Here is a 72,089-nt window from a genome sequence, read left to right on the forward strand (position 1 = left end):
CCTGCATCACCTAACATCTTGCATACTTCCTGTGCCAGCTGACATCCTGCTTTGAGGACACGTGATGACACAATTTCACATCATCCTTTACCAACAAACATGATTATTTACAACGACAGCTCCCCTGATCTCTGAAAATAAATCAATAACATCATGTTTATCTTCTCCTAACTGACTCCAGACCAGGCAGACTGATAACAGCAGCTTTAGTTACTGTCAAACTGATTTTCTCAGCAACACAAAAGATGACAACCAAGTGACAGGGCCTCGCCCAATAAACACGAAACAAGCAATTAACCCAACTATCACCCTATAATCACGAATCAACTGTGGAGCTAGCTGGTTCCCGCTTTGCTCGCAATCGTCCCCAGTTTGGCAGAAAAGCCTTTTGGAGGGAAAACATGGAACATCTGGTGGAAGCAGACAGGGGCTGGCGCTACACGATGGGAGAACAAGTGCCTGAAAGCTTCATTATGTCCCAGCTGTTGGGCTTGCTGTTGCCCTCAGCAAAAACAACCTCGGCAGGATGATGTTCCTGGCAAATACGCTGCAGATTATTTCAAGCAAGGCCTTTTTTTGTGTTGCTCTGCAGGGAAGCGTGAGCAGGTGCTGCTGGTGACTGTGTTATTTCAGTGCGAGTTGACCAGTGTGACAGGGCTGAGCTTTCAGCGAAGCAGTTCAAAGCTAAAGATAGACATTTAGATGAGGAGAATGTCTCTTCTTTCTTTCTCTCTGGAGTTTTCCTTGTTTTTCTTGGAGTCTGAGCTGTCGGGAGCAAATGTCGAGGCCCTGTAAGGTCAAATGAAACCCTGTACCATCTCTAAAAAGAAAAAAATTTGCTTGATTTCTTCCAAAAACATCATAAGAAGGCAATGAGCAATGAAAGGGGAAATGACGAAGAAATTAGTGAAAAGTAGGAGAAAATCACCTGAAAATTAGTAAAACAAACAACAAAAACATCTTTGAGCTCATAGAGCTCGGGATTTTTCAGCCGAACAGCTAACTTACGGTGTAGGACTCAGTAAAGTTTGGAGATAAAATGGTTTAATCGTGTCGCTCTTGTTATTGTTATTGGACCATCATGGATCCAGTCCTGGTAGTGAAACAAGTCATTGTGTATGCTCAAAAAAGAAAAAAAAATCCTACTCTAACAATGCATGTCTTTGGTAAAGAGTCTTTTTGGGCCTCATGACACCATAGAAATTGTAATTCCATGGTTTGGCCACTATGTCAAATTGAATTCAATGCCCAGCGCTGTTTGTTAGGGTTGGTAGAGCCTCACAGAGCCAGTAACATGAATATACACTCTATAAACACAAAAACAAATACCTGACAATGTCAGGTTCAGATATCAAGGATGCTGAGTAAACTTAAATTGCAGAATAGTCTCGTTGACATCTGAGAATACAGAATCAGAATCAGCCATAAATAAAATCTCCAGTTTTTGCTTAAACTCTCTCCAGGGCCAAAGCCATAATTTCAGAAATACTGAGTCCAAATTCTGCAGCAAACTGTAAACTCAACCTGAGGCTGTTAAAAATCCAAATTGCAAACATTACTGAGGACATTTCCACCTTTAAAGGAAATAGCAGTTACAGTTATGTGACACCAAACCTGATGATGAGACAAGATGTTTCATTCGTGAAATTTACTGCTCACTAAATAAACTATTGCATGTGTATCATGTATAAAATAATCAGTGAGTGAACAAAGTGATTTCGAACACAGCGTGGAGTCAGCGCAGGTGTTCAGAGTTCAGAGGTTTACATGTGAACCTTCTCTCTTTGTTTCTTATTTCTAACTTTTCTTATTCCCTCTTTCCGGCCCGGTGCTGCAGCGGCAGCAGCGGCAGCAGAGCTCGCTCTCTCAGGTTGGACAGCTTGTTCAAGTCGAATGCTATTAGTTCTAGGTCAGCGCCTGGGCTTTCTCTACACCCCAACAACACCTTTTCACCAGGCAGGGATTCCAACCACCATTAATCAGAGTGGTGACAGCCCATGGATGTCAGTAAATATGTTTCCCTCACTGCCTCTTTTTCCCACCACTTTCCGTCCCCGCTCTCTCTATCGCTCCTATGATTGTTCTTTTCTCCCTGTTCTTTGGGATTTAATGTTGGCCTGTTCTTGATTATTAATATCAGAATTCGACAATGAAAAAGTATAACTACACATCCAACACTTTAAAACCTGGAGTGACATCACTTTTCTTGTGCTGCTTTCAGACACCTTTTAAACCTATGAGCAAATCGGTACGATTTCTTCCAAAATCAGGGGGGAAAAAAACAAAGAGCAATTTAGTAAGAAGTATGTCACAAGTAATTACAGAGTAATTTTAAAAAGCTAAGGGAAAATGTCTGGGGAAAAAAGAATAAAAGCCAAGGAAAAACTACATTTATAGCTAATTATCATAATTGCTTATATGAAATTATGTTTCAGAATTATTATAATTTAAGCATGTTTTTCTAGGTCATTTTTATTTTTAAATCTATTATTATTACTATTATCAATTATTTATTTATTTATTTATTTATTTATCTAAGGTTCAGGTAATTTTCTTGTACTTTTAACTTTTTTTTTTTTTTTTTGCTAATTTGGGGGTCTTTTTTTTTTTTTGCTCATTGCCCTCTTCTCTGTTTTTAAAAGAAATCAGCCAATTTAGTTTCAAAGAGTTAAGCTGGATAGTTTTAGGATTTTTTTGGCATTGAGAGAAACTGCACCAAGGAGCAGAAAATTGCTTCAAGGTGCAAAATTAAAGTCTTTTGCTTGTTCCCTGCTACACCAAACATTCTCTTACAGCCAGCTTGCATATGAACATCTTATCTGCATGTTTTTTTGCACTGAACATAAGTGTTGGCCAGGTGCTTATGAATGTTGTTGGAACAAAACGTCTGCTCACTTGAGACAGTGTGACAGTTTTGTGGTGTGCACGGGTGGTACAGCTGACAAGGAGGGGATGAATGTTGGCTAGCATGCTGGCTTTTGTGTGCGTGTGTGTGTGTGTGTTGGTGACATGCAGGCAGAGGGCCAACGGCAGCCAGTTGGAGAAGTGGGTGCCCATCTCGGTTGGCATGCAGGGCCGAGTACCTGCTGCTGTCCAGAGACAGCTGTAACGTAGCCACCCGTAGCCGTGCAATCAGGTTGGTGGCTACTGAATGCTGATAATGCTGCAGTCTGCGCTTTTCTCCGCCTGGCAGACGGAGCTGCGACCGACCAGTGACAGGCATTCCTCAAGAAAATAACTCAGGGCCGCAGCCAGAGAAGTAAACAGAGAGCAGAGAAGAGCAGGAAGACAGAGAGAGACGAAGAGATAAAGAGAGGATAAAGACAGACGAAGGGAGGATGACACGAAGCAGATAGTGACCTTTGCAAAGATGGATTTGTTTACCAAACAAATGTTCTCGCTGTCAACACCTGCTCCAGAGTGACCTTCACACAGAGACAGAGCTGACGGCACTCATCAGTTCATCTTTGTGCAACTCGTCAACGCTCGATCGCATCAGTTCAACACACAACATGAGCCATGTTTCCTGTCCGTCGATTCTTCTGCATACAGTCATGTTCATTTAATCACTATTAGCTGTAATCATGTTGGCTCAAACACTAACAGGCTCATGATTCATCATTGGCTCAAATTCTTCACTTATAATAAGGGATAATTCACAATTTTCAACCAGCTTTGTATCAAAACAGTGTGGGTATTATGTGTAGATGAACTGCAGGAGACTTCCCTCCAGTTCTCAGGCTGTTGCTCAAAACACAGGATGTACTTCTGCATTTTCATATCGCCCACCACCACAGACACAAGGAGTACAGAGCTGGATTATCGCTCTCAAAATCAGGCCAAAAAACAAAAAAAACAGTAAAACTCAGCAGCGTTGATAGAATGTTAATCAAAATATATCTCTCATAATGTTTTCAGAAACATATTTTAACGCTGTTTAGCTGTAAAGTTTGTGAACAGGAAATGGGCTGCACACTGCTTCCTGCACAGTGAAAACAGAGGCCTAAAACAGGGATCAAACGCTAAAACTAAGCAGCACTGATCAAATATAAACCAAGATTCTGTTGCTGAGTTGCGTATTATCGCCTCAAATGTTGTCAGAAACATTTTTTAGCTTACTGTTTAACTGTAACAACTTGCCACCATTATTTCACTGGGACCAGTCCACATTACATTTATTGGTCTGATCAGGTGATATGTTTTCTGGTAGTTGTAGGTTTTCTACCTCTTGAGCAAAAGCACCCTTTTTCTCTGCTTTTATTTGCATCTTTTTACTGCAAACAGCCTAACTTTATGTAGGGGCCTTCTTTATATCTGTAAAATATGTCTTAAAGAGTTCACCCAAAAATAAAAAAATGGATTTTTCCTCTTACCTGTCATGTTGTTTCTCAATCTGGATTGTTTGGTGTGAGTTGCTGAGTGTTGGAGATATCTGCTTTAAACACGTCGGCCTTCTCTCCAATATAATAGAAGTAGATGGCACTTGATCCGTGGTGCTCAAAATGCAAAAAAACCCAAAACAAAACAAACTAAAAACACCTGAAAAACTCATCAGAAATGTGTCTTTCCAGGTACCATGAGCCAGTTACTCAAGATAATCCACAGACCTTCAGGTGCTGGTAGGTGTGGTCAGGTCATTAGTTATTGGGATCACCTGAGGCCCAGCGTTCCCAGTACTTCAAATGCACACCAGTGGTGTTGTTAGGCCTTGGCCTCCAAGGCTTCAGCCCTGAATGTTTAATAAATAGCCCCATTTTTAAATATGTGGGCTACGTATATGTTTCAATAAATAAGAATAAGCTCAATAGTGATAATAAGCCCCAGATCTCATCTCTCTAATTTCCTCTCATACTTGTACTTGAACGGACTTAAAAATTAAATTCCACCACTGTGAACATAAATACATACTTTTTATTTAATCAGTCAGTATTTTTTAGATAATAGCAGTTGTTAAGTATTCTGTTTTTACTCAATACAATTTCACTAATACTACTAATTACTAATATTACTTAATAAGAGTTTTAATATCAAAATCCATAATTATTCTGGAAAGAAAAAAATGATTTTTTTAAGGGTAAATAAAGTGCCAGAGTGCATAAAAAGCAACAAAATAGAGTTTGTTCATCAATAAACCTCCAAGGATGATTGTTCTGGACCCTCTTACAGAGATCCAGGCCAAGATCCTAAAAGATGTGTGAGTTTGCTGTACAGACTGTATGTCTTCATTGAGCTGTCCAATACTACTGAACCTCTGCTCTGTTAAAGGTTATCGCTGTCACATTAAAGGGATCCAAGTAATAGTCCAACAATAAGACTAGAAAGAGTGCAGAGTTTATGACACTGACTGTGTGTTCAAACTCCAGTCGAGGACCTTCGTCACATGTCACCTCTCCTTTCTCTGCCCCCCTCACTTTCTGTCACACCTCTAAGTTAAGTTATTAAATAAAGGCAAAATGCACAATAAACGATTAAAATAAATAAATAAATAAACATTTGAAATGATCACTACATTTAACCTCTTTTGTGTTGGGCCCGTCTGTAATCCCTGTAGCCAGCAGATGGCAGTGTTGAGCTAAAGCTGTTTTTCATCAACAGTTCATTCACAAGCTGCTGCTGCTGTTCACCATCACTGTCAACACAGTGACAGTGATGCACACAGCTCTTCATACATCTACAATGGAGATAATATCTTAAAACTAAATGGCTTCAATTTGACAGAAAATCAGTTGCATGAATTACAGTGTTAGCAGTATTGGAGCTTTTATGTTTTATGTTACAGACACCTGATACATTTTTGGGTGAACATCCACTGTGACATGAGCTGTTTAAGATACCACAACACACAATTCAACTAAATAATGATAAAAATATAGTTTGGTTCTCTTCACAGGGTAGTGCAAGACATTAGGTGGGTTTTAACTGATGAAATTATGAGTGAAAATATTTAAGGTTTCAATGACTTTCAGTGACAAACTTTGTTTTTCACTTGATTTAAGCTACACAAGTTTAATTTTTACATTTCCTATCCCATGCCTATATTTTGTACTTTTCAAACAGGACTTACCTGTGCTTTATTGTTATTATCCAGTAAAGCACAATAAAGGTAGCTGTTATGTGCTATACAGATAAAATGGCCTTGCCTTTGCCTAATGCACTTCACCTGAACACGTAGCCCACGCTCCTTCTCTCCACTCTTTCTAAAAAGGGTTGTCTGCATTTTGTCTGGGAGGAATAAATCATCTGAGGCCATAATTTATAAATGATTTTCACTCAGACAGGAACCACTCTGCAGTCTCTCGAAAAACAACAAAAAAACAACACTGTCTGCTATCTGATCTTATCTGCTGTATGATTTATTGCCCAAACCGTTGGGACAGGATCCATCCAGCTCTTTTCGTTTAGTACATCAACCTGAAATTATTTCATATTTATTTTTATTTCTTAATGTTGGTTCCTTAGCAGACTTTTGGCATGAGATGAGGTGGCTATATTCTCCAGCTGCCAAAGAAAGCACCTTTTAAGCTCCTGTATTGTTCTTTTGAAGTTCTTTTCTTTTTCTTCAGCTTAGTTTAGTTTACTTAAATGGGCAAAAAAGTAAAAACACTTCATCAAAAATAGCCTATGAAGAGTATATTTCCAGCAGACAACAAAGAGTGGCTCACAACCAAATATTCCAGCGCCTCTCACAGAGGAGATACATGATAACCTGTCCAACAATTTGTAAAAACCGATTGATAATCAATCATATTTAAAGCAAAAGTGTAATTTAGCTGCAAATTGACTTGTCCATGGTATTATCTGGCATCAGTAAAGGGCCCCAACACTAAAAAATAAATAAATAAATTATATAATGCTATTTGACAAAGGTGTTGTATAACACCTTTTAAAAGTGGGTGCCACGTAGCACCATAATAGGTTCCCCTTTGATAAAGACAAAAACACTTTTGGGTTCAGTTTAGCACCATTTTTGTTCAGAGTGATCCTGAGGTATGCTTCAGAAGAACACAGCTTTTTAAAAAAGAAAGTCCATTTAACTGTATAAGCTGCATAAGTTGTAGTATGGGTTTACAAAAATTAAAGTTGTTGTGTATACCTGTATATATGTTTCCTTACCCTAAAGACTCCTAAATATAGCAAATTGCACCTGTAAAGTTTGACCAGTGAGTAAAAACAACTTGAATATTGTGTTCATAATCAGAATTAGTTTGGTTGTGTTTTGCTGATTGTATGCCATATACCGGAAGATAATAACTTTAGTGCGAATCTTTTGAGAAACAAATCAGCCTCTGATCCAGTTTTCTTAGAGCAGTTCCAAATTTGAAGTAGGCTCACGTACACAAATACAGTCTCAATCCCTGTGTGATTGTTTAATTATTAAGGTTGTTTGTGTGGAAGGAAGCTCAAGCAGAACTCGGCTCTAACAACAGGAGACTGTGGAGGAGATGCAATGTAGAGCTGACGGTGCAGAAGTTTCTGCTTTTGATGGCAGCACACAGTTTTATATATGGTGCAAAAATGTTTAAAAAAAATCATCATGAAGTCTCTTTCTACTGCACTGACTATCTTAAAATAAATCCAGATATCACAAAGAGTGAACAAACAGAATTAAAACACCGTTTGGTTCGCCGCCCTCCCCCTTCAACAATTGATTTCTCTCATGCACCCAAACTATTTGTCACCATAGTGAAGTGTTTCCCTACGAGCCTCGCAGGTTGTTCAGCCCTCTTTACCTCGAGGGCATCAGAACAATGACTGCATTCACATTCAAAGCCACGTCGTGCCTCTGTGACAGCAGAAACAGTTATGGTTTGCATTAGCTTGTAACATAGCATTAAGTGAAGAGCCAACAGAGTGTCTGCTTTGGGCCTGTAATTACAGTTTCTGTCTGCCTCTGAGGACAGCGCCAAATTATCCACCACAGACTCGGAAATCCCCAAACTACAGAAGAACACAGGCTGACTAAAAAACTGAAATGTCTCCAGAGGTCGGAAATTTCGGCTTTTAAAAGTACTTTTCATGCAGGCCAAAGTCGTTGAGTTATAATACCAAGTTAGTGCAGAAATTCTTATTTCTAATCTTGAATTATTTGATATTTGATTCATTCTGCTCAACAAAGTGAATCTGAATACAAGAATAATCCTGCCTGTTTGATGTGGTTTGAGATCAAAGGGAAACTTGAACCTGCTCTCTATTTTCCCATGTCTCTGTGTCTAAGTGACTAATGGAGACAACAAACTTTGTTTGGTCTAGTGCAGAGAGCGCTGCAGCAGCGACACATGCTGCAACGTAATCTTGACAGGCAATCGTGCACCGTCAATTTACATCCACTGAAAGTGCTTGTTTTTGCCACTGACAGGCTCAGATGTCAGTTTGTTGAGTGTCTGGTGACATTATGGAAAAGACCTTTTGCTGGTTGCTTTTAACTACCTGTTCAAAGGTGGGAAAATTCCACTGGTAAACCGTCTCACTGTTCTGAATAAAAGATACGATCGCAGAATAGGGGAACATATTGCCTTGAAGCCAGCGAGGGAGGTGGTTACACCGTAGGCAGAACGGGTGTGACGTTTTGACGACATGTTACTTGTGCAACCCATCACTGGAGATTTAAAGGCAGCAAGCAGAAAACCCAAAGAACTGCAGCTGAAAAAGTCCACAGATTTGGAAAACAATGACGTTCAGGACCTCCATATCCTCAAAGCAGAGGACAGGATCAGGTGATATATAACAGGGACGGTAAATTATTGTTGGTGAAATATTATTGCTTAGAAAGCGCTGCTGATGCATGTGTCATATGTCACATAAGAGGATGATGCTGTTGTGTTGAATGTCCCTTCGGTTTTTCTTCCATGATGCCGGCATGCTGTCTAAAAATCATACACTGGAACTGTATGATGCTGTCGTTGTTTGGTTCTGTGTAAAAAATGAAAAGGCAGCGTAAAGAAGGAACTTCATTGTGGCCCCACAGCATGTAAAAACGGCTTTAGACACAAAAACATGGGAAAATAGGGTGCAGGCTGAAAAATACATAGATTTCCCTTTAAAAGTTTGTAACACCCATCTTAGTTTTCCCTCTGAGATATATATTTTATTCATAGACCAACAACAATAAACAAAAATATAAAGCATCACATCAACTTTTTATAGGCAGAGAAAAAGGGTATAATTTTATACAAGACATCTAAAATGACCAATTCAGAGCAGAAACACATAAATCACAACTAATAATAACGATTAAAGCGAACAATTTAAACAAGGTGAAAATAGCACAAGCACTATAACATGAAGAGTGTATAAAAAAGACAAATTTGCTTATTTGCAAAATATTCCCTACTGGGTAATTACATTAACCATGGGGTTAAAGAGCCCATTTGGGTTGGGACCGCTGCGTTCAAGGACACTAGAAGCTCTACAAAGAGCTGCGTTGTCTCAGATTGGTAGATGCTACTGTCTCTGAAACAGTCCCACATTACAGTTCGAAAAAGACATTTAATAGAGATCAAAAATCTACAAGCTTTAAAATCTTATGGCTTTTCTTTTTTCTCTTGAGTCCCTAAAATGTTAAAGATTAGCACCACTGGGCTGGCATTAACTTCAAAAGCTGGGTTAATGTAAATAAGTACTTTAAAAGGATTCAGTATGTTGTACACCCACTGTGTCTTTGTCTAGTGTTATAGAACCAGAAGGAAATCGATCCGCTTCCACCACAGCGGGTGGCCAACAGGAAACAGGACTGAAACTAAGACTATGCTTTTCTATTCCAGTAAAAGCTTATCTCAACATTTACTCAGCATGTTCCTTTTTTTCATTTTTGAGCATCTTTTGTTCTCCTGTTTCAAAAACCATCAACATTATAAAGGTTAACGGTCATATTATAACACATGTATTTATGTACTACATGTACATAGACCTAAAAAAAAAAAAAGGGACTTCAGATTTCAGAAGCAACAGTTATTTACACGTCTTTTTCTGCCTAAACATTTCCCTTTGTAAAAAAAGCTGTGCTTTGTAATCAAACTGCTTCATCTTCACAGGTAGAAAAATACAAGTTTCATATCCCGGCACCTGCTAGAAGTATTTCTGTCATGTCATGCAAAAAAAAACACTTATCACCTTAAATGTCCTACAAAAATAATTGGTAACAAAATAAAGTCTTGAGAGTCATGCATCTGTCCTTTCACTGGTTTCTGTACATAATTCAGCTGTGTTTTTGTTGTTTTCTTTTTTACAGTCCTGAGTGTGCAAAAAGTCGATATCACTGATGGCTAAAAATAAGACCAATGTTATGGACTGCTGAGAAAGAAAATTAAAAAAGCAAAGGCATCTTCCCGCTCACTTTACACAGCCGTCTGCAGAGCACACACAAATATTCCAACTACATTTTGTGTGTCTGAATTATAACTTAACTACGGGTTTGCAGAATAGCACATTATGTGAGATGTTTTCAAGTTCTGTGTAAATGCTTATCATTCTACCTACGACACAATGCAACGCTGCAAAAGTATTTTGCAAATTGGCAAAGCTTCCTGAAATTAATGCAGGATATATTTCCTATTCTGACAAGAACTATTGCAGCTGTGGACTACAGCTGACTGTACTCTACCAGCACTGCTTTACTAGAATATTAACATTTTACAAAAGTGCATCATCCTCCTGATGACATCTGATGAATGCCGCTGTCTTTAAGTACTCATATTTAGAGGGCTGTAACTCCTGTCTTCTTAAGTTTGACTGATTCTTGTTTTAATTTGTTCCTGTCTTTTTTAGTCAGGGTAACATAGACTGCATGAAATGAAAGTATGTAAACCTAAACAAATACTTGTTCTAGGCTTTGAGCATATTCCTTCACACAGTGTTTACAAATTGTGGTTGAATTTTTCCATTATATTATTCATTTTTCAATTCATCTCGCTTGTAAATGTCTTCATTACCTATCAAATGCCCAAACACAGAAACAAAGTCAAGTGAAATGCATTTAACATGATCTTACACGTTTTACAAAATTGTCATTAATGCTTAAAAAAAGTTCATTTTTATATCCACTGTTCGGTTTAATATCTGTACAAAAAAATGTGTAAAAATCACGAAAAATGAAATTTAAACAGAAGAGGAAGGAAATAAGAATCTCAAATGAAAATGAAAAAAAACCTCCTCCCATTGCTACAGCCTTGCTGGCTCTTAAAAAATGTCAGCATTATAATTCTGGACAAAATGTGGAGATCATCCTAACTGCTTTAATGCACTTGTCCCCTTTTGCCACAAACAACATGAATATAAAAAGTGCTTCTGACAGCTGGTGGGGAGGAAGTTAGAGACTGAGGATTGGCTGAATAAAGGGGCTCGTCATGTTTCCGTACTTGTGTAGCTGTTCTTGCCTGCGTGCAGTCTGTGTGTTTTTAGTCACTGACAGGAAGTGGGTGGATGAAGGGCTTCCCTAAGAGACGCTGGAGCAGCGGATGCTGGGGGAGCCCATTTGTGTGAGCACCTTGTCGAGCCACTGCAGGGGGCCGTTCAGGTGCAGCTCGATCCAGCAGGGGGTGCTGGTCACCGTCTGTCGCCTGGGAGGGACACGAGGACAGCAGAGACAGATGTTGAGTTCACGGAGAAAGATGTTAAGCAGAAGTTGTGTGAGTAAACTTACAAAGTCAAATTTCAGCCAAGTCAAACTACTTTCATTTTAGCCCGCACGAAAAACAAAACGACCTCAGAAAACAAAACACATTTTTAATGTTAAGACAGAAATCTAAGACTCATGATGTTAATTTTTTAGGTTTATAGTTGTATTTTGGACTCCCTTGGGATTGTGAGGCGTTCCCTGGCCAGATGAGATATATAATCCCTCCAGCATGTTCTGGGTCTACCTCAGTGCCTCTCCACAGCTGGAATCAAACTGATTTACAGTTGTGTGTCAGTCAGTCATTTTCTGTAACCGCCTGTCCTCGTAAGGGTCGCGGGGTGGTGGAGCCAATCCCAGCTGTCATTGGGCGGAAGGCGGGGTACACCCTGGACAGTTCACCAGACCATCGCAGGGCCGACACATATAGACAAACAACCATACACACTCACATTCACAGTCAGAACCCCGGAGAGAACCCACGCAGACACGGGGAGAACATGCAAACTCCCAGACCGAACCCCGTTCCAACTGGGATTCGAACCAGGGACCCTCTCGCTGCGAGGCAACAGTGTTAACCACCGTGCAGTTGTGTGTTTCAGTCTTTTTTTCAGTTTGTTTGTTTCAGTTTTAAGTCCTTTTGACCACATGTCATCATGTGAGGGACCGAGAAGTTATACTTCCACATTTTTGCCACTGTTTAGAATCGGCTTGGGGCTTGGTATGTACCCTCTGTCTAAAATGTGCAATTTTAAGCCCAGTCTGCTTTGACTGGTCAGCATTTCTGGGTCCTCTCTAACTAAAGTCCCCCCTTTACACCGCCCCTGCACTTTTACAGAGAACCTAACGATGGCAGCATTATTCTGCTGCTGTGTGTGATTACACACTGTATCCCGCGATTAAAGGACGCATGGCAGGCGTGACGTTTAACACACAAGCATCTACCTCTAGTGGGACATATAATATACGCATCTGCAGCACTTTAACAAGTAACAATGGCATAACATGTCAATCACAATCATTTACTGTCTCTGTTATATGACCGCTGATCTCGTCCTGCTCAGTTTGCGGACATTTACGGCCGCTGTTCTTCTTTGAATTAACCGCTAAGATAACAGTTGCTATTTAAATCTCCCGCAGTGGGTTGCACGCATAAACACCTCATCATAACGTCATACTCGTGCCGCTAATGGTCACGTCTTTCCAGCTTTACGTTTTACACAGATCACGTTTTAGGGCTGTCACTACCTCTGTTCCCCGCTCAGAGGCGAGACCACTCTGTTCCACCTTTCCACGATCAGAAGTTTTGTACAGAACGACGAGGCAGCATTACGGGGTAATATTTCCACCTTTAACAGGCAGAGCAAATGCGACTTAAATGTCTTTGCAAAGTCATCAGAGACAGGAAATGACCATAACGGGGAACAGCAGACTTCTTTCCTGTGAAAAATCACCAATGAAAGCTTCTAAGCACAACTTCACATGTTCCAGCAGGAATACAATCAAAAATCAGGTTTAGAATTTATAATTTAGCAGCGTAGGCTATATAATGTAAACAGTAGTGTAACTGGAGCAGATGACCATATAAAAAAAATTCAGCACACTATGATGTCATACTACAGCCAGAGTATTAAAAAACTGCTGGAAACAAAGTATTCAGAAAAGTAAGAAACATGAGGTTTTTGCTCACAAAAATTACTTTTATATACATTTCCCTCCTTTATTATGAACATCATTCATTGTAATATCATATAATACACAAAATGTGGAGAAGCATCGTAGTTCCCCTTTAAGGTCAGTTTAAAGTGTGAAATGAAATGAAGAATCAACCTTCTCTTTTCTATTTGTCATCTTATCTGTAGTTTCTGTCCACAACAATTGTGTTTTAAATGGGTCTATTTATCAATGACTACATAGTGATGACTTTAGCTGACTGAGAATAAATATGATGACATGAGCCAAAACTTGCAGGCCTTTATATCCTTTTAGAGTTCAAAAAATGCTTACTAAAAAAATGTCATTTTAAGGGTGTCATACCGAAACAGAAAAAAGGATGTTCTATTTCATAAACAACATAGTGATGACTCAGTCTCTCCACTTACAGGTTTTTAAGATGATTTATATTTCTATTGCTCTCAATTCTTGAAAAAGAAAAACTTTAGAAGAGACAATACAGATAAAGTTGCCCAGATAGTCGGCCTCTTGATCTTTATATCCTTTGGCACTTCCCTGATTCTCTGCAGCCTTCATACAAAAACCCTTACTGCTTTTCTCATAGAGGACTGGTGAGGCAATCGTGCTCAATTATAATATGCAAGTATAAGTGGAGTTAAGTGACAGCTCTTGTGCCTACAGTGTCTGCTGAAAGACCAACACCAGCTGCATTGCAGACACTGAATTAAAAAATGCCAAAAAGTTTTTGAGTGCTTTAAAAAAGGATTTTGGTTTCAGTGTGCCTTACCCAGTGATAATAACAGTCATTTTTGCCTCTGTGCTTTGACACTGACTCCTGTGTTGTGCTTTTTTTTTTTAAATCAATTCATGCAAAACTGATTTAATTTGGTAAAAACAGAAAGAACCAAACCCTGTGTTTTAAGGCAGCTTAATTGGGTAAAGCAAATAAAACACTATAATCTCTCAGTCAATGCCAACAACAACAGCAGGCAAAATGTATCCTTTACGTTGTTATACATCTAATGTATGCATTGCCAAGCCAAATGAACAGAGACACTTGCCAGCTGCATGATTTCCCTCTGGTTTATATGGTTTATTTCATGAGTGCAGGCAATAAAGACTGTCTGAATAAATTAGGAGCAACAAAGAAGAAAAAAGCAAGATATTTCATCCATTTATACAATTTTTGGTTCACAGCCTGTTGACAGCTTTTACTGAATTAAACACAGAAAAAAGTAAAAGGGATAAAAGAGTTAAAAAAACAACCAAGAGTCAGCATGGGAAAAGACAGGGAGAGCGAGGTGTGGGTGGAGGCCTGGCTGGTCCAGTAACCTGAATCCTGTTCTTAACTGTCTCCACATGTCAGCGTTTGCACTGGACAGGACTGGCGAGCAGTCGCTCGCAGCACAAAGGTTTCCCCCCTGAGGAAACCTCCTGAGCAGAGCCAACTTTCAGCCAATCACCGGCTCTCTTTTTATTCCATCTCGTCCTCCTTCACTATCAGTGAGTCAGACGGTGTGGAAAACAGGGAGGGGATGAAGAGGGAAAGTCTGACATCTCTTTTTGACACAGCACATGTGTGTTTGTTTAAAAATAATCTGGCGTGCCAACTGGGGCCTGTTTCTATTGATGAGGGCTCGGCGACGTCACACACCGGATTCACCAGAGTGTGAGCAGATGCCTGAGAGCGGGGGCGGCTGGACTGTGGGATGTGATTCACAGTCTGTTTGTTTCTATTGTCTGTGTTTACATGAGGGCTCACTAAGGACTTGATCTTTGCACAACAGCATTTATAGTGTTGCTGACAAGTTGGTTGTGGGTTTTATCATCTGTTAAGCAGTTCAGCTCTGTAGCGGTCGAGGTTTACCGTTTAGGAAATGAGCGAGTGGTTGTCATTAGCCCAAAGCTGATCAGTGAGAGTGGCTTACCTGTACTCGGCTCCCCAGCCCTTCACGAAGCTCATGCGGATAGTGCACATCCTTGTGAGCTGGTACACCGCCTCAAAGCCCTGGTTGACTGACTGGGCCAGCAGGGCAGCAAACTCCTGGTTGTTGAAGATCTTCAGGTTACAGCCTGGAGGGAACGACCAGCACGAAAAACAAATGTCAGGCCACAACCACAGGTCACGAACACTTTGATTTAACTGTTAGTTAGTTTTTATGTTTTTATTTTAGTTAGATCTTCATTCCGAATATGGCAAATAAAATTAGACAACAAAAATAAAATATAAGCAAGAAAAAAAGAACATCAGAATCCCCATCGGACATATTCAGCAAACAAACAAAAGTATTTAATGTCTGAAAAAGGAGGAGGTGAATACTTATTAAATCTGATCAACTTTTTTCAAAACAAAACAAATCAAGTATATATACACATACATACATACATATACAGACAAATACACCTACATACACACAAACATATTCACCATACAACTTGATTAAATCACATGAATTAAGACAAAAACAAGAACAGATCACTCTAGCTCTATACATGATTTGAACCGTTTTGAGATCTTTGAATTTGAGTGCTTTTAATTAGATAAAGAGTGGGTTTGATGGTTTTCTGTGAGTGGTTTTGTTTACAGTTCTTATAGCTTTTGTCTTGTTCATAAGACTGGAGGAAGCTTTTGTGGGCGTTTGGCCTAAAGGGGAGCTCGTACAAAGTGTTTTGTGGCTGTGGAGGGAGCTGAAAGCTGACAAACTGCCTCAGATGATGTCACGCTGCATCCTGGGTAATGGAGGCACCAGGTTTTGACAAGAATTTGTGGAATATAAAAGATGATATCTCTGCTTCTGCTAAATCGATTTTGAGACAGTTTTTTTTTTTTTAACTTTTCATCGTATGTTGAGCGATGTTACAGGAACTCAATGCTAATTCAGAGGAGCATTCTTTTAAACACGGGTGGGAACTATGATTGAAAGTTGAAAATATAAGGAGGGAGACAGCTGGTCTCAATGTTACGGTGCTTCTATAAAGGTTTTTTAAAACATTTTTAAACATCATTTATTTAATGTGATTTGACAGGACTTGAATCTCCCTGGAATTGTAAAATCAGCTGATTCACACAGTTTCATACTTTCAGTCCCAGTGAAACGGAGGTTAGAGTGTCTGTGGCCTCTGTAATGTGAAGAATTTCCCAGTGAAACTGAATATTTGATCGCTGTATTATTACGAGAGGGATTTAAATCAAATCCTTTGCATTAGTTTGGAGCACAAAAAAGTGGACGGGCTTAGATTCTGGCGCAATGCAGAGCTACAGCGGACTGTTGGCTCCACACACACCTCCCTCACCATTAGATAAGAAGGGAGTCAAAGGAGAGATGAATGCATTAGACCTCCACCACATTGTTTTGGAAATGAAAACACGAAAACGTTTTGATATCCAAACCACACATCTTTTCCCATCTCTCTCCACATTGCTCTGCTAAGTACTACACACCGCAAATGGTGAAGTTGGTTTTGTATGACTGGTGTGGCCAGCTAGTCGCCCCAAGTCTCCTTTGATTGGATGAACTGGTGTAAATGCCCCTGAGTGCAGGATGAGTCATCAAACATTTGAAACTGTTTTACATTAGAGATTTTAACGTAAAAATACTATTGTGCTAATTTTTGACATTTATTTTGCACATAACAAGAGATAAATTACCAATTAACCCATGAACACAGGATTAAAACAGGGAACATGTATTTTTCATTTCATGGGGGCTTAAATTAAATAATCTTAGTTATAGATGATACTTACATGAGAAATTTATTACAGTAATCTTAAACAGGCAAACATGATATGCATTTGATTTCTGTGCGTACATAAACTAGTGCCACCTTTGGGTTAATCTGATAGCCATCAATTCTGACAAGTGCAGTGTACAATGTGTTACAAAGTTTGCCCTCATGAGATTGTAGTCATGACCTTTGAGTTAAAGTGACTCAGACGCTTATTCAGACATGAAACAAACATGTAAAACTGCTGATACACTTAAGTAAAGAGGTGCATGTCTGACAGCGGCACGGGCGACTCAGACAACAAAGAGCAGCTGTGCTTTGTGTAAACATCTTGCTTCTGACAACAAATCTCTTTTAAGACTTATTGATGCGTTTTGTTCAGGGACACCCTTTTACAAATCATGTGGTAAAAGTGCACACACCACTTTGGAGAGAAAAAATTAAGCCAAAGAGGACGTCCCTGGACTGGTAGTGAGGAAAAGTGATGGGATTGATGTGTCCTCTGCTGTTTTAAGTCATGATGATACAGCCAGAGTAAATCTGTTCTGAATCATCCATTTTAAAGAATTAACTAAACTTAGATTAATCACAGCTTGGCTAGCTATAATCCTCAGTGTCGTCAGTTTTGCCACAGACATTGAAAAGTGCTCAAACTGGAGGATTTTGGACAGCGGAAAAGTTGTCCAACACTGCAATTTCAAATTACTGTCTCCAGAAGGATCTTCCTGCCCTAAGGACTAAACTCAGTGGTGACAGTTACGGACAACACATCTCCATAATGGATTTTTTTTAAATGAACGCATTGGAAAATATGACTCTAGACCCTTTCACACTTGCACTGCAAACCTGGAAGTATCTAGATATTACCTTGACGAGCTTTATGTGAGAACACAAAAGCTCAAATCAGTTAGATCAGAAATTAATCAGGCTTTATCCTGCCAGCTTCTGAAAACTTAGTTTGTGTAATGTCCCATTGAGCCCATTTGTGAAAAGAGTAGCTAATTGCCTGGAGAATTCACAGCAAGCGTGTGGGCGGGCGTATTGATGATGTTTCTACCATTCGAACAAAGCCAGAAAAAAAACAACATCTGAGGGTGAAGAACCAGGGTCATTCACATGAAGACGAGAGCAAAATGTCAAGGACAGAGTGCCGAAATCCTTCGACAAATTCAAGGAGCAGCAAGAGACTATGTTGCTTATGACCATAATAAATAAATAAATAAATAACTAGGAAAAATGTATATATATATATATATATATATATATATATATATATATATATATATATATATATATACATTTGTAAAAAGGAAAGTACGAGAAAATGTATTCTGTCAGTGCAGCACATACCTGGAGGGATCTTGCAGACTGTGGCGGGGTGCCAGCCGTAGCGCTGGTTACAGTTGGGGCTCTGGACAAAGATGGCGCTGTCGCTGAGACACTCAGCAAACACTTCTCCTCCGATGTAATACAGCCGCACACCACGGCCTTTAAGAAAGCAGAGAAAGAACAAACTCCTCAGATAAAATGCCAAAATGAAGAAATGTAAACATAAATGAAGAGCAATGTCTTTCCTGGAATCGGTATAAAAAAGGAGCATTGTGTGATTTTTAATAAAATTATCATATTTGCACTGAGTGATGTCTTACCAATATGTCTGCGCGTTAATTCCACAGCTGCGTTGCGGTTGACGTTGGACAGCAGGCCCAGGCAGAAACGCTCAGAGTTGGAGGGGTCCGTGAAGCCATCCACTGTCAGCGAGGGCTGTGAGGCGTGGAAGGTCTCACCTACTCGCTGGTTCAACTCGTAGTATGAAATAGAGCACCAGAAGGCCGGCTCGCAGTATGTCACTGGTTGAAGGTCTGACAGAGAAAGACGGAGAAAGATACAGTCAAACAAAAATGGAAAGTAGACTCGGAGTGCATTTCCTTCAACTTCTTTTAAAGGGATAGTTCGGGATTTTTTAAGTAGGGCTGCATGAGATATTTATGTATAGTCAGTGTATTACATACATTAGCTGACAGTTGGCATGCTCCCCGTTTACAGAAACAGACAGGATGTGCTACATTTTGCTACATTTAACTACATTTAGATGGAAACTCAACGACAGAGACTAGATAGGGGGGTGGCTGTGAAAAGGCTGAAATGTGCATTTCAATGAGAAATTGAACACTGAAATAATACGGGACACAAACAAAAATAACCCAAACAAACTGGTAACAGCAGACAGGAGTGAAGGCTGGTTGAATTCAGAGGAATAATGGCCAAAAAACAGAGCAGATGGGAGAGAGACTGGAGAGCCACTGGAGTAAGGACGATGCAAAATATGGGGAGAAAAGGGGCTGAGGTGGATGTTGAGGGGGAAGAAAAACTCCAACCAAAGAAAACATTCGGCTGAGCTTGCGTCACAGAATGTCAAACCCATACACTGTTTCCCAGAAGCTTCTACCAGACGAAATGTGGAAACTCAACCCTCACTGGTGGGACGCTGGAGCCAAAATGGTCAAATTACAGGCTTATCCATGATCATTTTCAGTAACTTCAGCTGGTTCCGTTAATTTGCTCTTTTTCCCCTCAACATGGCCACTGTCTAACAACCTCGACATTTTGTCCTCGGCTTTGAAGTCCAGAACAGAGCTGGACGGCACTGCCAAATGAAACTGGTGTGATTTTGTTATTTCACCAGACGCTTTCCAGCCGAGCCCCCCTGGCGTTTTTCCATCCTGATAGAATAAACATAGGATATTGTCATTGAAGTGAGTGTGTGCTGAAGGGTGTCTTGGCCCTGTTCGACGGGGAAGACAAAGGCTTCTTTCATCACCTGGTTTCCTCTTACAAAACTGGAGTTAAATCAAACAGAGAATTCCCAGTGGGGAGATAGTCTATTGAAACATTTGTCTGTAAGTGAGGCAGACAGACAGAAAGTACACAAACACACTCTTACGCATACACACAGACATGCAGTCTTTACCTAAGTTGCTGTGTGTGGGTGAAACAGGGTTAGGTGACAGGTTTGGGGAGCTTGTGTCCATGCTGTGGGTCATCTGGTGATCCGTCTCTCCATCCTCACTGAGGTAGCCCGGTGGTGGCGTTTCTGAGAAACACAAAAATACACAAAGACTCATCACATTAAAGTGTTTTAAAATAGATCTGTTGGAGGTCTCTTAGTTGGCTGATTGAAACACAACACAGGCAGACAAGAAGGAAAATAAGCACTAACAATCTCCAAATATTTACAACACATAAAGTCAATATCAAACACTGCAGAATATCAGTTCCCATCTAGGTTTAAAACTGGTTGGGAAGAGTATTTTGATTTTTTTTGTCAGGTTTCAACTGCCCATACTTTCAGATGGACTGCAAATATGTATCATAACGCCTGCACAGATCTGATTTTCATGACCCGCTCCAAAACCTGAACCACGACATGCTATACTGCACCTGATGCACTGCCTGACCAATGCCTGTGGATAATGTTAACAGCTTGACACTGGGACACTAATTGGATTCTCATACAAGACTATGTATAAAACAGGTATCGGAGTGTGAACCTGTTTGGAAGCATGCTGTTACCTGGTATGTAGTTGCTCTGGGGCTCAATACCAGCAGGGAAGTTGGTGTTTTCTGGGATTGAATGGCTGTAGTCATCCAGAGGCGGGAACTCACTGGGGATTTCTGTGTGTCTGGGCACCAGCACAGGTGGGAGTACTGTATAATCAACATGAAGTCAGACAGACAGACAGACAGACACACACACACACACACACACACACACACACACACACGCGCACACACACACACACACACACACAAGTAGTTCCTTAGAACATGGCTGTACTGATTGGTTTCAAGTTTGGGTATTATATATTCATAAAACAAATAAATTATGCAATAAAACAATAAAAATAGTCCAAAGTTAATGTGCAATAAATCACAAGAAAAATATTAGATAAGCGCTCTTAATAAAAACAAGTCTATAAAAGTGTGTCTTGGAAAATGTGATGAAATCTTAAGAGATAAACACACTCAAAGCTCTCGTACCTGGTGTCTCTACTCTTTGATAGTGGTACGGGTTGACACACACTTCATCCTTCTTTGTGTGGAAGGCGTACTCGCACAGCTCCACTGCCCGCAGCTCATGGTGGGACTGCAGGTCGGGCCAGCGCCACAGACGGCAGTAGATGACATGGGGCAAACCTTTTCTGTGGGAGACCTGCAGACGGCCATCCAGGGACCTGCAGACAGGAGGAGAGGGCGAAGCAGAGAGGTATGTCAGTCACCTGCAACCTTTTGTTTGAAATGCTGATTTGCGCGTTTTCAAGCATTTTCAGTCTGGAACAAAAACATGTTTTCTTGTTTTATTTTGATAATTTCTTGGCCCCGCAATTTGTAATATTTTGTGTAACATTTGACCATTTACTTAATTTGTAACGTAAAATACTTACTTGATATTATTTGGAATATTAGACTATTTACTTCATATTTCTACATTAGTATTTAATTATACTGCCCTTGTCCTTATTTATAGATGTATGATTTTCTGATGAATTTACAAGTTCAGATATGAAACCTGAAAGAGTTACTGTGTGATCTGTTTTCACTAAACCATTTTAAAAATAAAAATAACTTATTTTGCTTCCCCCTTCCCCAAAAAGGTATTTTTCTCTTAATGTCTTAATATTTTTCTTATCTTGATTTGTATTCTTAGGACTTTGACATATATTGTTTGCACCATTTGGAGGATGTTTTGAACCAGTCCATTGTCATTCCCTGGTTGTCAAATACCGATGCTTTGTCACACCCACTGGTGTGCGATATCAATGTCAAAGACAGCCTTTTGGGTCTTTATGAGACATACTGAGCTTTCAGCTAACTCCAGTATAGCAATACTTGATGCTAAGAGCAAGTGATGTAGTATAAAGAGTGAGAAAGTCCACGGAGGGCAGGAGGGAGTTGAGGTGGATGAGTCAAACAAAGCCAAACTTTCACAAAGGACACTGCAGTTTATTGCTTGTGTGAAACAAAAAGTCAAGGTTTTTTGAACATAAGGTTAAGCAATTTAAGCACATTTGTCATGCACTGACTTCACTCATGCAACAAATGTACTTAAATTGACATGAAATGCAATGTTTTTTAAACTTAACCAAGTAGTTCTGTTGCCTAAACCTAACACAGTTTCACACCGTTAACCCCGTAATACACGATAAAGGGTACCCTGTGTGTCACTATGAAATGCTGGGGGGCATCACAAAGCGTTGGTATTTGATGACCTGGGAATAAAAACTGGTTGTTTAAACAGCTGTTGATAACCATCTTAGGTGTTTGAGACTGACACCCATTTTTGATTGGTTATTACAGCCTATTGCTTTAGAATAAACATGCAGTGTTTCAGCTGGACACCGGTACTTGACACCGGTGTATGACTAAAATGTAATAACAATAATCGAAAGAAGAAGAAAAAGAAATTCACTTGTATTCTTGCACATTATAAAACCATGTTTTTCAGTCTAGAAAAATTACGTTTCAATAAAGATCTTAGTACTGATTTTCATATTAGAATTCACCATAAACAAGTCTGTCTTCCACATCATATCAGACATAAGGTGTGATGTTAACTATTATTGTTGTCTGGGCTTTGAGACTACCTCCTCCTACTGATGAGGGTCCCAGCTGTATGCGAGGTGGATATGAGGTGATGTCTAATAATAAACAACCGGCAATGAGATTTCAGTAAGTATAACAGGAATTTCATTGTGTTGTATAACATCTGCACTCATCTGGTATAGCATACAGCTGGCAGAATGGTGATTTCAGCAGCCATACAGTAATGCAGACTGTCATAATGGGGATGTAGCCTATAATCTCAGAGCACAATGACCCAAAAACACACTCATCATCTTATGTAAGAGGCAATGACCACATATGCCCCTTCTATCTCTCTGTCTCACCCACTCACTCTCACACACAAACACAGAGAAAGGGTCAAAGGCGTAAGCTAAAGCCCTTTAGAAGGACAAATGTCAGCTGCAAAATAAAAACAAGCCTGTGTACTGTTCAACTACTGGAAATTCAGTAGCCCAATCTGGGTCAGCTATTGTACATCCAGAAAGCAGATAATGGTGTTTTAATTTTTCATGGCAAAGGCTTTCATTCACTGCCTCTGTACTTTAAAAGGGACTGAAGAATGTGTGTGTGTGTATGTTTGCATGTGTGTGCACGTGTGTAAGTGTGTGTTGGGGGGGAGGGTGTCTCGAAATTGTTAATGGTATCTGAGAACTTAATGTGCACACAAGCATACAAGGAGCATTCACTTAAAAAGGCAGACTGCCAGGAGAAGAAAGCTGAAAACACATTAACGCCTGAAAGTGAGAGCTGGTATGTTTGTATACGGCCGATTGACATCACAAATCTGCATCCAGAAGCCTAAAAAGAGACCAAATCTTGGAAGAATTTAAGTCAACGGAAGTCAGAAGAACTGTGCTGGGCCATACAAACCTTATGTGATAAGCTTCCCTCTATGATGAATGTAATGTAAGCATAGAAATAAAAAAGAGAGTAGGATTTTATGTGTACCACTGCCACTGCCCTTGTTGCGAGCTTACATCCAAATAAACTTCTATATAAACAAGCAAACAAACAAACACCTCACTAAGGTGAAGTTTTCAAGGAATGAACAAACAAGCAGTGGAGCCATAGGCTATATTTTAAAATAGGCAACAAGTAACTTTAAGTATTACTGTAACTGATATTTCCCTATTATTTTGTTGCCATTAATTGTATGTTTATAACCTGATGTGACGGTATTGTAGCTGCCTCTGAAAATTGTTAGAGCCGCTGCTGAACGAACAGCTGAGAGGTGGAGATAACAGGGATAACCAGTGTACAGATCTGCATATTTTCACTAAGTGAATTCATGGTTTATTTTGACCAAACCAGAGTTGGTGATACTTGGAACAATAGACCAACTAACTAGATGACTAACAACACCAACTAACACAGTTCTGATGAGTGTGACTTTGTTTATGTTGAGTGTGAATAAAGTTTGTTTTATGATGAGTTAATGAGGCAATTAACCTTGTTCATAGTTCAGTGAGAGAGAAACTGGGATAGGTGTACGGTTTAATTTTTCTGTTTAATAAGGCAAATAGGTGTAAGAATAAGTCAAAACAGAGCTCTCAAACCAGTAAATCAGACACGTCACAGCCCCACTGACCTGTGTTGTGACCGTAAAAGCTATCACCAATTGCCATTGTTTTTGTATTATTGTATTATTGAGAAGCTTATATCAAGGTACAAAGGTTTTTCATGGTTTGTCAAAAAACAGCCTGTTCTTTGGGTTTTACACCACAGCAGCCCAGTAGCCACCATTAGAGAAGTGAGAGCTGTACGCAACTATCAAATGTTATTATGGCCAATAAATAACACATAAGACTGCAGGTTTTCCCTTCATAAATTTCATGATTTAAACAGAAATGGTTTCCTGCTCATAGTACAATCTGTTTTGTTAAGGCTGTGTGTTGTACTTTCTCTATTAAATCTTGTCCCTTGAAAGAAGTAATCTGAGCCACAGCAACATCATGCGGGCTATCACTGCTGACACATCAAAAAGGGAAGTGAGTAACATAACAATATTAATAATAATAAATCTATTATACCATGGCTAAGAGCACAACCATGCAATATGGTAAGGGATGTCTCATAATAACACTGTTTCTGATCAAAGACCTCCCAGACTTCAGGCTCTTAAATCGAAGACAAACAACAGTTCTCTGCTTTTGATCTCAGTGTTGAGAGAAAACATTTAACAAGACCAAGGGATTTGACTGCTCCCACACGTATAATCTGTATACTTATACACAGAGAAGACAAACAAACAGGAACACCTTGGGATCAAGTACCCCACCAGCAAATACTATCTCTCTAAAGCTAATAGTATTACTTTCTTAAGTTGCTTGAAACATTTTCTAACATGTGTTTCAGATGTTTGTGAGGGTCTACTTGTGATCACTGTTCCTCTTTTCTATTGCAGTTTTCCTGTGTTTGGCCTCTATAGTCATGATCTATTGGTGCTGTTTCCCTTTATCACACTACATTTTTTTTTCCCTTTGTGACTGATGCAACAGCAATTCAGGCCTTGTCGTACCTGTGTAAGTCGCCTCAAAAGACACTTAAAGATGTTGTCATGCCAGTTATACGTTGATTTGAACCTTATTTAGAAAGGGTTGGACAAAATGAAAGAAACAAAGACAATTAGTAGCTCCTAGGCAACTAAATCGCAGTTACATAAACAAATGGGCTATTTACGTGAATCATGGGAAATTGTCCAAAAGTCACGATGACACGAGGAAAACATGTGTAAAACACATTTGTGAAGAGGAACAGTGGTCACATGCAGACTCTCACAACACTGACTGAGGGAAACAAGGTATTTACTAAATAACAGCACAAACCAAACTATCAAAAATGACCATAAACCTCGCCAACAGAATCCATGATCCTCACAAAGAGGTAATATTTAATATAGAAACACTGTAGTTGCACTCAGAAAAAGTAAAAACGGAAAAAGAAAAAACAAACCTCCCTTTTCTCTGTAAATGTGTTAAATGGTCAGACGGGGCTGATCTGATGTCAGTGGTATGTGTGTTTGGTCCCTGCTGCTGAGTGGGCGTTTGGTGGGGCTAGACTCTGCGTGGGCTGAGACAGACGTGCACAAACTGCAGTGGCATTACTGGCTACTGGGTGTCCTACAGTACTGTGTGTCCTTCTCTTCGCAAAACCCCTTCCAGTCAGTGGTTTTTTGTTAAAGTAAAGGGTTACAGTAAATGTATGATATGAGTCACACTAATAAGTTCAATAGCTGAACTGCACATGTGGAATACAGCATAACAGAGGATTTACACTCAGCCAGAAAGAATGAATATAACTTCATACAGAGGTAAACAATGACCAAAAGCATAAATACTCAAGCACACTGTAATGCTGAGAACATCTATTTGGCCATTAATCAAGTTAATGGAAAGTCAAATCAAGTCAAGTTAATTTATATTTATGTAAGATAAAGATATCAGTTGACAAACTAGGGAAAATCATCCAAAAAGAGATGGAAAAAGTACCCCAAAACTTTGGACAAATGGAAAAAATTAAAGGAACATAGGGAGACACTGATTTCATTTGAAACAAACACAACAGCACATCACATATTATCTGTGGTTTATGATTGACATCTTTGACCTTCCAAATCACCTCACATTAAAACATGTTTGATTTTTGTGCCAGGAACCTTGACACATTTCGAGTTTGAACTAGTTTGATGTTTGAACTGAGATTCAGATTATCTTCAGTGAGGATTTAAAAGTCAATTCAAAAGTAGTTTGTCTCTGGACTTTAAAGTCACCTGGGGTGTTTGCTTGTAAACAAACAAGTTGTCCTAAAATTTAGTGATTTTTTTTTTTTTTTTTTTTAAAAAACAAAAGAAAAACGTGTATATCTATACAGTAATTGAGGCCATTTGCTTCCTCAGGGCTACACAATAAGGACTGCCAGGTGGCCTGAGGCAAGTAAAATGCAACATCAGACTAGTAAATCAAGCCCAATCCCTCGCCCAATCAGGCAACTGTTAAAAAAATATTTTTTTTCTGCGCTAATGATCAAAGTAACTAAACATTGAGCCAATTCACTAGAGATGCACTAGCATAGTACTGATCGGGCACTCTTGAGAAAATGGTGGTGGGTAAAGGCAACGTTTAAGAAATCACAAACATATTCAATTATCTTAAAACTGAAGATTAGTTTGGTGGGGTAAAAGGATGAGACCCCAACTATATATCTGCTACAAGTTTAAGAGCAAGGCAGATAAAAATGAGTAGTTTTAATGATAATTCACTTCAGCCTTTAATAATTGCTGATTAATAAAACAATTTGTATAGTGGCAAGTAAAATGTACTTTGTGCAAGTAGATTCAGGACCCATTTGCCAGACAGGATGAGCCAAACAAGAAACTATAACACTGAAGCCTGTTCCTCATAAAACATTCACTGAAGTCGATTTTTAAACATATCTTAAATTGTTCATTTTGTGTTATTAATTTAATGTGACTCAAGACCATGAACACATGGTATGGAGCATGGCTTGGATGGTATTGTGAATATGGGCTGCAGCTAACAATTATTTTCATCATCGAGTGATTGTCTGGTTCAAAAAATCTTATTTTGTTTAACCAACAAGTACAAAAACCCAAAGATATTTAATGCTCTATTATCTAAGACAAATAAAATCAGAAAACCTTCACATTTGAGGGGCTGAAACCAAAACATTTATGCCTGAAAAACAACAGTTAATCGATTATCAAAGTAGTTGCCTATTCATTTCCTGGCCATTCAGTTATTGATTTATTGATTAATCTTAACAGCTCTATAGTGATTTTTTTTACACTACAGAGCTTATCTTGTCCGAACACTCACTGTGCTGTTGCGTACTTTTACTGTTTTTCTACAGAGCAAAAAGAATGAAAAACAAACTGCATCCGTCAAAGCACTACGCACACAAAACATATATACAAGTCTAAACACACTTTATACCCAAGTTAATCTGAATGACTCACTTTTTTGGAGAAATTTATGACGACATATAAAATGACACTTTGATGGGAAAAGACTGTAAAAACCACTCCTCCACCACCATCAAGCCTCAGCCTGTTGTTTAGAGGAAGAGCTAGCAGCATTGTCTAAACAGAAAACCTCAGATCCTGAAAACACTTGAAAATGATTTGGAGCTCAGAGGGCTTCAACTATGTACGGGGAGGGGGGCAAAAAGGGGGAAGACTATGACCCCAAATTCCCTGCTGGTTAGACATGTGTGGGATCTAAAGGCTTCCAAGAATCCAGGCCAGCAGTTTTCAACCTTCAGCTCCTCCCTACAGCACCAGGCAGAAACTGGTCTTCACAGGTTTTGTTTACTGACAAATTTACACTGAAAAATTTGATGGATACTGATGATGATGGAAAAGCTCTATTTTGCTTTTCGTAATATACGTATTTTTGCCATACTAGTCTTGTGTAAAATAGTTTTTCTGTGTGCTTCAAATTTGGCTTTCAAAATAGCAAACAGAATTTTAATATCTCATAATTAATAATGTATGCAATGGGAGAAGACCTTCAGGACTTCAATATGTGTTTCTGGAAAATGTGTCCAGAGTATGCAGCAGTGTACTGTGTGATACTTTGTATGGGCTGCAACTTTTTTTTTTTTCTCAATTCATTAATTATTTTTGTAAATGATGTCCAAAACGTGTCAAAAGCACCCACCACAGTTTCCCAGAGTCCTATGTGACATCTTCAAATGTCTTGTCCGTTCAACAACCCAAAACCTAAAGAGTTTCAGTGTATATAAAAGGTGATCTCACATTTGAGAAGCCAGTGACAGCAAATCTGTTGACATTCTTACTTTTTTTCCCTCTGTAGATCAAATTTAATAAAATTGAAAGGATAAATTGTTTGAGTATTGTACAGCTCCTAAAACTTATATTTACATAAATTTGAATGTGACTTCTATTCCAGTTTTTCTAGCGGAATTGCACAGTCCTATTATTTGATCATCACAACATGACTTTTAGTAATAAAAAATAATATAAATTGCAAGCTGGTTCTGGATCTGCAACTTTTCATCATCACCGTAACCCTACATGTCAATTATATTCTCAGTTAATTGACAAACTGTTGGGCTGATAACATGTCAGAAAATAATTTTAAAAGTTACCATTGAAATGTCGTCAAATTGCTTGTTTGTCAGACCAACACTCCAAAACCAAAATATATTAAATTAAGTGTCACATAAAACAAATAAAAGCAACAAATGTTGACTACGGAGAGGCTAGAACCTTGGGAATGTTGTAAAAATGGTGAGTTTAAAGATTAATCATTTAATTATAAAATAATTACCATTATTTTTGTGTCAACACACTAATCGATTAATCGACTAGGCCTCGTCTTTTCAGCACTAGTTCATACAAATTACTGTTGTTATGATACTTGAGTTTCTAACTTTAATGCAATGTCTGCAAAACAAAATTGACACTGAGGGCATACTAGTTGGGAATTGTCGATAAATATAGATAAAGATAAATATAATAATGCTGTTTTTTTTCATAATTAGAACCACAGAACAGAAAAAAGGCTGCAGTAAACATTAATAATGACAGAGCAAGACAGTTTAGCTGGTACAGATGTATCAATACTGCAGAAAATGAGTATTGAAGCCGTTTAAAATATTCAGAATAGATATTTAACATTAAATTGATATTACTGACATAACTTACACAAACATTTCCATATTTTAAGTTTACTGAAGGCAGAAAACGTTGAATCAATAACCCAAAAAAAGAGAAAATTGTTTCAAAGTATCCAGACACACCTACACTTTTCTGCCCTGATTTGCATAGAAACAACATCTAAGGCTTGTTAAAATGCGCCTGTATTATCTTAAGTTCATCTTGATTCCCTTTCTGATCTGAAGAGCTTAAGTGTCAACGTTTCTCTGTCAAACGACAGTCAGAGTGAAATTGATGTTCAAAGAGAAAAGGGACAAATTGGTATAGATTTTTTGCCACAGGGGAAATTGCGTCAACATCATTGTGTTTCATGAACCGAAGCTGAGGCTGAATCTGACCTTTACGCATAACCAGCTCGGTTTGTGTGAATGGTAGGGAGTGCAATCTGTGTGTACACACACTCACAAACACACCTACACACACACACACACACACACAAAGGTATGCGTGAGAGTGAGATAAAATAACTGTACTTCCAAGGGATCCACACATTAAGTAGCAGTCCCCCATGAAGGATGTGTTTGAATAGAAAAAAAGGATACACGGATGTGGGCGATTATGAGAAGGAAAAGATACACAAACTTTACATGTGTGTCTGTGTTTGTCTGATACATAAAACAGACTCAGACAGAACAGATTGAGCTCCACTGAGCTGGGGAGGGAGGGGGCAAAACAAACACTCTGAGGCTTGCCCAGTTACGCTCAGAGACACAAACATATACACTGTGTGTGTGTTCAGACTGGTGACGGTCAAAGCAGTGCTGAACAAACACAAACACGCACACACACTGTCTCTCTCCCTGTGGGCTCAGACCTTTCGACAACGACTTTTTACAACTCGCTGCCAAGCTTCAAACTGAAAGTCTAAGCTCACAATGCTAGATGCCTTTTAGAGCCTACTTTTTGTTGTCTTCCTATGTTGGTCATTTGGTTGCTGAACTCTTGTGTTTGATGAAAAATTAGAAGAAATGATTTTGGACATAAATGCTTGCAAGTGGATGTAAACATCAGGGCCCCAGTCACAATCTGTCCTATGAAAGCACAGAGGGGGGAGGACAAAGTGGATGATGGATAAAGAAAGGAGGGTGCCGCTGGACAATAGGACTGGCAGACTGTCTCAACAGCTCAGGGCAGCTCAGAGTGTCTGTGACTGGGCCCCTAAAAGCCCCCCTTCTCTCGCCTCCGTCTGTCCCACTGTCCCACTATCCCGACTGCCCTGCCTCCGTCCCAGTACTGCATGAGGGTGGGAGTGTGGGGGTGCAGGGCTGAAATGGCCTTTGTGCTTTTCATAAAGTCTGTGGCCAGTCTGTTGAGCCACGGCCAACAGGGCTGCAGTCCAAAGACATTTAGCAGAGGGCTGCTGTCTTCCAACAACAACACGTGAAGACACAAATCATTCACTAATTCTGGAGAAGACGCTGCAATAAACTTTTGGCTTTTGAATTCTGACTACCGGCTTGTTGGTGAATTCATTTTCTCTGTAAGTGCTTCATCTGTTTCTCTGCAGCTATCCTCTTATGTCATACATAAATAAATGCATTTTCAACCCACGTTGGACCAGATTTTGTGTGTCTGTTGTTACAGGTTAATCCCTTGTTGTGCACCCATTCAAAGAATCTGCAACCGTACAATTACACAGAATTAATGTCATTATATAATGATAAAAACAGTCATAGTTTTAGTTCCTTCTCTATCTGCATGCTCTTCTCTTGCTCTCTCACCTGATTTAGTTGGAGAGAAGTGGCTGAATGTTATTTAAACAACAATTACATTGAATTTAAATCCATACTCGAAACACCTGTTCAGCAAAGCTAAGCAGCATAAGCATTAAGCCCTAGCCAGAAGGAGAGGACCACAAAGCCAGAGGTGCACTGACTTCAGTTCACTGACTGAGTTTAACCCATTTCACTGTGTTGGTCTGATGCACTGAGACCAAAAATAGAGATGCATTAAAACAATGCAAGGGCTGCGCTGGTCAGAGCATTTTGTTTTAAATATAGATGAGACAATTAAACAATCTGAGGGAGGCAATACTCTCAGACTTCAAAACCCTGCACACTGTTTTATTATAGTACAAGAAAGGATTTTTATAAATCTATTATCACAACAATCATTTAATTTACAAGAAATTATATTTGTTTATGGCTAATCCAAGCAACTAAATACCTGAAAAGAAGGCACCCCATCACAATAATGCAGAAGTCCTGTGAATATTCCCATATAAAAGTTTTCTTATAATAATACTGAATATATAAGGGATAATAAGAAGGGCACTCTAAGAGAACAGATATCCACCAAAAGCCAAATGCCCTATTTTGCAATGTTGATGAAAGAGAAAATTAATTTGTGGAACTTTGCCGTGATTCAAATCCACTCCAAAATGTAATGGGCTCCTCCTTGGTCCATGCTACAACCTTCCACAAAGTTTCATGAGAATCTGACCAGTAGTGTTTGTGTTATCCTGCTCCCAAACAAACAAACCAAAAAACAAAACTGAACCAAAAACATAACCTCCTTGCATTGCATTCTGGTCTGCTAAAGCCAAAAGTCAGTATAGAAATGATCTCTTTTGCAATGCAAAACTGTAAAGGCTGATTCATGTTATCAGCGACCGCATGTGCACGTAGGTCTGCTTTGGTCTGTGTGACATAAATGTCGTGATGCACCCATGACCACAAAAGTCCCCATGGACCCCTGTGCAAATGTCTGCGTGCAGCCCATTTTTTGTGCATGTGTGAACTTAGGCATAGCAAGCACGGTGGCTGCGCATGTCCCAATCTGCTATTACACACTCCAGTTAAAAACACTGCTGACAATTAGCCACAGACACTGCACCACTGTGAAGTTACTTTTCAGCTGGATATTCAATAGACACTACTCTGGAACCAGCTGCATCTTCATAGTTTCATTTTCACCTGATGTTGGGGGACACAGGCTCACTTCACAGCCTTCAAGTTATTGTTGAGGACTAAAGCTGACTGTCAGTTGTACTATGAATAGAACCACATGGGTGTCCACATGACTGTAGCTGTCCACTGACATTCAATGTGGAAAGTATGCCCAAGCATTAAGACTAAAAAATGAAGCTACTTAATTATTCAGTTAATTAATTATTAAACTAGCTTAAAGTTATTAAAGTTGGTTTTGTTAACTTATCAATAATATCAGACATTTTTCAATATGTTCTAGCTGCAATTTGTCAAACATGAGGATTTGTAGCTTTTTTTTGTCTCATGTGGTATTAAACTGACTATCTTGGAGGTTTTCGACAAAAACAACACATTTTATAGACCAAGTGATTCATTAAGAAAATAACTGAAAAGCTTATCAGTAATGAAAATAATCATTTGTTTCAGTCCTTGTTCTTTAACACTGAGAGTCAGATAAAACTTTAGACTTAATTCTGGTCAGTTTTAACCTTACATGAACATTTTATAAAACATAAAAACTGATTTCAAAACATGTTTCATTCTTAATGACATTTTTTGGTAAACACAAATCTTTTATCGCTGTAAGGCAGAAGTGATCAATTTTAAAAAAAAAAGCTCCCAATACTCAATTCTTAACTTGTGAGTTCACTCCAGCAGTGGTGCAACTCACACAGAGGAACATATTCCACACACACACACACACACACACACACACACACACACACACACACACACACACACACACACACACACACACACACACACCTCCCACTCTCTCTGGAAAAGCCATCAGACTTCTCTTTTTCTTACAAAAGAAGGAGGGGGGTGTGAAGGAAGAGAACCACGAATAGAGTGTGAGAGAAAAGCAAGTCTGACTCTAACCCACAGGTGATATCATAGGGCTGGAGTGTACTGGGACCAGTGAAGGAGGTGAAATAGGAAACCAGCAGACAGACGACCGGCAAGGCTAGACGACAAATAACAGTCTGGACTTGAAAAAAGAAGGGGGACACAATAGACGACTGGGAGCCATTAGTTTTACTGCTAATAGTCAATGAGCAGAGCAGCTTCTTTCTGAATCAAAATGATGAACGACTGAAAGTATTCCAGATGCAACTCATCAGTGAATTTTTCAGTTTTTTTCTGAGAGTGGGGCAGACTCTCAGGTCTACTAGTCCAGTGAAATGATGGTCATTCTTTTCAACCACACATACCACCCTCCGCCTGGATACGATATTCCACATAGAGAAATTTCTAAACTCAAGTGACCTTCGTTAAATACATACATTTTAAAGATTTTGTTACACAATTTGGCATGTTTATAGTGATAAATGTAGCTTTTCCATGTTGTATAGCCAACTGTCCCTATGACTTTTCAAAGCCTTCCTTTAAGGTTGTTTGCTCAGTAACTCTTACAAATGTGAACCCCGAGGTCAGTCCTACGGCTTACATCAGTGATTGAGTTTTCTGAGCTGCTGGTTAGAAATCTGAAATATAGGCAAAAACATTAAGCTATGTGAGCCCAGATGAAGCTAAAAAAAAAAAGTCTATCCTGACATGTACTGGGAGTGAGGAAGAGTACGACCACAACAAGGATTGGGTATTGTTTCTTTGTTTGTTAGGGTTTTTTTTTTAGTCCTGGTACTGATATGAATTACTTAATAGGGAATTGTATATGAAAAACTCTTCTTCTACAAAAGTTTTTTAGTTTTCATTTTAAAAAAAAAGTAGTCAAAGTTAGGGTTGTCCAAATATTACAGATGTAACGAAGCTCCAAAGCCACAAATTTGCTTGTTTTTATTAAATCAACTTAATATCCTTCAGGAACACTAAAGAACATTGAGGTAGATTAACTTTATGAATTAACTTAACATAAATTAACTAAAGTAAGATGAACAGCCTCTTCATTGCTGACCACCAGATGACCAAAGTGTTCCCACTAGTGATGTGTACGTAAGGATTTCTTAATACCTTCACCCACATTATGAGAGCCAGTCCGCTCTGCCCAGCCAGCAAAAAATGTGTATATCAACCACCCAAACCTGACCTGACCCAAAACACCTGCAACTTTATGCATTATAGTGGCTCAACTGTCAGGTCCCTGATAAGGGCACAGAAGACAGAGTTGTGACACGTGGACTGTGAACATTTGTGTCGTAGTTTCAGTCTCAGTTTCAGACCTGTTACACCCATACTTAACAGGCAGAAATACAAGAACCAAAAAGCTACTGAACTGGTATAGTTTTTATTTATATTAGAAACTGTCAGAGATCAAAGAAGTAATCAAGATCACAAATCGGAAAACTTAACAGTCTATGACTGAACATAAAGACAAACACATGCCCACCTTACAAACAATTTTCAAATATCACTAGTATCTCACAACCTAGAAGATGGTATGTTAAGAGAATACATAAGGAAATAGAATTTGATCAAAGTGGACATGACTTGGTTTGTTTCCCACTCAGAAGTATGTCAGCTGAATCAGATTTGATTGTTCAATACAAACATTCGACTATTTGTGTCATTTTTTCACGTTTGAACAGGTTTTGGTGGAACAGGATGACAGTGACTTTTATGTAATATAGTAAACGTGTCAAATTTGCCGTCCAACTTTAATGCATGCTAACTTCACTAATGACGGATTGGGAATGTGCGACGCGATTTTTAGCCGTCACTGGATCTGAAACAAAAGCCAGAGGCTGTATCACATTTAGTTGCAGTGAGATATAAATGCACCACCGATAATGTTATTTCAAAGTGCCTGTCTTCCTCCGGGCAGCTTCCTCATTGAGAGTCATCCTGGGTGTGAAACTGCAGCTGCCTGTACTACAGAGCAGCATGACAGCAAAGAGCGATCACTCTGCAGCTAAATCTAAAAGCCAAAATGTCATCAGAGATTACCTGACTAACAAAAAAGAAAAAAAAACGGACTGCTTGTCTTGAAGTAATCTCATTTGACTGAGGGGTCTCCAACTGATGATTCATGTCTTCAGCTTTCAGAGGGCAGCACTTCACATTGCAACAATGAAATTCTACATAAATTATGAGAGATGAGGTCGGAGCTCTTTGCTAGACTTAAGTTTGTGGTTCTTCTACTTTGAAGTGGTGTCGTTATCTGATCTGTTTTCGAAAGCCTAATAGAATACATGGATACGGATGATATTTGACAACAAGAGTCCCACAAACATTCTTGTCTGTCTTTTTTAATGAGTCATGGACCACCGGGGTATCTTAAGTGATAGACGCCATTTATCTTTTACAACTTTCAACAACTTGTAATGATGTTCTTGGCCAGTTATCACTTATGTTGTATTTTAAGTTGTTAACTTATACTCATAGCTTAAACATAATGTCTCCCTCTCCTTTTAAACCCCTGCTCCTTCATGTCAACTTGTTTTCCCAAACATATCCAGCTGTAGTCCAGCACCCCCTCACAGCAGCAGCAGCAGCAGCAGCAGCGGTGGTGTTAGTGGCCAGTGGAGCACAAAGACAGGCTTGTTGTCTGGGGAACGTGTCTGTGTGTGTTTCTGTGCTGTGCATGCGCACTCCCCCGCAGATAGTGAAAAGGCCAAGTCGAGGTAGAGCTGTCTCTCTAACCCCCTCCACCTCCAGAGCAAGCCGAAAACCAAACAGCAGCCGACGCCCTCCTCAAGGCCCCGGCAGGCAGAGAGAAAATTCCTCTGGGCTGACTAACCACACACACACGCACGCACGTGCACACACACACACGCACGCACACACATGCACGCACACACATGCGCACGTATGATGAAATAAAATCAATTTGATATTAGTAAGTGTTGTGAATATCATGTTATCTATAATTACATATTGACGTCATACTCAGTGACAACTCAGTGACAATTCGACAATTTTCAATCACCCTAAAAACCTTTTAAATAACTGCTCATATACTATTTTATTCCTCATCTAGTCTACTTTAAATAATCAGCTGTTACCCATTTAAAATAAAAACGTGTCACCAAATCACTATATTTTGATACCATCTCTGCACGAAACAGTATCTAACTGCTTCCGAGCAGTAGCAGCCAGGTGAAGTCACCAAGCTTTGACTCATTCAGTTTTTTAGGTTTATACTCTTTGGTTACAAGGTAAACAACACAAAACAGGTACTGTTGTCTTCAAACACACACACACACACACACACACACACACACACACACACACATTGAGTGCAGCAGTATCCACTTTCTGTCAGGCAAATCAAACAATGACAGGAATCCTGAACCCATCTGTCGGGGGAAACCTATTACCATCATTAGAGCAGCCAACCACACGCAGACAGACAACACACATAAACTCTCTGTGACCTGTCTTGTATTGCGTCCCTGTCGAACAATGCTGTCTCGGATGACTCAGGTGTGATACTTGACATGAAAGCTTAAGTGAGTGAGAATGAGAGAGAGACAGAGAGAGAGAGAGAGAGAGTGCACTGGTGTAAAAAGAGATAGTTGACTTACACTGAATCAATATAAAGATAAAGGTGTAAGAAAACAGCAAGAATCTTCCAAACATGAAACTGCACTAACTTTTTAGGTGTTAAATACATTGATAACATTGCGATTATTTTATGATTTCAGATGATTTTGGTAAGAGTACCAGTGTATCTTGTTAGCCTGTTAAATAATCTAAAACTGCCCAACATTGATTTATTGTTGCATTGACAGAAAATTAATCCGTCTTTGTAACATGGTTTTAATATGAGCACAAAGAAATTGGCTTATTGACATTCCCAGTATAAATACAGATTTCTTACAGAGTAAATCAGCTAGTATATTTGTGTTTCTCTTAAACCGAATATGGTGTTTACATGCTCAAACACACAAATGGGATACTTCAAAAAACTGATAATAAATGGGGAATTCATGTCCATGTAAGCGCGCTTTTAAGAAAGTTTCTCATTATAATGACTCACAGGATCTTCATTAAATTAGCAGGAACAGGAATTAAGCCACTTTTTTAAAGCAAAAATGCCAAACATTTGTGGGTTAAAGATTCTCAAATGTGAGAATTTTCTGCTTACCTGTGTCTTTACTTTATAATAAACTGAAAATCTTTAAACGGCATATAATAAGAGCAAAATCTCCCTTTTTATGGTGCTTTATAGACCACATGGTTATTCATCGATCAAGAAAATAATACGCAGATTAATAGATTAGAGCAAAAATGGCAGCCCTAAAATGCCCTAAAACTTTGAAAACCAGAGATTTGCTAGCTTTATAAAATCAAACTTCGGTTCACTTGAAAGCCACTACAATCCAAATTTCAACCAGAAGCTGGACGTAACTGGGGTGAGTGCTGCTTAAAGTGAAATCTCTGTGGGTGTATCATCATGATGTCTATTCTCATAATAAAAAGCATAATTTGTTGTTTCAGCATTCACTTGTGGTGTCATTCTACCAACTTTGACCACATCAGGAATACAACATCATGTATCAAATATGATGACTAATAACCGATTCACAAGACATGATGGCAATATAAAAATCACTGGGGAGGACAAACAACCAAGCACACACAATTTAGACAAATACGCACTGATAAAGACAAGATGCACAGACCTCTGCAAAATGACAGGAGGAGCAGGACGGCTGTGTGTACTGTAAGGTATGTATGTGCGGCATTCAAGTAAACTGGATGCACATAAATACCTTCTTGTCACAGTAGCTGCAGTGTCTGTGTGTACATTTTATGTCGTCTGTCACCCAGACACGCTCAGAAACACTTCTTTTGATGCTGAACTGCTGTCTAGCTGGAAAACACAACAACTCTGTCTCAGCTATTAGCATGTTTCTTTTTTTGCATGCCAACCACAGTAACCGCAGTCTCCCTCTGATAAGCTTGAGAATCCAACATGCTGCCTCTTGCCAATATTCTGTCTCCTTCTCTTCTCTCACCTAAATCCTTGGCTTTCTGGTTCATCTTTCTCTTTCATCATCAAATCTCCTCAAATGTATCTCCTCTGTTGCTTTCACACTTTTTATTCTTCCCTATTCTGTTTATTATTTATGCGTCATCCTCCCTCAGTTAATCACACTCAATCACCAACATGATGACCGGCCCTCCCCTGCAGCACCAGACACAACACTGGGAATCCCCAACTTTACTGCACATCCCTTTGTATTTCCCTTTACTTCTTACATACTTTCTCTCATGCTGCCCCTCTTTCAGAGCCCTTAACACTACTTGGATGACTTGCAAATGTATGTTGTTATCATCATATCAACCCAATAGGGCTGGTAAAGTTTTTTTTACATGATAGTCTAAAACTGGCACAACTTTGATTTAAATCAGAACAATTTTATAAAAGTATAAGCAAACAAGACATCATGCAGGTTTCCATTACAGATTTGTGCAAAACTTTAGCAACATTTTTGAAATGTTGATAAAACACAATTGCGAGATGACTGCGTTTCCATTGAGCGATGTTGTGCAACTTCTCCCACGATAACATTCTATGAAGCATGGCGATGGATGATAAAAACATTAGCAGGTTCATATCTTTATCAGCCACCGCACAAGTCATTATTATTTCCTTTTCCAGGGCGACGTAGGAGTGTTTTGTGAGTGATAATGGAAAAGCAAGCCCCAGACTACTGCTGTGGGAGTGTAAGCTCTGCACTGTGGAACAGACGGTGAGAGTGTACACACATGTGTACTAACAATGACAGCGCTAACTGTTAGCATCATATGGCTGATCTTACCTGACACCCATTACCCAATTACTGACAGGACAGAGTCAAGTTGTTTCTTTATCAGTGCGTGTTTCAGTCCGTTACACAGCTCACTGTTGGATGTTAGCCGCTGCTGCTGTGTTAGCTCATGGTAACCAGGCAGACATTGAATGGTATGGGTGGATAGTGGCTCAGATACTGTCCTTCAGTGTCTGGAAACGTATTTAACATTAATGGCAGTAACAGAAAGTTTGCTCTTTTTTGTTAACTTTAACTTAATTGTAGCCTTTGTGTTCAACAAATTAATTTCAAACTGCACTTGTTTGCAAGTAAAAAAAATTAGTAATCTATTATAATTTAATGCAAGAATATAGACGTCACTTCAAAATCCACATTTCCAGTATGGACACACAGTTGTGGACATGGGTCTTGCCCTGTGAATAATGACATTTGTATGTGAATAGTTTACTAGTCTCTCTATCCTCCTCTCCCTCTTTCTCATGGATGCAGTCCCTCTCGTTCTTAGTTCATACTCTTTCTTGTTTTATACAATCTTTTATTTCTGTGCTTGGGATTCCTTCACTCCCTCCCTCCTGCCCTGACATGCAGCAGTGTGAATCAGACTGCAGTCTCGCCGCCAGGAGGGATGTGTGTGGACAAGAAAAGAGCACTCCCCAGCACTGGCCAAAACCCAGACAAAGTTAAGATAGGTAAGAGTGAGGAATCCACTCCCCCAGGCTTTGTGAAAAGACATAACACACATGCATGCAGCACACACCTTGAATAATTTATTTTAAAACACCACCAGTGTTCCCTCACTAAATTACTATTGGAATTCTCATTAGAAAACTCCTGTTTGACTCTGTTAACTCCTAAACTGTCAGACATTGAACAAGAACATTAATAACCATTAATGTGTGTATCTTTCTGTTAAGGACCTCCATACACATTGCTCTGTTAAAGATTTGTCTTTGTTCAAACATGACAAGACTGTTACAGGAGAGTACACAATGTTCGTATCATAATTGTCATTTGGCATGAAAGGCTAAACAACGGGAGGACTTACTGTACCTGTTAACACCTTAATTCAGTGTCAGATGTATTTCTATGCATTATTGCAAAAGTACTGCAGTTGTGTTGTTTTTAAGAGTCAGAATCACATCTGCCTCCTTTTGATGTTCATGATCAAGGCAAGGTATTTACAAAACACTTTATAACGCATGTATGCTTTCTAGTTGCTTGTGATTAGTGTGCACTATTTTAGTGCTTTTGATCGGTCAATTACCAGGATATTAATCAACAGCCATTTAACAGGTCATTTAATAGCCAAAAATGTCAAATAATAGTTGATTACAGCTTCTTAAATAGGACGATTTTCTTCTACTATTTGTGCTTTGTCTTTGGAAATTAAATATGTTTGGTTTCGGACTGTTTGGTTGAACAAAACAAACTATCTAAAGGTGTCACATTAAACTCTTGGAACTTGCAATGTGCATTTTCCACTATTGTCTCTCATTTATAAGGCTTAATCCTCTGAGTCCGCCGGGACACCGGCAATCTTGGCCGAATGTCTTTAATAGGCTGTGGTGTGCTCATTTTAAGCTAGCAAGGTAGTGGTGGTAACGTGGAACAACAACGCATGGTATCTACTAGTACCAACCATGCTCCGAAGCCTGGCCAAATTTTGGTGAGGTTAAAACTTGTGACCCATTTTAAAGGGGTCTCTTGCCCCCGCATCTTTAGACATCTGAATAAAAATGGGTTCCATCGGTACCGACTCTCCCTTTTACAGACATGCTCACTTTATGCTAGTCCCATGCAGTTTGTGGCAAAAGCTATGCAGCTTTTTTGCATTAATTATAAATGTAAAACTTTTGCCTATATTTGGGTCCCTAAACAGTATTGAATTGCATAAATTGGGTATAACTGGAAAGTTGAGACTCTTGTGGGTTCAGTGAGCTCAATTGTATTCATGTTAGTCTCTAATAACCATTTCATAGCGAGGGCATTTTATAAAACTTGACCTTACTGTTTAAAATTATCCACTGGGGCTGGGTGATAAAATGATAACGATATCTATTATAAAATAACTTTTCCTCGATTGAAATATGCGATGTAGTCAATAGAACGCATTCCAGCCATGTTTTGACAGACAACAAGAACAGCCAGTGATAATACGAATAGCACTGAGGCAAACCAAATGCAGTGAACGACTTTGACTCTAGAATACAGATGAGTGTTTGTGCTGCCATAGCGTTTCATTATCACGTCAGCGCAGTGAGAGAGACAGAGTTCCATCTTCTCGAGTGTTCAAAAATGGCTAAATATTGCACTGAATCTGTGTAACAAACAGCATCAAAACAAAAAATGGCACAACAACTTATAGGACATGGGAATGGTCATCATATATTTCCATCACAATGTTCTTGAAAGTTTAGAGTGTTAAAGGATAGATAAGATGATAGGATGATGTATAGGTGCTACCTCTATGACTGAAAAAAATAGTGAAAATAGTTGTTAGTTGCAGACCATCTGTACTTGTACAAAACCTTAAATAATGTGACAGTGTAACTGACTAAACTACAGAAAACAGTGCATGCCTGACAGCGTTTTGCAGAAGTCTTCTTTAATAGTCTGTCTGCTAATCACAAGAATAATGCTTGGTTTGGGTCAATGTTGATGCCGTTGCTCCTTACTACATTAGAAAACAAATAACCTACAATATATGCAGTCAGACCTAATAAAGTACCTTGAGGAAGTGACCAGTTTAGAAACTTGCTATTGTTGAAGCATAACTAACTGAGCGTCTGAGAGTCAAATAAATACATATCTTGCAGAAGGAACTTATGTATGACTGCTTGAGGAGTCAGCAATAAAGTAAGCTGTGTGTAACTGTCCTCCAGACTGACACACAGACGTGTTTTCAGACATCCTAGGATAACATCAAATATTAGTAACCTCCATAAAGTTACATAAAATTTTTTGCAAAGATAAAAAACATGTTCTGATCTGTCAAAGAGGACTTGGTTGGGGTTAGATAAAAGGTCATGGTTTGGGTTAAAGAAACGTTTTGGTTAATTTTAAGGAAACACTGTGGTTTCGGTTAGAATAACTACTTCCTTAATGTTACAGGACCTTCGTAGTCTTGGTTAAGGTAGGGAACAATCACGACCATTGCAAAAATAAACAAAAATCGACTGCTGGAAGAAAACAGAAACCAAATTGCAGTCAACTGGGACAAGGTTCTCAATTCCTTTGGCCACTGAGGGCTTCACAATATTTAAATATTGGGCAGGAGCACTATGACCGCATATTTACCAACCCAGTTATCACTGAAACAGACTTCGCTTCTGTTAACCAATGCACTGCAAGGAAAAGTAATTTGTTAGTCATCCTTTCACATTCAAGCAGTTTAGGCTACCACACTTCACATCCACCTTCGGAAACTAGTAGTCTTTCATGGCCTGACGTATTTTACACACTAGTATTTGTGACTAACCCCAGTTTACAGCTCATAGGAAGAAAGGATTTTATAAGTAGAAAGAGGGAGAAAAGGAGAGAGGGAGGGTAGGTCAACACCACAATGCCACAATTGCTCGTTGTTGAGTGACTAAGGCCTGAACTTGGACAGGAGCCTCAGCATTCACTTTGCTTACTCCTCAGAAAAAAAAACAGTTCATTGTGAAAACCACAATGAACTAAAAAAGCAAGTAAAGCCCTGCCCAAGTGATTGGTACAACCTGATTTACTTCAACAAAAAAACAAAAAAAATTACGACTTTAAATGGGAATTTAAATCAAAGTGACTGTGACAAATGTTTTTTCATGGGATGTGGGCTTTATCTCCAGTGTAAACACATTGGGACATACACACACAACGCCCACACAAACCACCCACACACCGCCCACACCCAAAAATAACTGTGTCTGGGCCAAACTCACCAAGTTGTGATAGCATGGCTTCTAACCAGAGAAAGTCATGCTGTTTTAAATGTCATCTAGCAGGTCACGGCACTTGAAAATCTCTCAGATCTCCTAAACATCTCAATTTTAACCAGTTGGCAGGGTGGAATTGACAGACAAGACTTACAAGAAGGAGCTGCTTTAGAGCAAAACCTATAAACATCCTTAATTTAGTTTGACACTGTTGGAAAACATGAGCCATGACATTTCAAAATCAGCCTCTGGCATTTGGCCCTCTAAGATATATCTGAATCAGCTGTGTTGAATAAATCGCCTGTTTTCCCCCTTTTCAGTTCTGATAATCCTACCTTAAGTTCCCCCAACAGATACTTGATCTGCTAATCCCCCACCGGATGCAACGACTGACTCAATCAATGCGCAGCGGCTGCTTCTTCCAGCACTCAGCATCACAGCAAATCGTCATCAAGAGGGGTAGCGATGAGCCTCATCAGGGAGTTCATGTGTCAGAGAGATAGGAGCTGACCTCCTCACGGACAGGCCTAAACATGCAGGCAGCTGCTGTCAGTGAGCCAGAACGTAGGGGAATTAATAGAAACAGCAGCTCTCCAGGGATACTGTTAGCCCACACTGACAGCCAGCTCTGATCTGGGGTCATCTTAATGCACTCTCCCTCTTCCCCTCCGCATTAGTGGTGGGCAACATGAAACCTGGATCATGACAAACATTATTTAACTTTCCGGGTAGGCTTAACTTTGAACGCTGGCCCAGGCCTGTGCAAGCTGTGATATGCACACTTGTGGCAATAAAAGAATGTGGGAGTGCCCGGCTGCATGGGTTCAATTTTCATCTGACACAAAGTGTGCTATTAAAGCTAAATTACCCACACATGTAAGTGAGATTTTGTGGACACAAGCAAAAGTTTTAGGCCTTTAGATGTTATAAAACTTGCAAAAGCAATAGAGACATAAAAATAGTTGTGAACATACAGACTGTTGCCAGTTTAGGAGTTAAACTGACTTGATCTAATGCAGTCTTATATGACAACCCCGCAATAAATGTTTTTTCACAAAGAATAAGTCAAGTTTTTGTTGAAAATGTTATTAAGTGGTGTTTACTCAACTTGTGTGTCATTTTGGAGGCTGTCAATCACTGGGCTTTTTAATAATAACAGTTCTTGTCTAATTTTAGACTACAATCATTTAGGACTGCAACCAATGATTTTTTTCATGACTGATTCACTTACCAATTATTTCCCCAGTTATCGACCAAATGTTTGGTCTAGATGCCAGAAAATCATTATAAATGCATTTTAAATACACTGTCCACACAGTTCAACTAGATGTACTTAAATGTCATGTGTGTGTCCAACAACATATTAAGTTTACGATCATAAATGGCAAAGTAAAACATCAAAACCTCACATTTGAAAAGCTCGAAAGAGTCAGTGCTCTCTAGTTTTAATTAATAAACTAGTTAAACAACTAACTGATTATCAAAATGATTTCCATTGTTGTTGCAGCTGTACTCTCACTTATATACTATACATATACTTCACATAAACTTTCCATGTGTACTAAGAAAACTGAAACTGACTGATTGAACATAAAAGATGATGTCTTGTGATCTTGAAATGCAATTCATAAATTGCAGTGTTAAGATAGGCAATAATACACATTGCCGACTGTAACAGCTGTAAATGTTTACAGCCCCCCACCCACTTTATTTTTGAGCACAGTGAATTTTTGGCAATTTTTATTTTGAAGTGCCGTTTCTGTTTTTTCTTGCAATATGTTGTATTTTTTTATGTTGTTAGTCAGCGTGTTATTTATGTTCCGTGAAATAAAATTGAAATTGTGGTATTTTATCTTATGCATGGACCTTGAGCTAATGACTAATGAGAAATCTGAACCCCGTGGCTGGATCAGTTGGGAACCAATTCTCTGTGCTTCATTTCTGGTTAGATACTAAACTGCATTACTTTTTCATAACTGTTGTTAAAACTAATACAATGTTTGGAAACTGGGAACAGTAAAACTCAGTCTTTTGGCAGAAACTGTCTTTGTTTACAAACAGCACTTCACAGCTCTTACCTGTGACAACCTCTCTGCAAGAGGAGGGGAAGTGACTGTTTATGACTGAGCTGAATGAACAGTAATTTAATGATGCATGCAAGTGTTGATTATTTGTTCTAAATATGTAATTGATAGACAAATGTTTGTATAGATGCTTTGAAAGGGGACTGAAGAGCCCAGCTCCACAGACTCGCCTACGCACTAACACCCACAGCGATAGAAAGCGTCCCAGATTAAGGCCAAGTTATATAACTTGGACTCCATTTGTGCTTTTGCACTGCATGTGCGCTGCTGGCTACTCAATGCACACAATATTCCCCATTATTTAATCATATTTCTTTAGTTAAATGTCAAATTCGATCACAAGAAACTGCTAAAAATGTTTCAGCTCACTTAAAGCAAAGTGTACATGTGATGGCATGGCAGCTAACTGCCTGCGATGATTTGCTAGCTTTCCTTGTGGACCACTGTTAGCTCGTTAAGCATACTTACATAACTTACATTAGCCACCTGTGTAATCAACGTAAAGGGAAGTTTGAGATATTGACGCGAGGCAGGAAGTGGAAATGTCAACTTAACAGTCAAGTAAGGCTGTCACACATATATGTACGATAAGGTGAGCATGCTACAGTTAGCTAAAGACCGGGATACAGTAAGTTTTGAGCTGTAATTAAACGTCTGGACTGAAGTGTCCCCCCTTAGCTAGCCTGGATGCTGACTTCACGTTCACCATCAACACAGCGCTCAAACTCTCCCTTACCTCGGTATGGTGATGCATTTTGTGTTGATATTTTGGGTGGTGATGGCTTTCTCCAGTTCGTCCAGCTGTCCCGTCTTCTTCAGCTTCTTCACCAGACTTTTCACCGCCTTTTCACACCATTTCTCCTCCTGGCCGTTCTGCTCTCCCTTCTTCCAGCCCAAAAGTCTTTTGACAATGGGGGGAGTGAAAGGCAAAATTGACATATTGGAGTTCAGTTTAAACTCCGTCCAGTCGCGAGAGGAGTCCCGGCGGTTTGGACAAAAACACAACAAACTGCTCTTCAGGCGAGTCAAACAGTGGAGGTGAAAACGTTAGTTAGCTAAAAAAAAAATAAAATTGTTGTTGTTTATTAGTCGCCACACAGATGCATCCCCGAGTTAAACCCTCCAGTTTTAGCGCACTCTTTCTGGCTCGAGCTCAGCAGTGAACTGTGCACCGGTAGTCTGTTGCACTCTGGATTTAGTACTACTCCGCCAAGGAGGTTAGTCCCGTCTGCACTTCTTTAAACCGCAGCTATTTTAAACACAATCAACTCGAGTCGCGCCCGAACTTTCTTATTTTAAACTCGAGCAATGTTCAAACACCGGAAATTATTAACTTTAGCTGTGTTTTTTACTGCTCTAACCCCTGATCAGCAAAGTTTTGTTGAGTTCATCCGCGGTGCTGGGCCCCCCGACTAAAGTCTGCAAGAAGTCTGCATCAAATGCAAATGCAGGAGCTGCTGCTGAGAGTTACCATTCAGGCTTCAGACTGCACAGCAGACCTGCGAGAGGCCAGTCTGAGCAGCTGGCCAAATGTTTTTCCCTGATATTGCACAATCCCTGCCTTTCTTCAGCCTGCGATTGCTGCCTGATAAAAAAAAAAAAGCCACATGTGGCTGTGCCCAAATAACCCTTAGAAACCTGAGCAAATTGGCTTGATTTCTTGCAAAAACCATGAGGAGAGGGAAAGTAGCAACTTAACAAGGCATGGCCCAAAAAATAGGAATAAGCAAGTGAAAAGTTACAAGAAAATTACCTGAAAATATGCACACACAAAAAGAAAAAAAGAAAGGTAAACACCAAACAAACAAGAAATAACAGAAAAAGAGCTGACACACACACACACACACACACACACACCAAAAAAGTACAATAATTATGAATATAGTTTTTATAGACACTAGACACCTAGTTTTTTTTCTTCAAATTCCTCCTTTAAAAAATAAATCCTTTCTTGCCACCTTTTACAAATTTCTTGCAATTTGTCGGACATTTATTGTCAAGTTGCTCACTGACTTTCCTCCAATGTTTTCGAAAGACATCAAACCAATTTGCTCAGGTTTCAAAGGGTTAAACAGCTTGTAAAAGAAATCTGAACGCAGCACAATAAAACCTATGTCGATCCAGGTCCCAAAAGTTGAAGCTCTCACAATCACACACGGACACATCACTTTATATGCTTTATTTATTCTTTATGAATCCTCTTGAAAACTCCCCTGATGAAATCATCCATCTGTTTTAGTTTATCTATGTAACATAATTATAGTCCAGAGAGGCCATGATGTTCTTACCTCCTTATTTCCCTCCACAGGGTAATAAAGTTTATAACTTAAGGAGGACTCTTTTTTTTCTTTTTTCCATTTTATTTTTGGGAATCCACACACTCTTAATTAACAGGCATTCGTGTAACTGCTTTTGCATACATTCCTGTGTGTGTTTATTGTGCATATAGGGGTTTGAAATTCATCTGCATCTCCAACACAAGACCTTCCACTAATTACTACTGGGTTGTTTGTCTCCACATGGGTAAATAACCTAGGAGCTGCTGTAAGATGGAAGGTGATAAAAAGTCATGCACACACGCACAAGCCCAACCATAAACTTGCCTCAGCTTGTTTCGAGATACGAACACAGGACGCCTACTCAGCAAGGTGGCAGTTTAGGTTTGAAGCGTGGCTCAGTCCTCTGAAACCGCAGCTATGGTTTGACACATGCACACACATGCGAGCAACCCCCTCCCTAGCACATACTCACAAGTCCACACACACACACACACACACACACACACATACACACACACACTCGGTGTCAAGAAGTCAAAGTGCCAGATGTACAATAGAGTGTGTTCCACAGCTGAGCTCAGAAGAGAGAGTGATAGTCGGACAGTTTAGGGTGTGAGGCTTCCTTTGTTCTTCAAGCTTCAAAAGAAAGACTTTACAGCGTTCAAAAGCAGTTTCCAAACTTGGGTTCCTTATTTGCGAGCGCTTGAAAGAGTTGTAAAAGTTGTGAACGCTCTGCACGATAGCATTGGTGCACTTGCTGGGTGTCTATTTACAGATTCCAGGTTAAAAAGTAGTGTAAAACAAAAGATATCAAAGGTATGAAGGCAAATGCAGAATCATTTATATTATTAGGGCTTCATAAAAGCTACAAATTGCCCTGGCAAATGTGCATTCAAAAGGTTTTATTCATTCATTATTTTACTACTGAACTGTATCATATTTAAGAAGGAAGTATTGTCAATTTTCCATTCTCAAACCTTTAATCAGTGCCTCCATTGAAACTTCACACTCATACACGAATAGTAGCATCGACCTGTGGTTACCATTTTGGTTTGTGTGTACAGGCATCGACCTATGTCCAACAGTCCCCCTCTCTCTGTGCACAGTGTGTAGTTTGTGCTAAAAATACAGCTGGCTTCAGGCTCAGCAGGACAGACCCCTTTCCTTTTATCTATTTTTGTTACACAGCCACGTATATTTTTATACCTGCTAAAGGCATGTCAAGGTTCTTCCTTCACGCTTACAGCCAAGAGATGTATGATAAGTAGAGTCACACTGATGTATTCAAATAAAAATGTTATATACAACTTTGTGAATTTTATTATCTATATTCAATAATTGTGAAATGTATACTTTTTAACCATCGGGTGATAGAGAGAGAGTGAGAGAGTTTTATATGCAGTAGTTTTTGTGCTATTAGCCATCAACAGCTCCTCATCTGTGATAACAATCAAGCCTGCAGCTGTAAAACACACCACTCTCTTCTCTCCTCTCTGGTGTGTTGGCAGGTTGGAGGAGAAGACTGGAGGAGCGTGCTGCCATGTGTCACATGCTGAGGCCCAGCGGCCCTCTCGGCACCTGTTTACGCCCCCGGGGACACGACCGGCCAAGACAGCTGGTTTGTTTTGGAGAAGTGCAGGGCGAGACTGGGCGGATATGGGGGTGCAGGATGGGGGATGGGATTACAGATGGGCCGCAGTAGACGGGGGGCAGGACAGGGCGGACAGGGGCGACTGTGGAGTGTGTGTGTGTGTGTGTGTGTGTGTGTGTGTGTGTGGATGGCTGGGGGGGTCCTTCTGTGAGAAGAATTACTGAGCACAAAAGGCACGTCAGCAAGACTGAATGGGCAGTGACCACGTACAATCCGATGCTTGATAATGACATTGTGTTGGCTTCGACCTCGGGGGACTTGGTCCATGCGTGCATGAGTGTGTGTGATGTCAGCTGGTGTCCCAGTGGGGTAAAAGGGTCAGAAAGAATATAAACTGTGGGTGTCTGGATGGATGTGATAAGGACACAGCTGATCAATGTTTGGCCAACTTCAAGAGGAAAAAAACAATTTGCTGATGAACACAACATTTTATAACTCATCTTCAGTATAAATAAAATATCTTTGTTTGTCAATAAAGTGCATTAGCTACTTGATTTAAGGTGCCCTGTGAGCAGCTTCAAAATTTGAATAACAAAATTTGAATAACAAAGATTTCCACTATTACATTCAAAAAGTACTGAATTAAAAATGGGCTAAGTGCAAGCCTTGCAATCAAAACTACTGATGCATTAATCTGTACGAAGTGTTTTGACTTGCACTGTTTTTGTCTTTTAGGGGAAACATAATTTTAGTTTTTTTAATGTATAAGTGTATGATGCAAAAAAAAAAAACAAATAAAGGAAATATGAAATCTTAAAGGAATATTTCACCTGCACAATGACCATTTGTATATGAATGACTCCCCATGCATTACCTTATATTTGTACAGAAAACTTTGTTTTTCTTACAAGCCTCTTCAGTGAATGGAGAATCCAAAAAAAGGGTAACAGTATTCCTGAACTGAGGTCAGTGGAGACTGGGTCTAACAACAGCAAAATTATATCAAATCCTCTGTTTACAAATTCTCAGACGACTTGTGCCATATAATCCAAATCTCATTTATCCAGCTGTTTGCTCAGCACTTCCCAAACACATGTATTTTCGCTAAAACATATGCTTTCATGCACGTCTGAGTAGTCAACTTCCACCTACTCATAGGTGGATGTGTTTCCTATGCTATGCTTTCTAATGCTTTATGCAAATATTCCATATTCTTACTTTAAAGTGGAGACACACAGGAAACACAGTTTTCTTCACAAAGTCAGCTTAACATGTGGTGAGTACTTTCTTTTAATGTTACAGCTGCTCAAGGCTGAGATCACATTAATTATCTTACATAAGACTTTTATAGAAAAATGTGTAAAGTTTGTTCTATTTAAAGAGCCAAAAACGTGTCTGTGGGATCACAACTTTCTCTCTTGTGCCTGAGCAACAGATTCAAAAAATCTCTCTCCACCTTAATAAATATAAGCTCAATTCAGTCATATTTGTGTTTTTCATGTGTACCGTTTGGGTGTTGGGAAACATATAAATGTCCTTGGCACTAATATGATACATTGTGTTTTCTCTCCGAGAAAGTCATCAATCGCTCAACAGCTCTTGACATCTCCTCCAACGAGCACATGGTGTACCGGAGGCCTGACATCACAACCCTCCTACACACACACACACACACACACACACACACACACGCTTGCACACACACACCCTTTTACATTCAGCAGGCCCCTCCTTTCTCACTTCAGTACTCTACGGATGACTTTTTATCTTCTTCTTTTACTTTTTTTGTCTTGTTTTTTCTTCCTTGATTTTCATTGTCATACAACTTTATTACCGTAAACATTTATTTATTTATATGTGACCATTGTTTACATCAGATAATCCACTTAAGCAGAGGAAACACTTCTCGGATCATACGTCCCCAGTGACAAATCTTTTGAAACTTCAGGCTGTTGCACAACTTACTGTTCTATGAATAACAGGAAGGCAGCTATTTTTCCTCTCAGTGTAATTGCCTGTCACTTAACAAAATCCTCAGTGGCAGCGTGCATAAATGCAAACCACATATAAGGTTGGGTTTGTTAAAATAACATACCATAGATATGACGTTTTCGAGATCAGTTTCTTTGTTTTGGAGAAACTTTTATCATGGTGGAGTTGGACATTTTGTCTGTTTGTCAGCTGGTTGTAATTGAAATCTAGGGCTATTTTGTCGTTGTAAACAAATGTCTAACAGCACAAGAAAACATTATAACTTGGAGTTGTTATCCGGTATTAGTCTTTTTATCTAAAGGCCTCATATCAATCGGTCGAGGAGGGTTGACCACTTCCAAGCTTGTATTTTGAATTTTTTGTGGTGAGCAACCTGCTTTTTTATGATATAATTACCAAGCTATATTTTAGTTGCTGGATATGAACAAATAGACAAGTCAGCACATAGCACCCATCTAAGTGAGAGGAATAAAGCCTCTGATGTGCTTAGACATGTACATTAAAGTCAGGTGTAATCTCGCCAGGGTTTGTTCAAAATGTTCTCAGAAAAATGCTACTCATGAGAGAGGAAAACATTGTTGCATGTCATTATAAAATCAAAATAAGCTTTATGGCCAGGTATGTTTACACCAAGTGGCAGTCTTTTGGGCTGAAAAATAAAGTCAACATGGAAGTGCCAAAAACTTCAGTTCCTTAAATGACCAGTTCAGGATGTGGTACCCTATAGGCCACCATGTTAAAATGCCCATCTTTACAGCAGAAAGAAACATGTTTACAGCCTCTGTGACATTTCTCTGTGACTGATAAAAGGGTGACTTTTTATATAATTCACCAATGTATTCCCATAAAAAGGGTTGTATGACATCCCACCAAAATGCACGCACAACAGCTCATATGGTATCATACGAAATAGTGCCCTATTAATGATGTTACATCCTTAACATACAGTTACAGAGGTTAGGTTAAATAATAAAGGTTACTGTGGTTACATTTTGGAAAAGAAACATGGTAGAGACATAACCTTAAAATGACTCAAAGTTCTCATGGCTCCGAGCACGTCTCCAGAGAAAAGTCCTGAGGAAAATTTCAGAGTTTTGAGACACCTCCACCACCCTAGCCTGCCTTCTTACAAGACCACTATGAACTGCTTCCTTGTTTAGCCAACTCCCGTCAGCGCATTGCTCACATGATTGCAGCCGTTCAAAATGTACAGATTTAGGTGCATTACTGTTTGTAAGAACAGCCTGAACTCATCCGTTTACATTTTATTAAGGCTTAAAATTACACATAACCTAGGGCCACTGTCTGCAAGGCATCTGAGCAAAATCCACCCTTCGCTCCTCCACAGCTCCACCCCTTCACCCATATATGGTCACCTCCGGCTTCAAAAAGCCAAGATAGTGATCGCCAATAGCTCAAACCAGAGACTTCAAAAAATGTGAGTTTACAAACCAATGTCACGGTAGCTACATCCACTTTTTAAAATACAGTCTATGGTTTGTACACATAAGGAATTTGACTGTTCTCAATTTGCTTACGAACAGTGCTAATAACAAATGTAGTAAAATGCAAATACAGGCAAACAACTTAAAGCAAAGCAGACAAGCAAATGTCTTTTATTTGCAGGCAAGAAGTATGAAAAAACATTATGTACAGTCTCTATATAAATTGTTACTGACAGTGTTTATACATGGTTATCATCTGGTTGGTTCTGTGCTGCACATGTAATTTAAGAGAGTGCAGAGCAAACAATGCACATATAATGATACACTGCTATTTATACAAAGGCGGTTGTCTGTCTATTTATACGTAGGGGTCTGTATAATGATGGATATACTATATGTGCAGTATATATACACACAGCGAGCTTAGGCTACAATAGATTGTAAAAGAATATTGTGGCATGTTGTTTAAAAAATAGTAACAGAACAAGATTCATTTAGGAGGACAGGAGGAAAGAGTTCGAACTAAATCCTGCTAATTGTAAATGCTGAAATTTTCTCACAAAAGGTATTTGTAAATACTCTACATTTTTTCTGTTTTTTATTTTTGTGTGAGTACATGTTTTTAGTTTCCAGTGAAAAAAAGTATCCTTTAGAAAAATTCAAAGCCCAGGGCCGTAGCCCTTTCTGCAAATTCATTGGAAAATATTTTACTTTTTTTCATGTGTCTGTTGGATTTTTCACTTGTGTATATCCAAAAATCTGCTGATATCCAAGTCTTTCTTAATAAAGGCAGGCGTGTTTCTGCTTTCAACTAGAAATGTGGGCTACAGAATTACTACTTCTGTATGAGTCGATACATTATTTTTAAAGAAAATCTTGCACAGTATATCTTCAGCTGTTCATTATAGTTGGTGTTATTTATATTTTCCGACATGGCATCCAAATACTGCCTCCATTTCTTCTTTGTGGGCCCCAAAATTGTCAAATTCTACTATACAACAAAAGCTAGTGGGATCTATAAATACTACATGTTACTTTTCTGTATTGTAGACTCCCCACAGCTTACTAAAACACAGAAAATAACCAGAAAAACAAACAAGGGCATGACCTTAGTGGTTTTAGTAGTAGCTATCTCTGACTCTGTCACAATAGCAGGAGCAAATTTCTGTTTTGTTTTTAAAGAAGAGTTGAGAGGGCGACCCCCTGCGATGACTAAAACCCACTAAAGGAAAATGGGTCTGTATGAGCGTCCTGTAGTAACAGAGCGGTACAGAAGAGTCATGAGTGTGTTGCTCATCAGCACTGTGTGACTCTGCTGATGCCACTTCTTCCTGATACTATGTGAACACACATGACTCGATCAAACACAAACACATGACTCACAGCACAGGTAGCTCCACTCTCATCCCTTATATAGTCATAAAGATTGTAATCTCTGTAGCTGCAGAGAAAACTGCACCTCTAGTTTATCTCCACTGGAGCGGTGAGTCACCGTGTGAAACGACATTCCCAGAGATAACCTGGTGTTCCTACTGTGACTGATTTATAAAACACAAGTTTGTGCTGCAGTGCGGTTTGAGGCACCACTGTCATGACTTACCTCTGAGTCATGAGTCACTATAAATGGCTGCTGGTCAATCCCTGTGAGAGCAAATTTCCTGTTGTTAGCATGCCTGCATAATCTCATTGATAGCAGACAGGATATTGAGTTGAGGTCATGCAGTTTGAGATGGTGTGCAAAGGCAAGCAGCACAGAGCGTTGTGCCACATATGAGACGGTCATTTGGTATCATTTAACAGCACATGCTCGATCGGAGAGCTTGGACTGAATTGCTTTGGGATGTTGATTCAGCTGAAGTTATAAACCTGATCAGCAAAATAACATTTTCTTATAAAGAATCAGCTGCTGAAAGTGCGTAATCTGTTACATACGCCCAACAAAATCCTTCTCATAAATGACTTAATAGCATGTTCACTGGTGAGTCTGGTTCAATGTACACAGATTTCATTACAGTGAGACAATCAATGGAAGCTTCCTGTCTGTCTTTTCTCATCATGTTAACATCTTTGACAGGAGAAGGAGACTCTTTAAAGGAGCTCTAGATAACATGCAGAGCATATTTACAAGCCTGTTTACACCTGTTATTAACACGTGTCATGGGTAATCTGATCACAAGCAGACAGCTGTATGTCTATAGCCTCATTTCCACTGCACAAAACAAACCTGCTAACACCCACTAACATCTGGCTCTTTAATGCAATGAGAATGTGTACGATCGGTGAGATGCCATGTCGTGGGGTCGCTAATTACCATTACCCGCCTAAGCAGCGCTAAAACGTTGATCCAAATAAGTCTGCACCAAGTTTGAAAGAGAGACTGAATAAGTACAAGATATATAAAGAGAAGAAACCACTGAAAAGTTTTCAAAGACCTCTGTTTCTGCTTCCGTCTACTGTATATCTGTTCTCTTGCCTGTCTGTGACATTGCACGGTCACACCAACAAAACAACCCACATACACACACATAGCAACTTGACAGAAATGCAGACTTGTGTGCTGCAGCGGTGTATTTTCTGGCAGTGTGAATGCAGCCAATCGGCCATATTTAATGGGTTTGCATGTGCACGCTTTAGTTTTGGTGGCAAAGAGATATATCTGTTCACAGCATGAAAATGCATCGTCACATATATATGAATATATATATTAATATCTTGTCTTGTTCATCTGTATTTTATTATCACATATATCAATCAGCTGTAAACTCAGAGCTAATGGAGCCTTGTCACCTCTAAGGCTTAAATGCTGAAAGGCATACCTTGAAAATACTTGCACTCCAAGTACTCAAGGTTGAGCAGGATAGCGGACATCATTGCATTATGTCCAACACAGAACTAAAACAAAGAACCAAAATCCCAAATGTATTTATTTTATTTTGTATATTTTTCAAACATTTTATTTATAGGGATTTTCATTTCTGATCTCAGTTCTACGTGTATCCTGTCTTGCTAGTTGTAGCACTACTGTAGGCTATATAAATCCACATCATGCATCGTCATTTCCTTTCATTAATTACTCTAAATTTACTTCAGTAAGGCTACTGTTGGGACGGCAGCACAGCCATTATGATCATCATCACTTGAACAGGTGTCACTGACATAGATGAGGGGAAGTTTAGCCTTTACTTTAACATTCTTCTTCTTTTTTTAAGAAACAGTTTTTAGGATATTTAATTATTTATACAGACAAACAAAAAGGAAACAAAGGGAAATAAAAGTGGATAGTACCACTTGCAGTCTGGTGAATGAATAAATAAATGAAAAAATAAATAAATAAATGAATAAATAAATATACAAATAAGCACCATTACTCATTTTACGGTGCTTGGATTAATTATAGAATCTACTATAATCTACTACAAACTATATAAAGATACTCATTACCTGGGTCTCTCCCGTCAAACACAACACTGTTGGGACATGATGATCTAAATATCACACCTTTGAAAATGGCAGATTATGACTGACACGTCGAAATTAAGACAGGCTTGTTCTGTGCAGGGGGCTAAGCTACAATTAATTTTAATTTTGCCATTGTCAGCTGTGAGACGTTATACAGACAGTTGTGATCCTCTTCAAATCATGACCAATCAATTAGATTCAGCACAGATGGCCTCCAATCAAGGTGTAGACACATTTCTGAGATGATCAGGTGAAATGGGAGACACTGGAGCTAAATTTCAAGTGTCAGAAAGCATCTAAATACTTATGTCTATGTGGAGTATCAGTTTTTTTCTTTTTAATAAATTTGCTAAATATTCTATAATTCTGTTGCAGCTTTATTGATTATTGGATAATTCTGGAATACTTCCAACAACTCATTATTGCTGCTTTCCTTTATTATTTTAACCCAAAAAAGGTTTTCTGAATGTGCATGTCTTTTCAGCATCTTTTTTTCCCCCACATTCACTCCGCTTGGCCTGGGTTTCCCAGCTGATCCTGGGATTTAAACTGGTGACTGTGCAGTCTTCAACCATCTCAAATCCTCTTAGCTTTATTCAGTCATTCATCAGTAGCATTTAGTGTAGCATTTCTTGTATGGTTTGTTGGTTGGTTAAATGGTGTTTTGTATTTTTGTGTTTATATGTAAGCTATTTATGTGAAACAGATGACACGACAAATTTCAGAACTTTTTAGACATTAAAATCAAATCAAATTCTTTCATTCAAATTCCCAAATGCTCTCAAAATTAAGGTAAAACAACAAAATATCAAGATATACAGACATTAAAAAAACAAAAACAAAATAAAAACATGTACAGTGTATGAGTGCATCAAATAACAGATCACAATTAACATGTTTATTCGAATAGAAAATTATTATAAAAAGATATGATTCCTATAAGGTGTTTTGGTGACCATATACAGAAAAATGAAATCCCTGGTTTTTCATATTCTACTGACTGTGAATATAATGTCTTTTATAATGTATTTTGGAAGAAAAAAAATATTAAATTGCACCATCCAGTGGCAATGTTGAGTCATTACAAGTGCACTTCACAGATCTCCCCTTTAGTTTGACTTAGCATGACTGTTTTCTTTAAATGAACAGAATTAAAACATTATTAAAACTATCAATTTACCCAGCAAATAATCATTAATACTGGCCATCAAAATCTTTATCATGCTTTTTTGTGACAGAGATGAACCACCATGACGAGCCCTAACTGATCCAGATTACATGTTCAGTGATTGTGTCTGAAATCACGCTACTACCATGTGGGATTTGTACGACACTGTCCACTGCACATCATACTTAACAGAACACTAAAGTGGATTAGATCGAGTAAAATTCCTATTTGAACCATAATTGCACATTATATCCCTGCATACCAGCTTCTCCATTTGCATTTATATGACAACAAAACCCCTCAATCTCAGATAACATATGCATAGAAGATCGAGCATTTGGTCACAGACCATTGCTTTTCTTTGTGGCTGATATAATTTCTCATTCTCCTAAGCCCTATTCACACACCCCTTGACAATATGCAAATAATGTCCCTGGGCTACCATTGTGTTGCTGCACTTGAACAATATGAGTGAGAGGAGCATCATTGTTGCTGCAGTTGTTATCAAATTCCATGAGCCTTTAAAAATGGCTGCAGCTGATCATAATGAAGGGGCACAAACAAAGACATCTATGTGATCTGCCTAATGTTGTCTGGAAATGAGAGTCCTGTATTATGAACAACATGGAAATGAGATATTCACATTTGTGCAGCTCATCTCAATTTATTCCACCTATTTTAATATTCTGCAATGATATTTGGTCATTTTGAGATGAAGACATTAAACACAATTACTGGTGATAACGGAAACACATCAACTTGTCATGATGAGAAGTAAGTTAGACCAGCGGTGTCAAACTCATTTTAGCTTAGAGACTGTACTTCACTTTGGGCTTTTTTAATATCATGACCCTCCCTGAAGCCAAAAATATTTTTCGTTGAGCCTACCTGAGTGACTGACAGAAAATGTGTGATCCTTCCTTCGCCATAAATAACCACACTTCACAGTTTCTGGCTATGATAAATGGTGTGCTTTTAGTTATTTTTAAAGATTTGGGGGGTTTGGATATTTAAAATAAACACAAAAAATAACCCTTTAATGTCTGATAAATAACAAACAGTCCCTTATAGGCCTTAAACAGCCTAGTTTAATCTCAAGTGGGCCAGACCAGTAAAACTATTATATAACAACACAATATTTTTTCTTATACATTCTTTCAGTGTAAAAGAGTACAAGTACATTCTGAAAATATTAATCTATTTACAAAACAAATGATGAACACTCTGAGATGCCCTGATTCTGATACAGGTTATCTTATACTGAAGCTGTTGATTGACAATATTTTATACAAAGTTCAGTATCTTTAAATAGGACTGCGATCTGTATTCATTGTTTTTTTCAGAGAACAATATTCTGGTCAGAATGAAAAAGCCTCTGAAGCAGCATTTTACACGAGCTACTCACTGTTTATCCTTCACAGGGGCAACATATTAAGTCATCCAGTGGACTGGATTGGACTGTTTTGTGGGCCGGGTCCAACTTGTGGGCTGAAACCCCCGACTTCGACCATCTTAAGAATATTTTACACTAACATCATAAAATACCATTTCACTAAACTTGTATACTTTGCATTTCAATACCTGAGCTTTTTGATGCTTTGGGGTGCTGAAACTGTTGTTTGCAACTTTTTTGGCTTGTTACTCCTCAAAATGAAGCATCGTCTCATCAAAGTTATTGACTTATTCTGGACATGAGATGCGAGGAGGTAAATGAAAAGGTAAATCTTTTATCTTGGGACCCCCCCACCATAGGCATGGATTACTAAATGGGCCTCCCTGGCTCAGGCTCAGAGACCCGAAGTCTCCGGGGACACTATGGCCTTTATCTTTCAAGTGGGCCTCAAATAACCAACCAGCAAAAGACTTGCCACAAAGACACAATAAGACCTCAAAGACATGAAAAGACACTGCACAGAAACAGGAAATATCTACAAGAAATGGGCCAAACAATCACAAGGAGATACAAAACCACAAAAATGTGCATAACAACTGAAGAAAGACACAAAAGAACACAAAAGTGGCAAAACTGCAAAGTCTGTGTGTTCCTCCTCTGTAAGAGAGGTGGTGCGGCCTTTTGCATATCTGTGCCCAGTCAAATTAATCTTTAACTTAACGTTTGTTGTGCGTTTCATCTCTTTTTTAGGCAAATTTATTGCATTAAAAGTTTGATTGTAGGGAGGTGGACACAGAGTCTGTAACAATAACTGTACGAAACTGTACAAAAAAAGCAGATGCACTTAAAGGATAGTGAAAAGGCACCCAGATGGTGTCGTTGTAAGGAAAACAAATCAAGAACAAGAAAAAAAATGGATCTAATTTAAGATGTGCTGAATTATTTACACAATATTATCATATGTGTATTATCAACATGCGATCAACATTTCATTTTTAAATATCACAATCAATACCGCTATATCTCGACTCTAACTGCTCTAATGAGACTCTCTTTGGTTTCTGCACAAGGCCATTTAAATGTAATCAAACACTGCTGCAAGTGTGTATGTTTTTTGGGGGTCTCAGCTCCCCACATGACTAATTTATACTACAGAATAACTTTAAACAATACATTTATTTTCAGTATATAGCACCTTTAAAAGATGGCAAAGTGCTTTGACAAACAAGGCATTAGGCAAGAAATTCCAGAGGCAGTATAAAAATAGAAGCCAGAAAATAATGCTGAACAAAGGCCAGAAATTAAAGTAGAATTACACAAGAAATAAGAGGAAGAAACATGTTACAAAATACAATAAAACAATAAAGACAGTGAACACATAATAATAATAATAATAATAATTAGGGGTTGAGTTATGATGTAAATGGTAAAGGCCGAATACATACTCTAAGAGGTGCCGTGGGACAGTCCGGATGTAATACAACGGCCTTCTTTTGTATTTATACACAGCACATGCAAACTCGATATTTTGATTATATTTTGATCTTGAAAAAGGCAGACAGGACAAAACATGTACCCACATCTCCTCTAATTTTCTTGAATGGAGCTCAAAAACATTGTATGACTTATTACCAAAAGATGGCAGCAAAAACCCACTCTGCTGACAGTAAAGCTGTCTCAACCCAAAGTCCATTCATAAACATTACTACCACCAACGGAGTAGGTTTTCTTTCAGTCAGTACAGGATGAAATTGGGGTTTGGGGGTTGCAAGAAACTTTTCGAACTTAAAACACTTCATTTGCTACAGTTACGAAGGCACCAGTTTGTGCCTTTTCTACATCAACTTTATTTTGTCAAAGTAAAAGTACTAATAAGGGAGTCAACTGCACATGTGTTAAGTGACGTGTCCATTGTGTACTCCCAAAATCTACACCAATGATCACAACAAAATATAGTCAAGAACTGAAGACAATCATTTACTCAACAGCACTCTCAGTGGAGGATTGTGTCTTTGAAAAAAAAAAGACACAGTACAAAGTCTGACTGTGTGCGTCCAGTCATCCTTTGGAGCCAGAAAGTCTAACTGCCTGTAGGTCTGCCAGTCTGTCCATCTGTCCGTCCATCTGTGTCACTATCTGTCTGCCTGTGGTCAGTTTATATCCACATCACAACAGGAAGAATCAGATGCACAGTGTAATTTCTCATGTCCGATGGGTTGTCATTTTGTTCAGCAGCTTATTATATAGTTCTGTAAACATGATGTTAAAACACAATCAAATCCATTATAAGGTTGAGTAGGAGGATGGAAACAAAGGGGAGAGAGTTGATGTGTTTGTTGTAAATTAAAAGTATATTTTTGTGTGTAATGTTAATTCTATAGCAGTGGTTCTCAACTGGCCCTGCAACTGGGTCCAGCTTTCTCCTTAGTCATTAGTTCCAGGTCTGCACATATTGAAAATTTCCACATATTCAATTTATTTTGACAAAATGTATGCTTAAAACACAATGAAATAAAAAATATTTCAAGAGTAAAGTGCAATTAGTTAGTCAGGATTTTAAGAATAATACCTTCATTTTTTTTTCTTTAAAATTTTTGGCCATTTTTTCCTTAAATTCTTTTTTCTTTTTAATTGGCATTTTTTTCTTCTATAAAAAAAATAGAAAGATTTTTTGTGGGTGATTTTTTGTTGTTTTTTTGTTGTTTAGGTTTTTTTGTGGCAATTTTATTTATTTTTATTTTTGAAAGACAATATGCCTTCCAAACCACGGGCCCAACAAAATAAAAGTTGCCAAATACCATTTATCACAGTCAGAAACTTTAAAAACAGAAATTATCGTTGGATTTTCAAATTTCCGATGGACACTCTAACCCAAAAGTGTTTATTAGTGCTTCAAGACCAATGGAAAGGCACAGCATGTTAACAGGACATATAATACCAAGAACAGGCCACTGAAATAGTTACTGTTCCCGGAAAAAATAAAAAAAATAAAAAAAATCATTCACTCCTGCAGAAAACTACACTTCAAAATAAAAGGTGTGTGCTGGAAATTCACTGTACTTTTGAAATAAAGTGTTTTGGGTTTTTTTTTCTCAAACTTGTCATGATCACAAGTCACTTACAGTCTATTTAGAATGGACCAGAGACCCACTTTTGGGATTGTGACCCACCAGTTGGGAACCAACTATAATATGTAAACATGTTTTGAGCTGGCTGCAGATGAAAACATAATGCTTTATGTCATTTGTTTGAACAATTAAATCTCACCCTCACGTAAAGTTCATCTTCACCTCATCAAATCTCTCATGAAATATTTTCCTTTTTTTTCAAGTTACTGTTAAGTGAGGGAAGTTTTTTAAAAACATAATTTAAATTAGTGCAAAATGTTTTCAATGTATAAATACACCTTAATTTTACACTCTGATCGTGATCATACACATGTCACCCTAAAAAAGTAAGTAGTGCTCTTTCTGTCCTCTGGTGTGTCCTGAGTAGTTGTTGACTGACTGGTAATTGATTTGCATATTAATTCAGAATGGTTTTAGGCCATTTATCTCTGCCAGACAGGAACAAAAGACCACTTGATAAAAGAAAGGTGTGAACATTTACATGCAGCCAGAAATGATTTAATCTGAAGAAATGCCAGTTACACCTGATGCCCTGCAGTGATATAGCAGCCTAAATGATCTCTTAGATACATTGTCAGAGAATATGTTTGTAACTCAGCACAAGTCAGGATTACAAACAAAAAAGAAAAGCCAGCAGATGTTATAGTCTCCACTCTACATTTTTCTGTAGCCAGGTATCTTGCAAGAAAGTAAAACTGTCCTTGCCACTTTTTGAAATGTCTTCACCACTTTTTATAAGCATTATTGTTTAAAAAAATGTTCTGAAAAATAGCTAACAACTAACAAATCATTTAAAAAAAACGTTTTTTTTGTGCAAAAAGAAAACAATGCAAAGTAAGTACAGAAAAATGACCTTAATTTAACTTAGAAGAAGAAAAAAAACCCTTATAGTACTGATTCTAAAATTATCCAAAGATAAGCAGTTTCTTCTAGTCAAAATCTTCTGTGAACATGACAACACATATGAGCTATTAAAGCACATGTGTTTTCAAATAAATTCAAATGAATTATTTTGTCATTAATAAATAGTAGTTTACTAAATAGTAAATTACGCCCCTGTGTGTTGACTCAGCAGGGATAATATCAAATAAGTCAAATTTATCAACAGGAGAACAGATATTTGAAAGCAATACAGAATGACCATGGATGAATTACTGAATGGGGCCCAGCGTGTCAGGGGTCCCCATGGTCCTAACTTGCAAAATGTCACTCAATCAACACACTGACGAGGAAGAGAAACAAAACAACCTCAAGGAGAAACCGTAAAAAGAGACAAAGTTACCTCAGGGAGACATAAGCTGTCCAAAAGAGACACATAATTACCTCAGAGTGACACAAAAACATATCAAAGAGACACAACACTGCAAGGTGACACAAAATGAGAACAAAGAGTTACAAAACAACCATAAGGAGACACACAACAACCACAAGGATGCACAAAATTAATACAAAGAGAATCAATATTACCTCATTAAAATACAAAATTACCTCAAAGAGATCCAAAAAGGCTATAAAAAAGACACAAAACAACCATAAAACTACCCCAAAGAGACACAAAACAGCCAATAGAAAAGACAAAGTGACCGCAGTGAGACACAAACCAGAAAAGATGCACAACTACCACAGAGAGGTGTTTAACCATCGCAAAGTCTGCGTGTCTTGCTCCTAAGTAAGAAAACATACAATGGAAATCACAAAACAACCACATGGAGACACAAAATGACTATAAAAATACACAAAATTACTTCAGGGACAGCCTCACTGCATTATATTCCATTATATTTTGACTTGTCACTTGCTACCAGAATTTTTCCTTAACATGAATAAAGATATTTCTACCATAAATTTGTGCTTAAAAAATAACCAGATTTCCAGACATTACATTTTTCACACTTAAAATTTACTGGCGGAAGAGCCTTTATTTCATATCTGCCCCCTTTCATTGTGTAAATTATTTACTCTGGCCTCATACCAAAGCCCCAATAGCATTGCCTAAAAATATTCCATATGTTGAAGATTATTTAAACAATATTTTTTCATCTGAGCACTTACGTGGCCTTTACTTTCCAACACAAAATAACACCCCTTGCCTATATTGTCTATGGCTTCTAAGTGTACTCTCATTCATTGACATTTTTAACCTTTTACATGTACTGCATCACATTTGTTGGAGTAACTGCAGATCCTTTTTGTTTTAAATGGACTTCATCAGTTCTCCAGTGCATGCTGCAGTGTTTTAAGTTTCTGCCTTTCTTGACAAATGGATTTCCTTACTGTAATGAAACAAATGTCTGCCTGGAGGATAGGAAAAAGACACATTTAAGTTCTAACGTTAAATTGACCAAATAATGCAAACACACTGGTTTGATCTTTCGAGTGACTGGGTGTATAACAGAAAACAGGAAAAAGTTATTTGTCTCTAAAGATGTGAGTTTTTAGTTTGGACACAATATAAGCGCAATGATAAGCGTTTGGAAAAAATACAAAAAGCCTCAGATTCTTTCAGTGTGAATGCATCTCCTGTGTTAGTCTTACAATGTAAAGGATAACTATATATAATCTGAAGATTTGATCTGGAGGCACAAGGCAAACCCGAGTGCTCTGTTACACCAACATTTCTGTGGTTTCCTTCATATTTCTGTAAGAACATTGGTACTTTTTAGGCCTAGAGGAAGTCTTGATATTCAGGACTTTCCAGCATACCAAAATAAAAATGAAAAGAACAAAACATTGAGCAAAGAGATATCAGATTTTAACGCAGCAGCAAAGGCCAACTGCAGCACTGCAGGGCATGTGTTGACAACTCCTCTGACAATCTTAAGAACATCAGTAGTCGTGGTAATGTTGCCTTGGGGGCTCAGGCTAGTACCTGCAACACCGGCGCTCTGACAAACCGACATAGCTTTCTCACCTCCACCTCACTTTGATTGACAGCTTCACACAAAAACCAGAGAGAATCCCTATTAACACACTTCAACAGCACAGACCTGAACACGAGCTTTAATTCGATATGATGCTACACTCGCTGCATCTCTTGTTCGACACCCAAACTCTCCCCCTTTGAAAGAATATCTGGTTACTGCTGCAGGAAAACAAGGCAGTTTTATCTTCTCTCGTCAATACGATGAGCTGAGAGTGAGTTCTCTGAAAGTGAGACCTCCCTTTTATTTCTGTTTTTAACACCTTGCTTGAGACAAAGGGCGAGAGATGAAAAATGGCTGTATAACGTCTGACTGGTTCAAGAGGAGGTCACACAATGAGGCTTTGTGGCTTCAGCTAGCCGCCACGGTTCAATAAAACGCTTTGATATGAGGAATAATGTCTGTGTGTGTCAAAGAGAGAAAGGAAAGAAGAAAGGAAAAGAGATGAAAGAGTCACGTTTAATGTCTGCAACAGTTTGGGGCTGTCTGATGTAGATTTGAACTTTTTTATGTTGAGGTACAGTTTAGTTTGGGTCAAAAATAATGCTGATGCCACAGTTTGTAGATGACGTGCATACAGCCGGTTAGAGCAGAGGTACTTATATTTACAAAGATGAAAGGCCTCAAAGCTTACTTTTCTAATGTATAATTAATGATTTTTAATCATTTTAGAATAGGCAAGCCGATTTGTGTGAGGGCAGTTTAAAGGGAACAATACATAAATGTTCTACATTAGAATTTGCTTAGAGTTTATCCTATTAAAAAGTTTTGTACAGTTTGTACAGGTTTGTTTTTTTGTTTGTTTTTTGTTTGTCTCCATTTATGCATCAAATGGTGCGGCCAAGGCGAGGTGCTCAATTTCCATAGGCCATTTATCACTGCTTGCGGCTTAATTTATTTATTTTTTTTTTCCAATATTTAATTTAGTTTCTTATTTTTTCACTTCATTTTAGATTTAGTTAGTTTCTTGAGGTTTTCCCTTTTCAATTTAACTTTGTTTAAGATATTATTTTAATATTTAATATTATATTAAATATATTAGTGTAATATTATTTAATATAATCCCTTATCATTAATGTCAGTATTATCTATTAATTAATTCATTAATTCATTATTCATTCATTCATTTATAATGGGGGGTTAAGAATAGGTATCAAAGTACAAACACAACACCTTGTAAAAGGAGTTGACTCAGTCATGCAGACTTTATAGTTTCAATAATTATCTGCACCAGCACCTCCTCATACTTTTTGTGTTAACAAATTTGACCAAATTGGCAACAACTAAAACTAAAGATATTTCCTGTATATTTCAATTCTATCTAGCTTTGTAGGTGCACAATATTGTGTGCTTTTCCTCCCTAAAATCTAGTTTTTATTTTTATTTATTTATTTTTTTTAAAGTTCACACCTAGGTCCAGTTTAGTTTTAATGAACTATAATAACCTTTGAACAGCTGTCTAAGACAGAAAAGAGTTGGATGTGGAAAAACCGACATGTGAAACAAAAGCTCTGGAACAACTTAAAAATAATTGATGTTTATTAAGGTGTTTTCTGCAAGTAGAAGGGAAAACAACATGTGTTAAAGTGCAACACCTTTTTCTATTTCTAGCTACACTTAACATTTAAGAATGCCAAAGACGTACTGTGACTTTGAGCACCACTTCAGTCCAGACTGAAATATTTTGACAAACACTGGATGGGCTGCTATAAAACTTTGTACAGACTTTCATGTTCTCCAGGTGATGGATCCCAATGACTTTGATTATTTTTCATCTAGCACCACCTGCAGGTTGATATCTGTGATCTGAGTGAAATATTTCAACAACTATCGGATGGATCGCCGTTAAAGTTGATACCAACATTCATGTCACCCAAAGGGTAAATTGTTAAAACTTCGATGACCCTCTGACCTTTCATTTATCATAATCATTTATCATTTAACTAGCCCGGTGATTACAGTTTACGTACATTTTCAAACCATGTACGAACAAATGGCATTCCCATCACCCCAAGCTACACTTTGTGTTTAGTGCTAATTAGCATGTTAGCATGCTAAAAACGTAACATAGTAAACATTATATCTGGTAAACACTAACATGTTGGCATTATCATTGTGAGCCTGTTAGCGTGCTGATGTCAGCATTTAGCTCAAACTAAATACCGCTGTGCAGCTTCACAGAGCTGGTGGCATGGCAGTAGACCAAATAGCATCCTCCTATGCTAAAGTGCCATAAACTGCAGTTCCTCTATTGGCCACTTGAGGCTGGCTCCAAGATTGAGTCAGTCCCCCGAAACTAAGATGCCCAACTTTACAGCAGAAAGAAGCATGTTTACAGCCTGGTACAAAAATGATTTTGGTCTCTTTTTTTTTAATTTTTAATTTTTTTTTTTCATAATTTCAAAATTCATTACAACATGCACACATTATTTTCTTTTGTCATTAGCTATCACTTAGTTTGGATACAAAAAAGAAACGTTCTCAAAACCATTCACACCTGTAATATTTTTATTTTTGATATTTATTTTTTTATTTAGTTAATGTGCAATGTTCCCATCCTCCCTACAGTTTTTGTAAATACTACACAGTAATGATCTTTACATGAACAGAGACAAGTTAAACAACTTATGATGTTGTCAGGTTCACTAAGGTGTAGCCTAAGGCTCATTCTTTACACTGATTCCTGTCACTTTTAAATGCTGTTTATATGATTTCCAACACCTCTGACAGGCCCAACCCAGAGCGACGCACACTGCTCACAATGCAGAACAATGTCGCCAGTTTGGATGAAACATGCTGAAACTGCAGTTTCTTTTTGGCCCTCCTCTCATTAAATTCATGCTTCTTTGCTGTTTTCTGTTTCTCTTCATCTTTATGAATTCAGTGCATGTATTTGTATTTTGGAGTTGTGCTTTCCTTGCAGCAACACTTCAGTTCATCCACTTTCAGCTAAAGCACCATCAACCTCTCAAATATGTGCATGTTGGTGCAGAAGTTCTGGTTTGCAATGGAAAAACTGGGCTTGGGCAGTTAGAGGACGCCTGTGGGCCAGTTTAGTAGCTTGCAGTGCCCGAGAGGAAATATCAAAACTGACCTCAAGTCAAGCAAACACATTTCCACGAGATGTGAAATAAGCTGAATGGACAGCGAGGGGAAAGTACTGCGTTCATCTGAATCAAGAGAAGGCGGAGACTCCTGAAGTCTCTCTCTCCCAACGAGAGGAAACCTGAGCGGGGTCGGTACCGCGATGGAATCTACCACACTGGCATCTGCCAGAGCCAAAACCTCATTCTGGAAGTTTGGAAAGCAGAGTGGAGTGACAGCATTTCCTGCATCCATTTAGAGTCCCACAATATGGAAAACATTTAGACCTCTAAAAGAAGAAAAGTCAAGTCATACATTGGTTGTGATTCTTTTTTTGAGTAAATTCAAGTTTTGTAAAGGAAACCTTTTATCTGTGAACAATAACAAATTGGAAACACAAGGCGAGTTGGTTTGATACTTGATTGTGTGGTCTCCGAGCAGAATTGTTCTTTGTTATAGATTTGTAAAATGAATTAAATCAAAATTTCTATGAAAATACTCAAATATCCTCTGTGTCTGTGGAAATATGCCGCAGCTATTGTCTGGGTGGTGTGGCTGTGTGCCAGGATAACCAGGCATGATATTTAGACTAACCACTATTGGACCACTATTTAACCACCATATGTTGAGTACATTTTTACTGTTTTTAAAACTCTGTGTCCATTCCAAGTGTGTACAGAAAATTACATGTTAGTCCAAAGGCCAGAGAGACGAGCTTCCTGTTGGTTATTTAACACCATAATCATTCTTGATTTCTGTTGGTGTAAGACCACTTTTTAAACATTAATGAATATATTCCACAAGTTTCTTTTGCAGATTCGTAAGTCAACATAGATGTTTCTTTATCATGTCACTTAACGAGCCTAATGCATTTATTTCTCACAAAAATGTTTGCTATTGCATAATAGTTGCGACCATTTCAGAAGTCAGGTTTGTCAGAACCATTAACAATCATACAGGTAGCTGCAACAATGGAACTATGTATTTGGCATTCCTGCATACACCAAGCCTACATATGATATTTGAGTGAATATTTAATAATGAAGACTGGATAAAACAAACTCAATATAACAGAACATTGTTGCCAAAACTTGAGTTTATATGACTTCATCTCATAATTTTCATAATTTGAAATAAGAGGCAAATTTGAAAAGACATGTTGCACAGGGAAGTCTATCGTCTCTCAGAGACCAAGTCTTTACTAATGACAGTCCTCTCACCAGGAAATTATGTTGATAAACTCATTTGAAATAGCAAAAACGTTAGAGAAATATAATGCCAAGAGAATTATGTCTTCTTCCAGCATAATAAGGAAATGTTGCTGAATAATGTACCTTACATGTCATAAAAATGTTGTTACTGAACATGTCAGCAACATCTTGACAGTGCAGTTGTTTTTCTTTTAAACAGGCATCTTCCAACATAATATCCAGTCATAAAGACTACAGCATTATTTTCTTTAATCAAACCACAATCTTTCCCTAACCCAAACCAAACTGCTTTTTTGGCCTAAAACTAAGAAAGCAGTGTGGACATGAACCCAGAGTTCTAGGGTCATCGTCCTGCAGTTTGTACGCCTGCCATCCTCCTTGCAAAGCCTACGTGGTACATGAATGTAGTGCTCGTTACTAGAAAATAAAGCTGTTTCTAAACAGAATCATGGTAGCAATTATGTTGCCACAACAACATAATTAACATATTTTGTAAGAGACAGGTTTAGTTTGAAACTGAAATTACTTTGTGTGGTGTCACAAACGACAATCTCAATAGACTTCACTATACTGCCGTTACATCAGTTTGGTAGATGAAATCTTCTACTGAATTTTCACTAGTACTGGCCATGAATCAATCACTGAACAAGACCTATTGGACAGAGACCCAGGGGCCCAAAATATCAGAGGTCCTTTGGCCTTCATCTGCAAAATGTCACTCAAATCACTGTAGCATGTACTAACAAGGAGAAGATCACAAAGCTATGCAAAGGAGCTGCACAGAGACACAAAACAACCAAAAAAGACACAAAATGACCTCAAAGAGATGCAAAATGGCAACAAAGAAAGAAGCAAAATCACAGTCTGTTTGTCTTGCTCCTGTGTAGGTGGTGGAGCCTTTTGAATATCTTTGTCCAGGAGCCCATTGTCTCATAATCCACCCATGGTCAAGACCAAATCCATCCGTGAGTGTACAAATTAAGTTATATTTATATAATATTTTGCCGAAACCCTCAACTTTAAATTGGGAGGAAATTTAATGATTTGAGGGAGACACTCTACAGAGTGTTGTATTAATAAGATAAATGTTAAAGATGACATTCTGTATTTTTTGAATAAAATGACTATAATGGCCTTCAAGAAGCTCAGTATTACGTTTCGTTCATATTGTGAACTTGTGTTAGCTCTAATGTGTGTGTAGTTGTGGGAGTGACAGCAAAATGTTAAAATGAGTGCATTTAACTGTCTAAAAAATTAAATAATATTATTTTTAGTGGTGTGTGCAAATGTTTCATGACTAATTAAAAAGTTCAAAGATGTCCATTTTGAGACTTGACAGATAATTATGATTGGTTACTTCATAAAATACATTCCAGAAACTTCACATCAGTCACTTTCCGTGACCTTTTCCAAATTGCCTCTCGGACGAAAACTATTTTGAGGAAACCGTCAGGTGAACTACAAGAAAGAGCTCTTTGGGTGATCTAAGGGGTTAAACGGGAGTCGAAGAGTCTCTTGGCTGCTATTCAAGAGGCGAGCAGCTTCAGGCGGTGCTGGTCGCGGCTCACAGCAGCTGAAAGAGAAGGCTGTCTCCAACGCCTCCCCCCCTCCTGTGTCTCTGTCTCCATATAATTACACTATGGCTGACAGACATGGTGCTTAAAGTAACAAAACAAAGACAGGCTGGAAAATAAACAGCACCTCAGTCATTCGGTGGAAGAGCGAGCCCGAGATGTGTACATTGCTGAGTTTTATACTAATAGTTTAGCAAAGGGGGGAAATAGTTCACAGTGAAAGCAAAGCCAAGTCCTTGGAAACCATAAAGGTGACAGTCAGTCATCCTATTACTCATGTCCGAGTATTAATGAGGTAACAAGAAGCTCGACCACAGCTGGTATTATTGTTTCATTTCCAGTGACACAAGTGTGTCACGGCTTTGCAGTATGCAAGTACTTCTTCACAGTGATTTTATACTTTTATACTTTTATACTTTATACTATATTTTATACAAAAGTCTGTCTGTCTGTGTGTGTGAGTGTGTATTTGCAAACTAATGTACACAAAGTTGGTTATGTGTGGACTGGGTTGAGAAAGAGGCAGAAAACAACAGAGTAGTAAAAAGATGAAAGGACTCTAACTTGACAATTTTTGCACACAGATATCCAAAAAAATGAATAACTGAAAGAAATCCTGCCTGATTTTAATATATTTGACACTTTATATTTGATCATTAATCAGAAAAGATACTGCGCATTTTCAAATAATGAATGAATATTCTTCTATGATGTAAGTTAGTGACAAAGTAACATTTCATTGTGTTTGGTCAGTTAATCCTCATAAGTTTATCTATAGAAAATTAGCTGTATAAAAACTGTTAGAACAGTTTAGCCATTCATTATGTAAAAAGACAAATGCTGCAGGGCCTATTTGTAGGTCGATGTAGAAGTTAGCATCACTCTGGTTCCCTTGTAAATTAAAAAAAAAAAAAAAAAAAGCTAATGGGATAAATGCAATAGCCAGGGGTAAAAAGGCGTCAAACGAACAATACTATGGTTGCATGATTTAACATCGGCACCATAAAATGGCTGTAAAATCGTGTTCGACTTGATGATGCCCTGTTGGCTTTTTTAGTCTCTTGTTAACAACTGTCTTTTTTAACACCTAAAATGTTCAAAATTCACAAATGGGGTACTTTCTGGTGCGTTTTATGTTGTAGAACAATACATGAAAGTCTCTTAAAGGTCAAGTGTGATAGGATTTAGGGGGATATATTGGCAGAATTGAAATACAATATAATAGGTATGCTTTCTTTGAGGTATGGTAGAATAAGATCGTGTTTCATTACCTTAGAATGAGCCGTGTACGGGGGGGTTGATCCTCTCCTTTTCCACTGAGATCACCATGTTGTAGCACCATGTTTCTACGAAACCTCAAAACGCACAAACCAAATACTGGCTCTAGATAGGGCTCTAGATTCATGTTTTCACGAGGTTAATCACAGTTTGGGGCCGCTCCACAGTCAGCAACTTCAGAAAAACACAGATTTTTTAATGTTAAGCTTGAACCAAAAAGCATGATGAACAAACAGGCAGGTAAACTGACAAAAGCAGAGAGCAGATGGAGCGATATATATACTGCTCGACTAATCAGGGGAATGAGGAGCAGGTGGGTGAGTGGGAGGAGATGGTCAGGTGATGTGATGGTGGGGAAGAAGCTACTGCAGGCAGAATCTGGCTGAATGATGTGGATAACCGAAAAAAAAAAAACAATAGAAAAGTCAAAATTAAACCAAGGCTTAGGTGGAGAACCAAAGAGTGTCTCTGTGATTAGTGCTGTATACAGGTGGTGATGTATTGCAGGTCCAGATCTTTGTTCAAAACCTCTTCAGTTTCAGGGCCCTGCAGCTGTGCATTCAACAGATCCATCGTTAATGTC

The 72,089-nt window shown here is 38.5% G+C and overlaps 1 protein-coding gene across 1 annotated transcript; it reads right to left on the minus strand.

The window, feature by feature from the left end:
* Positions 1–9,059: 9,059 nt before the first annotated feature.
* On the minus strand, positions 9,060–46,426 carry smad3a (SMAD family member 3a). The gene is made up of 8 exons (XM_088075362.1): positions 45,720–46,426; positions 21,053–21,246; positions 20,585–20,719; positions 19,983–20,105; positions 18,661–18,873; positions 18,362–18,499; positions 15,214–15,358; positions 9,060–11,555 (listed from the first exon to the last, which is right to left on the minus strand). The coding sequence occupies exons 1-8, from the start codon at positions 45,920–45,922 to the stop codon at positions 11,432–11,434; spliced, it is 1,275 nt and encodes a 424-aa protein (XP_087931488.1). The 5' UTR covers positions 45,923–46,426; the 3' UTR covers positions 9,060–11,431.
* Positions 46,427–72,089: the final 25,663 nt, after the last annotated feature.

This window comes from Plectropomus leopardus, chromosome 1 (genome assembly GCF_026936395.1).
Source record: "Plectropomus leopardus strain MGB_pleo_1.0 chromosome 1, ASM2693639v1, whole genome shotgun sequence".
Classification (NCBI taxonomy): domain Eukaryota; kingdom Metazoa; phylum Chordata; class Actinopteri; order Perciformes; family Serranidae; genus Plectropomus; species Plectropomus leopardus.

What these genes read in the sequence shown, in the direction of transcription:
- smad3a (XM_088075362.1), bottom strand. Translation starts at nt 45,922, where the DNA reads ATGTCAATTTTGCCTTTCACTCCCCCCATTGTCAAAAGACTTTTGGGC. An exon ending in TCAAAGAGTAGAGACACCAG is followed by an intron (nt 20,720 to 21,052) that starts GTACGAGAGCTT and finishes TTGATTATACAG; the next exon opens with TACTCCCACCTGTGCTGGTG. An exon ending in AGTCTGCAAGATCCCTCCAG is followed by an intron (nt 15,359 to 18,361) that starts GTATGTGCTGCA and finishes CGTTCCCTCCAG; the next exon opens with GCTGTAACCTGAAGATCTTC.